This window comes from Muscardinus avellanarius (assembly GCF_963383645.1).
Source record: "Muscardinus avellanarius genome assembly, chromosome: X".
In the NCBI taxonomy this organism is placed as follows: domain Eukaryota; kingdom Metazoa; phylum Chordata; class Mammalia; order Rodentia; family Gliridae; genus Muscardinus; species Muscardinus avellanarius.
In genome coordinates, this window is record NC_137792.1 from 40982028 (window position 1) to 41053042 (window position 71015).

The 71015-nt window shown below is 48.0% G+C and overlaps 3 protein-coding genes across 3 annotated transcripts in view; 2 read left to right on the forward strand and 1 right to left on the reverse strand.

Moving 5' to 3' along the window:
- Positions 1-9180: 9180 nt before the first annotated feature.
- On the forward strand, positions 9181-21415 carry SSX4 (SSX family member 4; the record flags this gene model as incomplete). The annotated part of the gene is made up of 9 exons (XM_080718861.1): positions 9181-9185; positions 13682-13796; positions 14487-14601; positions 14670-14672; positions 15578-15676; positions 16568-16666; positions 17693-17745; positions 19735-19861; positions 21309-21415. The coding sequence occupies 9 exons, from the start codon at positions 9181-9183 to the stop codon at positions 21413-21415; spliced, it is 723 nt and encodes a 240-aa protein (XP_080574987.1).
- Positions 21416-35278: 13863 nt separating this feature from the next.
- Positions 35279-49447, reverse strand: SLC38A5 (solute carrier family 38 member 5; the record flags this gene model as incomplete). The annotated part of the gene is made up of 15 exons (XM_080718864.1): positions 35279-35380; positions 36449-36552; positions 36643-36787; positions 38303-38418; positions 38624-38724; positions 39808-39887; positions 40091-40228; positions 40328-40386; positions 42237-42319; positions 46146-46224; positions 46362-46454; positions 48301-48374; positions 48451-48566; positions 49237-49312; positions 49395-49447. 15 exons carry the CDS (start codon positions 49445-49447, stop codon positions 35279-35281), a joined length of 1419 nt encoding a protein of 472 aa, XP_080574990.1.
- A 19275-nt stretch (positions 49448-68722) lies between these two features.
- The window catches only part of FTSJ1 (FtsJ RNA 2'-O-methyltransferase 1), a gene marked incomplete at both ends in the record, with an annotated part of 15512 nt that continues 13219 nt past the window's right edge, over positions 68723-71015 (forward strand). The window contains 4 exons of the mRNA XM_080718865.1: positions 68723-68843; positions 69131-69200; positions 69288-69378; positions 69820-69898. Of these exons, the coding sequence (XP_080574991.1) occupies positions 68723-68843; positions 69131-69200; positions 69288-69378; positions 69820-69898 (361 nt within the window). The remainder of the gene's footprint in view (positions 68844-69130; positions 69201-69287; positions 69379-69819; positions 69899-71015) is intronic.

A 71015-nucleotide genomic window follows, 5' to 3' on the forward strand; every position in this document is an offset into this window, starting at 1 on the left:
CTGGCCTCAAACCTGTGATCCTCCTGTCTCGGCCTCACAAGTACTGGGATTACAGACATGTGTTAATAAGTGCCTTACAAGCAAAAGTTACAGAAACCCTGTGAGCAAAGTACAGTTATTACCTCATTTCACGGAAGAACACATAGAAGGTCCGGATTCTGAGTGACGTGTCCAAGTTCACTGAGTGCTTGTGTGTTGAGCCTAGGAAGTGCAGTACTGCCTACACTGACATTTCAACAGAGTGAAGCTGATTTCAGACTCCTAGTCTCCAATTGTGGTCATTTGTTACAGCCATAAGGAAGTTTGGGGAGATGGTACAGCATTGGGAGATAATTCTTTGTCATCCTGAGAGGGTCAACATAGAGGATGAGAGCAGCGGCTGGAAAATAAGGGGACACTGAGAAACTGAGGACGTAATTTGGATGCGCCTCAGGGACCCAGTAAACCGTAATTGCATGAGTACTCTTTCTGTCATTGTTGTTTTGTACTTGGAATTGAACCTAGAGCCAGTCTACATTTGAGATATACACAGCCCTTTTCATTTTTAATTTAGAAACAGAGTGGCACTAAATTGCTGAGACTGACCTCAAACCTGCCATCCTCCTGCCTCAGTATCCCATGTGCGTGGCTTACGGGCATGTTGCAGCCCAGCTCTGGATTTATTTTTAATAATACTGCTGCGAATATTATTACTACTAAGGAGTAAAACATGTTTCTGGTTCTTAGGTCGTCTAGAAAAAACATATATTGAAGGATTTTAAAACAAATTTTTAAGCCGGGCATGGTGGCGCATGCTTGTAATCCCAGTATTTGGGAGGCCGAGACCAGTGAATCGGAATTCATGGACAGCCTCGGCTACTTAGCTAAGCCCTTTGAAACTCAGTAAGACCCTGTTTCAAGAAATAAAAAGAATAAAAATAGGGCTGGGGGTGTAGCTCAGAGGTATGATGCTCCTGGGTTCGGTCCCCAGTACCACACACACAAAAAATGTGGTGAGCTAGGCGTGGTGACGCACCCTTGAAACCCCAGCATTCAGGAGCCTGAGACAAGAGGATCACGGTTCATGGACAGCCTCAGCCACTTAGTGAGGCCCTTTGCAACTCAGTGAGACCTTGTTTTAAAAATAAAGGATAAAAAATAGGGCTGTGGGTGTATCTCAAAGGTAGAATGACCCTGGGTTCCATCCCCAGTACCACAGAAAATAAATACATAAAATGATGTGGTACTAGGGATTGAACCCAGTGGTATTCTATAGCCTTAGCCCTATTTTATTTCTTATTTTGAAACAGGGTCTCACTGAGTTGCGGAGGACCTCAGTAAATTGCTCAAGCTGGCCGCGAGGTTGCGATCCTCCTGTCTCAGCCTCCCAAGTACTGGGATTACAAACGTGCACCACAACAGCTGGCTATTTTTTTTTTCTTTTGTGGTACTGGGGATGGAAACCAAGGGCATTCTACCTCTGAGGTACACCCCAGATCTTATTTTTAGTCTTTTTTATTTTTGAAACCATGTCTCACTGAGTTGCGAAGGGGCTCACTAAGTAGCTGAGGCTGTCCGCGAACCACGATTCTACGGTCTCAGCTTCCCGAAAGCTGGGATTACAGGCGTGCACCACCACACCCGGTTTACCATGTCTGGCTTTTAAAAATCTTTTATAATTTCTCTTTATAAACTTTTAGACAGTTTAAAACTTTTATGTGGCTCCTAGGTAGCAACTTATATGAGAAAGTTAGAAACCTATGGGGAGGATTTGAGACGGTGACATGCTACCTATACCTACCGTTTATTTATTTTTGCGGTAGTGCGGATGGAACACGGGGGCATTCTACCTCCAAGCTACACCCTAGCCCTATTTTATATTCTTTATTTTGAAATAGGATCTCACTAAATTGTGGAGGGCCTCACTAAGTAGCTGAGGCTGTCCGCGAACCGCGATCCTCCGGTCTCAGCTTCCCGAATGCTGGGATGACAAGCGCGCGCCACCACGCCCGGCGCTCGTGCGGTTTATAAAAATTAATAAGCGCACAGTGGGGGAGGTGAAGATACGAGCCGAATGTAAAGCAAAATTGTGAGCATGCGTACTAAACAGGAATTTTAAATCAACAAGTCGAGGCGTAGCCAATCCTAGTGGAGCGCAAACATTTCATTAGGCGGGAAAACTCAGAAGCGCTCCCCCTCCCCTCGTGTCAGGCTTTAGAGACACAATTTCTGCAACCCGTGAGCCTTCCCCTTCCGGAACTCTGATTGGCTACTTCTACTTTACTAAGCTTGCCTTGATTGGTTGGTTGGTCGCCTTTGGGCAGCTGAAACAGCGCCCCCCTGGAAAAAGCCTTTTTGCGAGTAGCTGCCTCAGAGGTAAGTTCTCTCCGCGGGGTGCTCCGTTCAAGTTAAAGATAGGAACCTGGGAGCCTCTGTAGATCATTCAAATACTAGTAGCTCTGCTATGCCTTCCAAGATCCTTAAAAATTTAGTCAACTAAAGCCTTGCAGGGCGACCCGGGAAAACAGGGGGAAAAAAAAGTTTATATTCAGTCTGCAAAACTCCTTAATTGCTATTGGTGGGGAAAGTGAAACTCCTCTCAGCCCAAGAAACCCCTAAATCAGCTATATGTCCCCCAGATTCCCTCTATCAGGGATAATGCCAATGCCGGGCGTGGTGGCTCAAGTTTGTAATCCCCGAGCTTGGGAGGCGGAGACGGGAGGGTGGCGCAGGTTCGAAGCCGGCCGCGCTGGTTTAAGAGACCCTGTTCCCAAACTAAAAAAATAAAATAAAATAAAAATAGGTCTGGGAGTGTAGCCTGGAAGTAGAAGGGCTTCCGGGAACCCCAGTACCACCAAAATAAATAAATAAATAAATAAAAGCCGGGCGTGGTGGCGCAAACTTGTAATCCCAGCACTTGGGAGGCTGAGACAGGAGGATTATACAGGTTCGAAGCCAGCCTCAGCTACTTAGGCTCTCAGAAATTTAGTGAGACCCTGTTCCCAAATAAAATTATTAAAAAAATAGGTCTGGGACTATAGCCCAGAGGTAGAAAAGCCCCTGGGTTTCACCCCCAGTACTACAAAAAAGAATAAAGCTGCACGTGGTAGCAAATGCTTGCAATCCTTGTACTTGGTAAACTGAGACAGGAGAATCCCAGGTTCGCGGCTAGCCTTGGCAATTTAGTGAGGTCTTCCGCAATTTAGTGAGACCCTGTTTCAAAATTAGAAAAAAGCCGGGCGCGGTGCGGCTCAGGCTCGCAATCCCCCCCCCCCCCCCCCCCCCGCTTGGGAGGCGGAGACAGGAGGATCGCGCAGGTTTGAAGCCAGCCTCGCTGGCTTAAGAGACCCTGTTTCCAAATTTTAAAAAAAAGTATAAAAATAGGTCTGGGAGTGTAGCCCGGGAGTAGAAGGGTTTCCAGAAACCCCAGTACCAGAAAAAAAAAAATTTTTTTTAAACATAGCCCCGCTTGGCGGCGTGGTGGCACGCGCTTGTAATTCCTGTGCGTGGGAAGCTGAGACAGGAAGTTTGTACAGGTTTGAAGCCAGCCTCAAGTACTTAGGCACTCAGCAAGTTAGTGAGACCCTATTTCCAAATAAAAGTATAAAAAAATAGGTCTGGGGCTATAGGCCAGAGGTAGAAAAGCCCCTGAGTTCCACCCCCAGTACCACAAAATATAAAAGAATAAAGCTGGACGTGGTGGCACGTGCTTGCAATCCTTATACTTGGTAGGCTGAGACAGGAGAATCCCAGGTTCGCGGCTAGCCTTGGCAATTTAGTGAGGTCCTCCGCAATTTAGTGAGACCCTGTTTCAAAATTAGAAAAAAGCCGGGCGCGGTGGCGGCGCAGGCTCGTAATTTCCGCGCTTGGGAGGCGGAGACAGGAGGAAAGCAGGTTCGAAGCCAGCCTCACTGGCTTAAGAGACCCTGTTTCCTTTTTTTTTTTTTTTGGTGGGTCTGGGGATGGAACCCAGGGGCATTTGACCTCTGAGCTACACCCCTTGTCCTATTTTTTATTCTTTATTTTGAAAACGTGTTTCATTGAGTTGCAGAGGGCCTCACTAAGTAGCTGAGGCTGTCCGCTGATCTTCCGGGTCTCAGCTTCCCGGATGCTGGGATTACAAGCACGTGCCACCACGCCCGGCTTTCCAAATTTTAGAAAAGTATAAAAATGGGTCTGGGAGTGTAGCCTGGAGGTAGAAGGGTTTCCAGGAACCCCAGTACCACCAAATATATATATATATATATATATATATATATATATATATATATCCCGACGTGGGTGCTTGTAGTCCCCACACTTGGGAGGCTGAGACAGGAGGAACACACAGGTTCAAAGCCAGCCTTAGCTGCTTAGTGAGGCGCTCAGCAATTTAGCAAGACCCTGTTTCCAAATAAAAATATAAAATAGGTCTGGGAGTTTAGCCCGGAGGTAGAAAGCCTCTGGGTTCCCACCCCCCTTACCACCAAAATAAATAAATAATAGGGCTTGGGGTATAGTTTAGAGGTAGAATGACTCTGGATTCCACCCCCAGTTCTTAAATAAATAAATAAATAAAGACGCCAGGCATGGTGGCACACGTACGCTTGTAATCCCAGCACTTGGGAGGTGGAGACAGGAGGATGGCACAGGTTCGAAGCCAGGCTTAAGAGACCCTGTTTCCAAAAACAAAAAGTAGGTCTGGGAGTGTAGCCTGGAGGTAGAAGGGCTTCCAGGAACCCCAGTACTACCAAAATAAATAAGTAAATAAATAAAAAAGAGCTAGGGAGCGTAGCTCGGAGGTAGAATGCCCTTAAGTTCTAGTCCCAGTTCCCCCAAAAAATAAAAAATAAAAGTAAGTAATAAAATACAGGGATGGTGGTGCAGCTCAGCGGTAGAACGCCCCTGGGTTTCATCCTGAGTACCACCAAGAGAGAGAGAAAAAAAACACCAAATAAACTGCATCGCAGTGTACTTCAGTACCACCCCTGGAATTAAGGCGGTGCTTTTGCCCCCACACCTGAATAATTAACCCAGTAACAACCCCTAAATTTAAAACTCAAATTAGCCTTGTCTAGGTTTTTTTGCTTGTTTGTTTTTATTTTGGCTGGGTTTTTTGTGGTACTGAAAGATAGAACCCAGGGGCATTCTACCTGCGAGCTACATCCCCAGCCCTATTTTATTTTTGCAGTACTGGGATTGGACCCAGGGGCATTCAGTCTCAGTATTAACATTCCCAGCACTATTTTTTATTCTTTCTTTGGAAACAGGGCTTCACTAAGAGCTGAGGCTGGCTCCAACCAGCAACCCTCCTGTCTCAGCCTCCCAGGTACTGATACTCGGAGCGTGCACAACAACACCTGGCCTTTATATTATATTCCGCAACGGTCTAAATTGCGGAAGACCTTGCTAACTTGCGGAAGCTGACCGGAGGTTGACCGCGGACCTACCATCTCCGGTCTCAGCCTCCCAGGTACTGGGATTTCAGGCATGCGCCACCACGCCCTGCTCATTTGGGGTACTAGATATTGAACCCCCAGGCGTGTTCTATCACTGACCTATATACACCCAGTCCTTTTCCTTTTCGTTTTTTTTTTCTTTTCTTTTTTTTTTTTTGGTGGTACTGGGGTTCCTGGAAGCCCTTCGGGGCTACACTCCCAGACCTATTTTTACATTTTTTTTTATTTGGAAACAGGGTCTCCTAAGCCAGCGCGCGGCTGGCTTCGAACCTGCGCGATCCTCCTGTCTCCGCCTCCCAAGCGCGGGGATTACAAGCGTGCGCCACCACGCCCGGCTATTCTTTTTCGCTTTGAAACAGGGTCTCGCTAGGTTGCTGAGGGTCTCGCTAAATTGCGGAGGCTGTCTCCAACCTGCAATCTTACTGTCTCAGCCTCCCAGGTACCAAGATTACAGACTACGCTAGCACACCTGTTTGTTTTTTTTTTTTTTTTTTTTTTTTTTTAGACAAAGTATAGCCACACATCCTTTTCCTGATAACCTAAACCTGTGAATAAGACCATATAATCTGACTCACCTACCCCCCATTACCTCAGAATACCCCACTCAACCAAACTATACACTTCCTGACACGTGCTAATTCATCTGACCGCTAGACAGTATATATTAATTAAAATATCACACTGAGCCGGGCATGGTGGCATGCTTGAAATCCCAGTACTTAGGAGACTGAGACAGGAGAATTGTGGGTTCACCGCCAGCCTCACCAACTTAAGCTGTCTGCTATTTAGTGAGACCCTGTTTCAAAATAAAGAACGAACTTGGGCATGGTGGCCACTCTTGTAATCCAGGTACTTGGGAGGCTGAGTGTAGTATTTCAGGTTCAAGGCCAGCCTCAGCTACTTAGTGAGCCCTCTGCAATTTAGTGAGACTGTTTCAAAATAAATGGGGCTGGGGGTATAGCTCCATGTTAGAATACCCCTATGTTCAAACCCTAATACCCGACAAAAAAAATGAAAATATACGGCTGGGAACTGGGCATGGTAGCACAATACTTGGGTGGCTGAGACAAGAGGATCACAGATTCAAAGCTAGCTTCAGTAACTTGTGAGGCCCTCTGCAACTTGGTGAGACCCTGTTTCAAAATAATAAAATAGGGCTGGGGTGTAACTAGGAGGTAGAATGCCCCTGGGTTCCATGCCCAGTACCCCCCCAACACATACACACACAAAGAGGGCTGGGGATATAGCTAAGAGATAAAATACCCCTGGGTTCCATCCATGATACCACACACAAAAAAAAATAAAATATCATACTGTACCCTAGAAACATGTACAATTTCTATGTGTCAATTAAGAAAAATTTTGTGGTACTGAGGATTAAACCCAGGGTTTTTTTACCCCCAGTCATATTGTATTTTTATATTTTTGAAACAGTCTCACTAGGTTGATGAGAGTCTCACTACTTGCTGAGGCTGTCCTCAAAGCTGTGATTCTCCTGTCTCAGCCTCCCAAGTACTGGCATTGCAAGTATGCACCACTGTGCCTAGCTTAAAACTTCAAATATTTAAAAATAAAATAAATCTGGGCATAGTAGCACACACTTGTAATCCCAGTACTTGGGAGGCTAAGACATGAGAATTGCAGACTTGAAACCAGCCCCAACAACTTAGGCCCTCTACAACTTAGTGAGACTCTGTTTCAAAATAAATAATAAAATAGGGTTGGGGTGTAGCTCAAAGGTAGGATGTTTCTTGGGTTCCATCCCCAGTGCCACAAAAAATAAAAGGTGGCAAGCCCAGTGGCACACACCTGTAATCCGAGCAATTGGGGAGGCTGAGGCAGGAGGATTGTAAGGTCGAGACCAGCCTGGGCCCTGTTTCTTTTATTTATTTATTTATTTATTTATTGGTGGTACTGGGGGTGGAACCCAGAGGCTTTCTACCTCTGGGTTATGCTCCCAGACTTATTTTGTATTTTATTTGGAAACAGGGTCTCACTAAGTTGCCGAGAGCCTCACTTAGTAGCTGAGGCTGGCTCTGAACCTGCGCAATCCTCCTGTCTCAGCCTCCCAAGTGCGGGGATTACAAGTGTGGGCCACCACGCCCAGCTTGTTCTTTATTTTATTTATTTATTTATTTTGATGGTACTGGGGTTCCCGGAAACCCTTCTACCTCCGGGCTACACTCTCAGACCTAGTTTTATATTTTTATTTGGAAACAGGGTCTCTTAAGCCAGCACAGCTGGCTTCCAACCTGTGCGATCCTCCTGTCTCAGCCTCCCAAGTGCGGGGATTACAAGTGTGCGCCACCACGCCCAGCTTAGGCCCTGTTTCAAACTAAAAAAATATATAAAAGACTGGGAATGTACCTCAGTGGTAGATGACCCCTGAGGTCATTTCTTACTACCACTAAATAAATAAATAAATAAATACCCATTAAAAAAACTATGAACCAGGTATGGTGGCACAGACCTTTCATTTTAGTACTTGGGAGGCAGGCACAGGAGGATTATAGGTTTGAGGTCAATCTCAGCAATTTAGTGAAACCCACAATTTATTTATTTATTTATTTTGCAGTACTAGGGGTGGAACCCAGGGGCATTGTACCTCTGAGTTACACCTCCAGCACTATTTTCTAGTCTTATTAGTTTTGAAACAGGGTCTCACTGAGTCGCAAAGGGCATAAGTAGCTGAGGCTGTCCACGAACTGTGATTCTCTGGTTTCCACCTCCTGAATGCTGGGATTATAATCGTACACCACCACGCCTGGCTGAAACCCACAACAATTTAAAGATGCCTGTAGCAACTTTGTGAGACCCTGTTTCAAAATATGATAAAGTAGTTAAATAGGGCTGCAGCTTGGAGGTAGAATACCCCTGGGTTCAATCCCCAGAACAACAACAAAACAAAAAAAACTTTTAAAATTTTTGGTGGTACTGAGGTTCCTAGAAACCTTTCTACTTCTGGACTACACTCCCAGACCTAGTTTATATTGTTATTTGGAAACAGGGTCTCTTAAGCCAACGAAGCTGGCTTCGAACGTGCGTGAGTCTCCGCCTCCCAAGCGAGGGGATTAAAGTGTGCGCCACCATGCCCGGCAGCAAAACAAAATTTAAAAGGAAAAAAAAGAATTTCATGAAATGAGAACTAGCGGGGTGTGTTGGCATATGCTTGTAATCCCAGTAATTTAGAGGATGAGAAATGAGGATCGCAGGTTCAAAGATAGCTTTAGCAACATAGGGAGATTCTCAGTAACCTAGCAAGACCCTGCTTCAAAAACAAAAATAAAATGGGCGTGGTGGCACACATCTGTAATTTCAGTACTTGAAAGGCCCAGACAGGAGAATCACACGTTCAAGAACAGCCTCGGCAAGTAGTGAGACTCATCAATCTAGAGAGACTGTTTCAAAATAAAAATAAAGAATAGGTCTCAGAGTGTACCTTGGAGGTAGAATGCCCCTGAGTTCAATTCCCAGCACCACAAATAAAAAATAAAAGCTGGAGCCGGGCATGGTGACGCACGCATATAATCCCCGCACTTGGGAGGCTGAGACAGGAGGATCGCGCAGGTTTGAAGCCAGCCTCAGCTACTGAGTGAGGCTCTCAGCAACTCAGTGAGACCCTGTTTCCAAGTAAAATATAAAATAGGTCTGGGAGTATAGCCCGGAGGTAGAAAGCCTCTGGGTTCCACCCCCAGTACCACCAAAAAAAAAAAAAATTATTAAAAGATAGAAATACAGAAAATAGTTACAGCCGCATGCCAAAATGGCGTGAGGTGGGGAGGGTGGCCAGGCCGACTCACCACTCCCCTGGACTTCCTTTTCTGTCCCAATTTCTCCCTAGCTTCCACATAGGAGGGAAAATATCTGACCTTTGGGGTATTTTTTGTGTGTGACGAACTCAATTATCTTAGTATTCCCTAGTTCCATCCATTTTCCCGCAAACGACATAATTTTGTTCTTGGAATAAACAATTGTAACCTTCAAAAACCAGACAACACTGCACACTCACTTCACCGTTCCCCCAAAGGTTTTTCTGACTTTTTTCTTTTTTTCTTTTTGCAGTACTAGGGATGGAATCCAGGGGCATTCTACCTCTGAGCTACACCCCCAGTCCTATTTTTTATTCTTTATTTTGAAACAGGGTCTCACTAAGTTGCAAAGGGCCTCACTAAGTAGCTGAGGCTGCCCAGGAACTGTGATCCTCCTGTCTCAGCCTCTCAAATGCTGGGATTATAAGTGTGCGCCACCACACTTGGCTTGACTTTTCTTTTTTGAAAAAAGGTTTTTTTTTTTTCACTCCTGGGGGTGGAACCCAGGGACATTCTACTTTCAAGCTATACCCCCAACCCTATTTATTTATTTATTTATTTATCGCAGTATTCTGGATGGAACCCAGGGGCGTTCTACCTGTAAGCTATATCCTCAGTCCTATTTTTAGTCCATTTATTTATGTATTGCAGGTCCGGGGATGGAACCCGGGGGCATTTGACCTCCGAGCTCCACACCCTGCCCTATTTATATTCTTTTTTTTTTTTTTTTTTGGTGGTGGTACTGGGTTTCCTGGAAGCCCTTCTACCTCCGGGCTACACTCCCAGACCTATTTTTACATTTTTTATTTGGAAACAGGGTCTCCTAAAGCCAGCTCGCGCGGCTGGCTTCGAACCTGCGCAATCTTCCTGTCTCTGCCTCCCAAGCGCGGGGATTATAAGCGTGCGCCACCACGCCCGGCCTATATTCTTTATTTTGAAACAGGGTCTCACTAAGTAGCTGAGGCTGTCCATCAACCGTGATCCTCCTGTCTTTGCTTTCCAAATGCTGAGATTACAAGCTTGCGCCACCACGCCCGACCTAATCTTTTTTTTTTTTTTTTTTTTTTTTTTTTTGCGGTACTGGGGGTGGAACCCAGAGGCTTTCTACCTCCGGGCTATACTCCCAGACCTTTTTTATATTTTATTTGGAAACAGGGTCTTACCAAGTTGCTAAAAGCCTCACTAAGTAGTTGAGGCTGGATTCGAACCCATGCGATCCTCCTGTCTCAGCCTCCCAAGCGCGGGGATGACAAGCGTGCGCCACCACACCCGGCAGGGACCTAGTCTTTTTATTTTTTGAAACAGGGTCTCAATGAGTTGTGAAGGGCCTCCTAAAGTAGCTAAGGATGTCCTGGAACCGTGATCCTCCTGTCTCTACCTCCCAAATGCTGGGGATTACAAGTATGCGCCACCACACCCAGTGCCAGCCTCTATTTTTAATTCTTTATTTGGAAACTGGGTCTCACTGAGTTGTAAAGGGCCTCAATAAGTAGCTGAGGTAATCTGAACCATGATCCTCCTTTGTCAGCCTCCTGAATGCTGGGATTACAAGTGTGCGCCACCACACTCAGCTTTCTTTTTAAATATATTTTTCTGGTACTGGGGATGGAACCCAGGGGCATTGTACCTCCGAGCCATCCCAACTCTCTTTTTTAGTCTCTTTTTTTTTTTGTAGTACTGGGGATGGAACCCAGGGGCATGGGCATTGTACCCTCTGAGCTATGGCCCCAGCCCTTTTTTTTAGTCTTTTATTAATTTTTTGTTGTTGTTGTTTTGTTTTGTTTGTTTTTTGTTTGTTTGTTTTTTTTTTTGGTGGCACTGGGGTTCCTGGAAGCCCTTTTACCTTCGGGCTACACTCCCAGACCTATTTTATATTTTTGAAACAGGGTCTATTACGCCAGCGCGGCTGGCTTCGAACCTGCGCGATCCTCCTGTCTCCGCCTCCCAAGCGCGGGGATTACAAGCGTGCGCCACCACGCCCGGCTTTTATTAATTTTTTGAAACAGGGTCTCACTGAGTTGTGAAGGTGCCTTGCTGGCCAGGAACCTCGATCCTTCAGTCTCTGCCTCCCAAATGCTGAGATTACACGTGTGTGTCACCACACCCGGCCCATTCTTTTTATTATTTATGTATTTGTTTATTTATTTTCTTTGTGTGTGGTACTAGGGATGGAACCCAGGGGCTTTCTAGCTCTGGGCTATACTCCCAGACCTATTTTCTATTTTATTTGGAGATAGGGTCTCACAAAGTTGATGAGAGCCTCACTAAGTAGCTGAGGCTGGCTTCAAACCTGTGTGATCCTCCTGTCTCAGCCTCCCAAGTACTGGGATTACATGCGTACACCACCATACCCGGCTAGTCTTTTTCTTTTTTCTTTTCCTTTTCTTTTTTTTTTTTTGCAGGTCCGGGGATGGAACTCAGGAGCATTTGACCTCCGAGCTACACCCCCTGCCCTGTTTTTTATTCTTTATTTTGAAATGGTCTAAGTTATGGAGGGCCTCACTAAGTAGCTGAGTCTGTCTGCGAACTGTGATCCTCCTGTGTCAGCCTCCCAAATGCTGGGATTACAAGCGTGCGCCACCATGCCTGGCTTAGTCTTTTTATTTTTAAAACAAGGTCTCACTGAGTTGTAAGTAGTGATCCTCTGGTCTCAGCCTCCCAAATGCTGGTATTAAAAGTGTGTGCCACCATGCCTGGCTCTTTTTTGAATTTTTAATTGATATAATTATTTTGTGTGTGTCTGTTTATATGTGGTACTAAGGATGAAACCCAGGGGCATTCTGCCTCCCTAACCCTATTTTATTTTTTATTTGGAAACAGTCTCACTAAGTTGCTGAGGGCCTCACTAAGTAGCTGAGCCTGGCTCAAACCTGCAATCCTCCTCTCAGCCTCCCAAGTACTGGCATCACAAGATCGCACCACCACGTCTAGCTCTTAACATAATAATTGTATATGTTTATGGTGTACAGTGAAAATTCAATACATGTACATGATATATTCTGATCAAATCAGGGTAATTTGGATTTCCCTATCTTTTTTGGGGTGGGGTAGGTGGTTGATACTGAACCCAGGAGCATACTGTACCTTTGACATAATCTCTTATGTCCTGTCTTATTTTTCATTTTGAAACAGGATTTTACTTAGTTGCTGAGGGCCTCACTACATTGCTGAGCCTTCCTTCAAACTGGCGATCCTCTGGTCTCTGCCTCCCAAGTATTGGGATTACAGGTGTGCACACCACACCTGGCTTCCCTATTCTTAACATTCAGCCTGTCTGTGTTTGGAACCTTCATACTTTTCTCTTCTGGTTTTTATAAAATACATAATCAGCTGTTATAAACCATAGTTTCCCTACTGTGCTGTAAAACACTAGGTCTTCTTCTCTAAATATATTTGGTACCCATATTGACCTCCCTCTAACCCTCTGCCTGCCCTTCCCAGCTACTAGTGACTATTCTACTCATGTCTTCTAAATCACTGTTTCTTCTTTCCTTCCTCCCCTCCCCCTTTCTTTCTCCCTTTTTTTTTCTTTTGGGATTGAACTAAGGAGAATTCTACTGCAAAGCTATCCCCCATCTCTATTTTTTGTTTTTGAAATAGGGTCTTGCTAAATTGCTGAGGCTGTTCTTGAACCTGCAGTCCTCTGTCTTAGCTTCCCAGTTACTGGGATTACAAGTGTGTGCCAATCGTGAACAGCTGAGAAATCAACTTTCTTACCTTCCACATGATTGAGAACATGTGTTGTCTTTCTGTGCCTAATTTATCCAACAAGTATCTTTCTATTTCACCTTCGGTTTAAGACAGCCCTGAGGAAACTGGCACAGTAGTTAGCCTGATGTCAGAGTCGAGCTGCTTCACTTTTGTTCAGAAAACTTGTCATCCCGCCGGGCGTAGTGGCGCACACGCTGGTCTTCCCAGCATTCAGGAGCCTGACACTGGAGGATCGCAGTTCCTAGACAGCCTCAGCTACTTAGTGAGGCCCTCTGCAACTCAGTGAGACCCTGTTTCAAATTGAATAAAATCTGGGTGTGGTGGCGCACGCTGTTAATCCCCGCACTCGGGAGGCAGAGACAGACGGATCACGCAGGTTCGAAGCCAGCCTCTCTGGCTTAAGAGACCCTTTTTCCAAATAAAAAAAAATATAAAATAGGTTTGGGAGTGTAGCTCGGAGGTAGAAGGGTCTCCAGGAACCCCAGTACCACAAAAAAAGAATAAAAACTAGGGCAGGGGATGTAGCTCGGAGGTCGAATGCCCCTGGGTTCCATCCCCAGCCCTGCAAAAACAAAACAAAAAAACAAAAAACCTGTCATCCCCAACCACTCCTTTGTCCAGACCCTTCTTCCCACCTGACTTGCCCTGCATCCTTCCTCGAGGACAGACAAGTTCAGGATGGAGAAAAATCAAACCTATTTTCAGGTGACTGGTGCCTTTCCTCTGTGCTGTCTCCCTCCATAGGACTTTTGGTCTTCTGGCTGGAAAGAATCGGACTGTTCTCAGTGCCATGGACCAAGACAGCTCCTTGCCAAAGAGCCCCAAGGAAGATGCTCAGAAATCGGACAAGAAATCCAAGGTGAGGCAATCTGGAGGGGATTGAAGAGTAGCCAGAGCTGGGCGTGGTGGCACACCCTTATAATCCCAGTACTTAGGAGGCTGAGACAGGAGGATCGCAGGTTTAGCGGCCAGCCTCAGCTACTTAGTGAGACCCTGTTTCAACATAAGTAATACAAAATGGGGTGGGGTAGTAACTTGGAGGTAGAATGCCCCTGAGTTCAATCCCTAGTAACACACACACGTGCACGCACACACACACACACACACACACACACACACGTGCACACACACACTCACATGACAGAGGACAGTATCAGTGAGCAGAGTTTTCCAGAGATGACAACAGAGGCAGGGGATGGGTAGGGTCTCAGGTGCTGGTTGAAAGCCTTGGGAACTTCACAGCCTCACTGTCCTCCGTAGCATCCCCGGAGACTACAAGTCTGGGCTTTGCACTACATTCAGTGATCTTAGTCTACTCAGGAAGGTGGGAGGAGAGTAAGCCTGCAGCATTAAGCACCTACTGTATACCAGGGGAAAGCTGACGCAATGGTGCCCCGTCCTCTCATCCATAACATTACCCAGGAGATATAATCTCCAGTTCCCAGATCCACTACAGAGGTCCCACAGCAGAGAAAGAGACCTGGACCCAATGGCCTGGGCCACCAGCTGAGTGAGTGGCTGCCAGAATTGACTTTTCCTTCTTTTCTAGGCCTTCGATGATGTTTCCAAATACTTCTCTAAGACAGAGTGGTCAAAGCTGAGCTATTCGGAGAAAATCACCTACGTTTACATGAAAAGAAACTACAGCACCATGAATAGTCTAGGTAACAGGACAAGCCTGGAAATACGTGGGAATCCCTTGACCCCTTTCCGTGCTGTGGCTTCATTTTAGGCGGTAACAAGCGCCTTCCACTTTCTTTTTGTTTGGGGAGAGATGTCAAAGCAGTTTCTGAGCATCCTGCTTTTTTTTTTTTTTTTTTTTTTTTTGTGGTACTGGGGATGGAACCCTTCTACCTCCGGGCTACACTCCCAGACCTATTTTTATATTTTTATTTGGAAACAGCGAGGCTGGCTTCGAACCTGCGCGATCCTCTTGTTTGCCTCCCAAGCGCAGGGATTACAAGCGTGCGTCACCTCGCCCGGCATGCATCCTGCATTTTTTTATACCCCATGCAGGGCTGAGAGTGAAGGCTGGCCACCTCACAGCTCAGACCTGCATCCTGTACATTTCTCTCCCACCCAGCTTGGTTCGGATAGGCCTTACCATATGCATGGTTTCTCGGCAAATCCCATCCTCATCCCTCCTCTCAGGTTGTCTCCTTATTTTTTTTTTGTACCGAGGGTTAAACCCAAGTGTGTTGTTCTACCTCTGAGCTATACCCCCCAGCTCTCTTTTATTTTATTTTATATTTTGTGGTACTGGGAATGGACCCCAGGGGCATTCTACCTCTGAGCTACACTCCTAGCCCTATTTTATTTTATTTTATTTTATCTTATTTTCTCAGTTGCTGAAAGTTACTACTTGCTGAGGATATCCTAGAACCTATGATCCTCCTGTCTCATCATCCCACGTACTGGGATTACAAGCATGCACCACCATACTCGGCTATTATTTCATATTTTTATTTTTGAAACAGAGTCTCACTAAGTTGTAAAGAAGGCCTCACTAAGTTGCTGAGGCTGGCCTTGAACCTGTGATCTTCTGTCTCAGCCCCCCAAGTACTGGGATTACAGGTGTACGTGCTAACACACTCAGCTTCAGGTTGTCTTTTAAGGAACAGACATTCTGCTTCTTTGCAGGCCTCAGAGCCACCGTCCCAACCTTCATGAGTGATAATAGACAGAACTTTCAATACCAAAGCGATGATTCTGATGAAGATCCCAACCGCGCAAGTCAGAGTGAGTGGACCAGGGACCCCAACTCTTTTTTAGTCCCGCTGCCTGGGAAAGGCTCACAGGATGCTCTTGCCCTCTCACGAACATTGTACTGAGTGGAAAAGATTTGAGGCAGAAGGTTAAGCACAGGAATCACTCATAAAATTTGGAAACATAAACAAACATGAACACATATTTGATGTGTAACATGTAAAACCCAATTCAGGAGCGGGGCTGTAAGGGAGCGAGGAATGGATTGGTGGGGGCTGTACAGAGGGTTACAGCGGTGGCTTTTGAGGAGTGCTTTCTTTTCTTGTTTGTTTGTCTGTTTTTGATGCTAGGGATTGAACACAGAGGCATTCTACCTACAAGCTACATCCCCAGCTCTATTTTATATATGTGTGTGTGTGTGTGTGTGTATGTGTGTGTGTGTGGTACTGGGGGGGAAACCCAGGGACTTTTCTACCTCCGGGTTATACTCCCAGACCTATTTTATACTGTTTTCAGAAACAGGGTCTCACTAAGTTGCTGAGAGCCTCTAAGTAGCTGAGTCTGGCTTCGAACCTGTGCGATTCTCCTGTCTCCGCCTCCCAAGCGCGGGGATTATAAGCGTGCGCCACCACGCCCGGCTCTGTTTTATATTTTATTTTTGAAATAGGATTTCACTATATATAGCTGATACTGGCTGTAAACTTGCGATCCTTCTGTCACAACCTCTCAAGTACTAGGATTGCCAGGGAGCCACCACCACATCTGGCTTTATTTTTTTATTTTGAAACAGCGTCTCACTAAGTTGCTAAGGCAGATTTGGATCCTCCTGTCTCGGCCTCCGAAGTACTGGAATTACAGGTGTGCACGCCAACATGCCCAGCTTCAGGTTGTCTCTTAAGGAACAGACATTTTGCTTCTTTTCAGGCCGCAGGGCCACTCTTCCAACCTTCATGCGTCCTAACAAAGAGAACGTTCAGTTCCAAAGTGATGTTTCTGATGAGGATCTCAACCACAAGAGTCAGGGTGAGTGGACCAGGGATCCCAACTCTCTTCAGTCCCGCTGCCTGGGAAAGGCTCACAGATTGCCCTTGCTCCCTTAAAAACATTGTACTGAGTGGAAAAGAGTCCAGGCAAAAGTTACGCACAGGGATCACGCATAGAATTTTTTTTTTTTTTTTTTTTTTGCGTGGCACTGGGGTTCCTGGAAGCCCTTCTACCTCCAGGCTACACTCCCAGACCTATTTTATATTTTTATCTGGAAACAGGGTCTCTTAAGCCATCACGGCTGGCTTCAAACCTGCGTCATTCTCCTGTCTCCACCTCCCAAACGCAGGGATTACAAGCGTGCGCCACCACGCCAGGCTCACGCATAGAATTTTTTTTTTTTTTTTTTTGGTGGTACTGGGGGTGGAACCCAGAGGCTTTCTACCTCCGGGCTATACTCCCAGACCTATTTTATATTTTATATGGAAACAGGGTCTCATTAAGTTGCTGAGAGCCTCACTAAGTAGCTGAGGCTGGCTTCGAACCTGTGCGATCCTCCTGTCTCAGCCTCCCAAGCGCGGGGATTACAAGCGTGCACCACCATGCCCGGCCTTAGTCCTTTTTTATTTTTTGAAAACAAGGTCTCACTGAGTTGTGAAGGGCCTCGCTAAGTAGTAGCTGAGGCTGTTGGCAAACTGCAATCCTGTCCCTGCCTCCCGAATGCTGGGATTACAAGCAGGCGCCACCACGCCCAGCTGATTTTTAATTATCATACATCTCTAAGTGTGTACAGTTCAAGTTCTCAGCCAGTATATTTCCTTAGGGGGAAATAAGAGATATGTAATAGAATAGAATAAAGCATGGAGCTTAATCCATATTTTATACACTAGCAGAAGGAAATTTCTGAATTGATGCTGCAAATACCCAAACTATTACTAAAGGTAACTCACAAGTCACTCTCCAACAGTGGCTAGTCTCCTAACTCTCTGCTCCAGCATTCCCTAATACGATACGAATCTGGAATTTGAAAATATTAACTAAGATGAAAAACCCTGACTCTTCCAGATGAACAACCGCCTGCGGAGACTTCTGCCATGAAAAAGAAAACATACCTGAGGGTGAGTAGCTCCCAAATTTAAAGGACCAGAGCACCTTTGTTCCTCCACGCATGTCAGTATGGGTAAGAGTGGGACAGTGTCGAGAGATAGTCCTAGCCCTCGCTGCCTCCCTAGCTTCAACTCTATGGGTGGTTTTTTTGTTTGTGGGGTTGGAAATTGAATCTAGGGCCTCACAGGCTAAGCATGCACTCTGGCACTCAGCCCCAGCCCCAGCCCCACACATCTCTTCATCACAGTGCCCGATGGAGCATCCACAGCTAGATAATACCTAACAACACCGTGACTGCTAATTTTTTGTGTGTTTTCATAATAATGCCAGATATGAAACAAGTTGCATGTATTAATTAATTTAATCCTTAAGAAAGCATCTATGACATTGTTTCTATCATCTCAAAATAATGATTTGGAGGGCATTAGGAATGCTGGAGATGGGAGCCAGGGCCTTGAGTATTCCAGATGAGCGTTCTGCCACTGAGTCACACTCTCAGGCGCTCTGTCCATTTTCACGTTTGCTCTCCTAATGACCTAGCAAGACCCTGTTTAATAAAAAAAAACAATTTGTGGTGCTGGAGATTGAATCCAGGGATGATATAACTGTGAGCTACACCCCCAGCCCTCTTTTATTTTGAAACAAGGTCTCACTAATTTGCAGAGGCTGGTGGTGAACCTGCAATCCTCCTTTCTCAGCTTCCCAAGTACTGAGATTATAAACCTGTACCACCATGCCTGGCTTTTTTTTTTCTTTTTCTTTTTTTTTTTTTTTTGGTGGTGGTACTGGGGTTCCTGGAAGCCCTTCTACCTCCGGGCTACACTCCCAGACCTATTTTTACATTTTTATTTGGAAACAGGGTCTCCTAAGCCAGCGCGCCCGGCTGGCTTCGAATCTGCGCGATCCTCCTGTCTCTGCCTCCCAAGCGCGGGGATTACAAGCGTGTGCCACCACGCCTGGCTGGCTTTTTTTTTTTTTAATGTGTGTGGTAGAGAGAATGGAATTCAGGGGCATTCTACCTCCGAGCTACACCTTCAGCCCTATGTTTTATTCTTTATTTTGAATCAGGACCTCAAAATAAAGTAGCTAAGGCTGGCTGAGAACCTGGGATCCTCCTCAGCCTTCCAAGTACTGGGATTACAAGCATGTTTCACCACGCCTGGCCATTAAAAAATATTTTTTTTTGTAGTACTTGAGATGGAACCCAGGGCATTCATCTCTGAACTACATGCCCAGTCCTATTTTTATTTTCTGCGGGTCTGGGGGTGGAACCCAGGGACATTCGACCCCCAAACTACACCCCCAGCCCTATTTTTTATTCCTTATTTTGAAACAGGGTCTCACTGATTTGCAGAGGGCCTCGCTAAGTAGCTGAGGCTGTCTGCAAATCGCGATCCTCCACTCTCAGCCTCCTGAATGCTGGGATTACAAGCGTGTGCCACCACGCCCGGCTTCCACTCCTATTTTATATTATTTATTTTGAAACAAGGTCTCACTGAGGTGCAGAGTGCTTCACTAAGTAGCTGAGGCTGGCCGCAAACCTCGATCCTCCTGTCTCAACCTCCCGAATGCTGAGATTACAAGTGTGCACCACCACGCCCAGCTAAAAAAAATTTTTTTAAGGTCTGGGGGTGTAGTTCAGAGGTAGAATGTTCCTGGGTTCAACCCCAGTGCTCCTACTAATCATAGCAGTAATAATGACAACAACAACAACAATAATAATAATAATAATAATAATAATAATCTTGTTCTGTTGGTAAGAATGTCAGTCTGGACAGAGCATAAAGACAAGCATTCAACTCCTGGAAACACCCATCATTTAGGTCATCCCTTTCCTTTTTGACATCCCAGGTCCCTCATAATTTAGGTCTGAATAAAGTGGTCTCCCAGGGGTGAGGGGAACATAATTTAGGGTAATGCATGGAAAGCTACTTTGCAAGCTCTAAAGCACTAGAGAAATGCCATTAACACTGTTTGTATGTGACCTTCACATTTAAAAGATGCCCAGTAAGCTATGCAAGGAAGAAAGTAGTGTGAAGGAAATGCCAGGAGCGATTGGCTCAGAAGACAACCAGCAGCAGCCGGCAGGTGCGAGCGCCCCAAAGCCGCAGCATGAGAAGGAATCAGGTGAGAATAAACAATTTGAGAACAATCCCTTGGGCTTCCCTGGCTCTCTCCAAAGGTGTGATCTTGGTGTGGCACAGACCCCTGACAGATTTGGATCCAGAGAGCTGAGGAATTCACCCACTGCCAGGGGAGTCCGTAGAACATAACTTGAGAAATGCAGGTGACTAGTCCATCCATCTCAAAGCCATTTGACTTTTGATGAAGTCTTCTAAATCCTGTGAGCTCCAGATTCTTAGTTCATAAAATGGAATTAAAGCCGAGCATGGTAGCACACACCTGTAACCGCAGTACTTAGGAGGCTGAGGCAGGAGGATCACAGGTTGGAGGACAGCCGTTGTAATGAGACTCTTAGCAACCTAATGAGACCCTGTTTCAAAATACAAATAAAAGCTGGGCGTGGCAAAGCATGTTTGTTAATGCCAGTGCTTGAGAGGTTGAGACAGGAGGATCGTAGGTTCACAGCGACCAGCCTCATATACTTAGTGAGGCCTCTGCAACTCAGTGAGACCCTGTTTCAAAATAAAGAATAAAAAACAGGGCTAGGGGTGTTGCTTGGAGGTCGAATGTCCCTGGGTTCCATCCCTGGTACAAAAAAGAATTAATAATTATAGTTCAGCTGGGCATAGTGGTGCACACCTATAATCCTAGTACATGTGATGCCAAGACAGGAGGATTGCAAATTCAAGGCCAGCCTCAGCAACTTAGGCCATCAGCAACTTAGACCATGTTTTAAAAATAAAGTAAAATAGGGCTGGGGTGTAGCTCAGAGATAGAATCAATCCACAGCACCATAAATAAATAAATAAATAGATAGACTCACGGCTCAGAAATTGTTTGGAAGCATAATATCTAGAAAGCCTTTCCGCATGGAAGTTGCTCAGGTAATTGTACTCTATGTGACAGCCTGGGAGTGTATGTTACTCAGCTCAATGCCTGGCATGCAGCACACTCTTCACAAAGACTTGCTAAATGAAAAAAGTGAGTGTTCCAATAAGAAGAAGTCATGATTTTTTTTTTTTTTTTTTTTAGGTACTGGGGATTGAACCCAGGGGCATCCTACCTCTAAGTTACACCTCCAGCCCTTTTTAAGTTTTTGTTTTGAAACAGGGTCATCTTGCTAGGTTGCTGAGAATCTAGCTAAGTTGCTGATTCCGGCCTCGAACCTACAACCCTCCTGTTTCAGCCTCCCAAGTACTAGGATTACAGGCATGGGTCACCACGCCCAGCCCAGCGAGGTTAGGAGTTTAAACTTGAGCATGGGAGGGGCCAGAAGCTAACAGTTGAAGTAGGATTTGGTCTGTATTGGTTACCGGTCTGATGTCTCAGCCAGAAGATATAAAAGCCAGAGCCTGTGAGCACTTGGGAGGGACAAGGCATCCCCTTTTTGAAGATGGCCTAAAACTCCCCACACTACCTAACTCTTATTTACCTGCATTCCCCATCTTAGGATTCAGGAAGAGAGGGGTGAGTGTCTGGAGCCACCGATTGAGGGAGAGGAAGTATCTTGTGATATATGAGGAGATAAGCGACCCTGAAGAAGAGGAAGAAGACTAAGTTTGTAAGTAACCCTGGGATACATCTCCATACCCCTGCAGATGTGCCCTTCCATTAGAGTACTGGGCTTTCAGCTGGTCACTTGTTCCCCCAAAGCATTGACGTCTCATGATCCCTTGGGGTGCCCTAAGGGGGCCAAATGAGATTTCCCATGCTTTTTCTGCTCCCTACTCTGTATATCTGGGGATTTTCCCTGCCCAGGATAATGTGGGCTCCCAGAACCCAGGTCAGCTCCCAAAATGCAGGCCACACCTTCCTCTAGCCTAGGAATTCACAGCACCTTGTTGGCGAGTCTTTGTGACCTGAGTAGAGGCAGGACAAGAGCTTGCAGGCCATGAGGAGTTGACAACTGAGTTACCAGGCAATAGAAACTCACTGTCACTGTTTTATTTTTTTTATTTATTTTTATTCTTATTTATTTATTTATTTATTTGCGGGTCTGGGGATGGAACCCAGGGGCATTTGACATCTGAGCCACACCCCCTGCCCAATTTTTTTATTCTTTATTTTGAAACCGGGTCTCACTGAGTCGCAGAGGGCCTCACTAAGTAGCTGAGGCTGTCCGCGAACCGCGATCCTCCGGTCTCAGCCTCCCGAATGCTGGGATTACAAGCGTGCGCCACCACGCCCGGCTATTTTTTTTTTTTTTGCAAGCTTAAGCAAATGTTATTTGTGTGTGTGTGTGTGTGTGTGTGTGTGTGTGTGTGAGTGTTACTGGGTGTGGAACCCAGAGGCTTTCTACCCCCGGGCTACACTCCCAGACCTATTTTATATTTTATTAGGAAACAGGGTCTCACTAAGTTGCTGAGAGCCTCACTCAGTAGCTGAGGCTGGCTTCGAACCCGTGCGATCCTCCTGTCTCAGCCTCCCAAGTGCAGGGATTACAAGCGTGCGCCACCACGCCCAGGTTAAGCAAATGTTATTATTACAAAGGTAGAAAGAAGGGACAGAAGTAGGAAGCACTGCATCAGAGAGAGGGATGTAGTGGAGTGACTTGAAAATAAGACGCTCTCTTTTATTATTATTATTATTTTTTTGGTGGTCCTGGGTTTTCCTGGAAGCCCTTCTACCTCCGGGCTACACTCCCAGACCTATTTTCTATTGTATTTGGAAACAGGGTCTCACTGAGTTGCCGAGAGCCTCACTCAGTAGCTGAGGCTGGCTTCGAACCTGCGCGATCCTCCTGTCTCCGCCTCCCAAGCGCGGGGATTACAAGCGTGCGCCGCCACGCCCGGCTCTTTTATTATTTTTAAGCTTTTTTTGGTACTGGGGATTAAGCCCAGGGTCATTCTACCCCTGAGATATACCCCCAGCCCTTTTATTGTTTTGTTTTGAAACAGGATCTTGCTAGTTTGCTGAGAGTCTCACCAAATTGCCGAGGCTGGCCTCAAACCTGCAGTTTTCTATCTCAGCCTCCCAAGTACTGGGATTACAGGTATGTCCCACTACACCTGGCTCACTGTCACTTGTTTTCTCCTCAGCATCAGGGATGTGACATGTGCCCAGGCTGAGGAGCAGAATGTAGCAGCCTTTCACAATTATGGGCACAGCTGTGAATTCATGGCCATCAGGTGGATAGCAGGTGAAAGGAAGAATTCACAACAGTGAAAAGTTAAGATTATTGTTCTTACCATGTGCCAGGCACTGTTAGCGTCATTGTGTGATGAGCACTCTGTTTAACATCATTCTTACTGTATGATGAGCACTGTGTAACATCCTTAACCGTGTGCCAAGAACTGTTAGCGTTGTTCTGTGTGATGAGCACTGTGTTTAGCATCGTTCTAACTGTGCCGAGCATTCTGTTAGCATCATGCTTACCACATGATAAGCACTTAGTATTGTTCTTACTGTGTGACAGGCACTATGTCAGATATCAGTAGTTTGTTGAGCAGACATAACTAATGCATGGTTCTGTCTGTTAACCCCATTGGCCTATCTTCAAGTACAAGCACTGTGAGATATTTTCTGCAAAGAATAGCACTTGCCCTAGATGTAACAACCGAGGGCAGTTCTTGTTGAATTCCAGACTTTTTTCTCCTCATTTACATATGCACAGGGCATCACTACTAAGGTGACTGGACAAGTCCCTTGCGTTCCGTTTCCTTTTCAGCGCATGCCTCATGCTGGCAACTGCCATCATCCATTTACTTACCGACAGTTAATAAACATTTGCAAATGTTGCCCAGTTGTTGGCTCCTTTTGTTCTTGTATACACAGCTCCGCACCATGGGTGTTTTTAGGACAGATTCCTAGAAGCAGAATCACTGCATGGAAGGAGTCATTCACTCAACACCTAGCGGGAGGATATCACTGTCCGAGGTCCTGAAGAGACAATATGGGACAAGGCAGACAAATGTCCCTGCCCACGTAAAGGTGGTATTCTAGTGGCGGATGTTTCCAGTTTTTATGTTGATAGACACCGCACACCTCAGTTCTGGTGTGTGTGTGTGTGTGTGTGTGTGTGTGTGTGTGTGTGAATGATACTGGAGATTGAGCCCAGGGGCGTTCTACTTCCAAGCTACACCCCCAGCCCGATTTAATTTTGAAAGTTACTAAGAACCTTGCTAAGTTAAGGAGGCTGGCCGTGAACTAGTGATCCTCCTGTCCCAGCATCACAAGTACTGGGCTGGGGTGGTATATTGCAGGTGGTAAGACACCTTGGTCTGCCCTCTGAATGGTCTTCAGGTTCAGGGGTGGGGTAGTCCCTTGGGGAATGTGTGGGAGGAAGGCAATAAAACCATTGCTGGACTGGGGAATATTAAAGGATCAGGAAGGAGTATCCACAGTATGCCATAGGGCAAGGATAGAAGGATCTACTTTGTCTCAAGGCATGAGGCCAACAGATGGAAAAGCCCACCAGAGAAGGCATGAGACTCCCATCAAGGGTCTCCTAACCAAGGGCCTGGGGGCTGTGGTAGGTTCGAAGACTTGGGACCCCGGCAGTCCTCATCCAGATATATGATCGCAGGATACACATGTGCACTAGCTCTGGGGAAAGAAAGGAGGGTATCTTGGAACAAACCATTATGTGTTGAGGGACATCAAAACCACCAACAATGGGCTAGGACTATAGATCAGTGAAAGTGCACTTTAAGCATGCTCAAGGCCCTGGGCTCCATTCCCAACACCTAAAAAAGCCACCAATGGGCATGAAACACCAGCCCCAAATGAGAGAATTGGAGCTATTTTGTGTGTGTGTGTGTGTGTGTGTGTGTGTGTGTGTGTGTGTGTGTGATACTGGGGATTGAATTTAGGGGCATACTACCTCCACACTACACCTCCAGGCCTTTTAACTTTTGTTGTTTTGCAACTGGGTCTCTAGGTTGATGAGAGTTTCACTACTTGCCGAGGCTGTCCTTGAATCTGCAATCTTCCTGTCTCAGCCTTCCAAATATTGGGATTACAGGTGTGTACCACTATACCTAGAAGATTGGAGCTATTTTGAACTTGGCTTCCCAGCTTGCTCCCATCCTTGGGAAGCAGACACTATCATCACAGTGCCGACACTGTAGATGAGAGATGGAGATTCGGATGTCTTGCCAAAGCTTCTATAGCCGGGATGTGCAGGAGGGGCTGGGCTAGACCTCTCCATGACTTCAGAGACATTAAGCAGGACAAGTGTGCCTGGTGGGGATAGAGAGAATGGAACGACCCAATTTCTGTTCTAGATCTCATGGTGGAGGATTTGGAATCATTTTTCCACAATAAGGAGCGATCCCAGAGAGAAAATGCAGGAAGAGAGAGGCCAGAGTCCTGGTGGCCCTGTTCAGAGGCTCACCCCACGGGAAAACTTATCAGTGTTGGGAAGGAAGGGAGGGATGGAGGAAGGGAGGATGGATAGATTAGTCAGTGGTAAAAGAAGAAAGAAGCCAGGCGTGGTGGCGCACGCTTGTAATCCCAGCACTTGGGAGGCTGAGACAGGAGAATCACACAGGTCCGAAGCCAACCTCAGCTACTGAGTGAGGCTCTCAGCAACGTAGTGAGACCCTGTTTCCAAGTAAAAAGTATAAAATAGGTCTAGGAGTATAGCCCAGAGGTAGAAAAGCCACTGGGTTCCACCCCCAGTTCCACAAAAAATAGAATAAATAAAGAGAGAAGGGGGAACTTTTCTTGCATTTCAGCTTCTCAACTCCAGGTTGATGGGAGTTACAGACTGAGGATAGGGATGATGAGGGAGAGGGAGAGGCTAATAAAGGGGAGGACTGTTCACATATTTTCTGGGGATAGGTAGAGATCTTCCAGGAATCTGGGTGTGCACTGTTTTCACAGGTTTTTGTTTGTTTTTTGTGGTACTGGGGATGGAACCCAGGGGCATTTTACCTTCGAGCTACACCCCCTTATTTTGAAACAGGGTCTCACTGAGTTGCGAAGGGCCTCACAAAGTAGCTGAGGCTGTCCGCAACCCACGATCCTCTAGTCTCAGCCTCCCAAATGCTGGGATTACAAGCGTGCACCACCATACTCGGCTCAGTTTGGTGTGTTTGGTTATGGCAGGTGTCTTAAGCACTGAAGCAGGTGGAGGGAAAGAGACTAAGCAAGTATGAGTGAAGTTAATTCTGTTATAGTTTTGGACAAAACATTTCTCAGATGTTTAAAAGGTCAATGCGAGGACATGAGTAGAATCTGACTTAATAATTAAGGCAATAGACGTGATGCACGCCTGTAATCCCAGTATTTGGGAGACTGAGACAGGAGGATCATAGGTTCAAAGCTACTTCGTGAGGCCCTTTGCAACTCAGTGAGACCCTGTTTCAAAATAAAGAATAAAATGTAGGGCTGGAGGTGTAGCTTGGAGGTAGAATGACCCTGGGTTCAATCTACCACAAAAATAAATAAAAATTTAAAAATAGGGCTGAAGGTGTAACTTGAAGGTAGAATGCCTCTGGGTTCAATCCCTAGTACTACCCCCAAAAAAGTTAAAGTAAACTGGATGTGGTGGCACATACTTGTAATCCCAGTAACTGGGAGGCTGAGATAGGAGGATCACAGTTTCACAGCCAGCCTCAGCAAATTAGCAAGACCCTGTTTCAAAATAAAAAGTAAAAGCTGGGAATGGTGGCATCATACTTCTATAATCCCAGTACTTGGGAGGCAGAGACAGGTGGATGGCAAGTTCAAGGCCAGCCTTAGCAACTTAGGCCCTCAGCAACTTAGGGAGTCTGTTTCCAAAAAAAAAAAAAAAAAAACAGGACTGGGAGTATAGCTCAGAGATAGACTGTCCTTTGGTTCAATCCCCAGCACCACAAAAAATAAGATAAAAATAAAATCAGTCTGGGGGTATAGTGTGGAGGTAGACCATCCCTGAGTTCTTTTCCTAGTATCACACACAACACACATTCACAAAGTTAAGGCAACAAAGGAGACAGATAAAATGTGAAGATAGATACCAGTCATCCAACCAACATCTGCAGGCCATATGAAGAGGGTTTTTAACCAAAGTAGCCTTTAGGTCCCTGAAGAGTAACCTAGGCAACCGTATCATACCCACATGGCAGAAGTGACATCTCCACAAAACTAATGGGAGACTAAGAGTGTTTCACCTGGCTGTGCAAACTCCAAGAGCAGTGGTTCTTAAGTCAACTAAGTGAGTGAAGCTACAGGGGTTATCTCGGTTCCTCCCTGGTGATAGTGCCGCCAGAGACCCCAGGAAGGCCAGGCAAGCAGAAGAGTGGTGGGCAGGAAGCCAGGGCCAAGTGTGGGGCCCCCAGGGAGCCAGGGTGTCAGGAAAGAGGTTGTGAAATGTCAGCTGAGTCCAGAGCAGAGGCTCCCCAGTGCTATATATAAGCACTGAAGGGAAAATTGGGTGATGTTCAGCTCAGGATGGACAAGGCTCTGCCTGTGACTCAGAGGAAATAGAATTTTTACCCCAACATAGATTTTATATTGTAGTACTGGGGCTTAAACTCAGGGGTGTTCTACTTTTTAAAATTGTATTTATTTATTTATTTATTTATTTGCGGGTCTGAGGATGGAACCACCCAGGGGCATTCGACCTCTGAGCTACACCCCCTGCCCTATTTTTTATTCATTATTTATTTATCTTTTTGTATGTGTGTGGTACTGGGGTTCCTGGAAGCCCTTCTACCTCCGGGCTACACTCCCAGACCTATTTTTACATTTTTATTTGGAAACAGGGTCTCCTAAGCCAGCATACGCGGCTGGCTTCGAACCTGCGCAATCCTCCTCTCTGCCTCCCAAGCGCGGGGATTACAAGCGTGTGCCACCACGCCTGGCTTATTCTTTATTTTGAAACAGGGTCTCACTGAGTTGCAAAGGACCTCACTAAGTAGCTGAGGCTGGATGCAAACTGTGATCCTCCGGTCTTGTGTTCCCAAATGCTGGTATTACAAGTGTGCGCCACCACACCTGGCTTCCTGCTCTACTTTTTATTCTTTATTTTGAAACAGGGAGCCGGGTGTGGTGGTGCACGCTTGTAATCCCAACATTTGGGAGGCTAAGACAGGAGGATCTCAGGTTTGAAGCCAGCCTCAGCTACTTACTGGGGCCCTTTGCAACTCAGTGAGACCCTGTTTCCAAAGAAAGAATAAAAATAGAGCTGGGGGTGTCACTCTGAGTTAGAATGCCCCCTGGGTTCCATCCCCAGTATCGAAGAAAAAAAAAAAAAAACAGGTTCTGAGTTGTGGAGGGAGGGCCTCACTAAGAAGCTAAGGCTGTCCACAAACCGTGAAACTACAGTCTCAGCCTCTCAAATGCTGGGATTACAAGCATGCGCCACCACACCTGGCTTTTTTTTTTTTTTTTTTTTTTTTTTTGGTGGTACTGGGGGTGGAACCCAGGGGCTTTTCTACCTCCGGACTATACTCCCAGACCTATTTTTATATTTTTTTATTTGGAAACCGGACTATATTCCCAGACCTATTTTTTTTATATTTTTTTATTTGGAAACAGGGTCTCACTAAGTGGCTGAGTGCCTTACTAGGTAGCTGAGGCTGGCTTCGAACCTGTATGATCCTCCTGTTTCAGCCTCCCAAGTGCAGGGATTACAGGCGTGTGTCACCACATCCGGCTTTTTATTTATTTATTTTTAAACAGGGTTTCTCTAAGTTACTTCCCACTGGCCTTGAACCTAGGATCAAGTACCGGAATTGCAGATGTGCCTAACCCTCAATATAGTCTTTTTCCCCCTGTGGTGCTGAGAATTGAACCCAGGGGCATTCTACTACTGAGTTCCACTCCCAGCCCTATTTTATTTTTTTTATTTTGCAGCAGGGTCTCACTAAGTGGCCAAGGGTCTTGTTAAGTTGCTGAGGCTGGCCTGGAACCTACAATCCTCCTGTCTCAGCCACTCAAGTACTGTGATGAAAGGTGTGTGTCACCAAGCCCAGCTAGACATAATTGTGTGTGTGTGTGTGTGTGTGTGTGTGTGTGTGTGTGTGTTACTAGAGCTTGAACCCAGGGGCACTCCGTCTCTGAGCTATACCCCCAGCACCATTTTTTAGATTGAAACAGGTTCTCAGTAAATTAGTGCACACTGAGCCAGGTGTGGTGGCACATGCTTGTAATCCCAGCATTTGGGAGGCTGAGACAGGAGGATCACAGTTCAGAGCCAGCCTCAGCTACCTAGTGAGGCCTTTTGCAATTCAGTGAGACTCTGTTTCAAAATCAAGAATAAAAGCCGGGCATGGTGGTGCACACTTGCAATCCCAGCATTTGGGAGGCTGAGACCAGAGGATTAGGGTTCGCAGACAGCCTCAGCTACTTAGTGAGGCCCTCCACAACTCAGTGAGACTCTGTTTCAAAATAAAGAATACAAAATTTGACATGAAGTATAGCTTGGAGTCAAATGCCCCTGGGTTCCATCCCCAGACCCGCAAAAAAAAAAAATCAAGAATAAAAACATAGGTCTGGGAGTGTAACTTGGAGGTAGAATCCCCCTGAGTTCCATCCCCAGTACTGCAAAAAAAAAAAAAAATTAGTGCACACCGGCCTCAAACCTGCAATCATCCTGTCTCAGTGTCTCAAATACCAGGATTACAGTGTACACCACCATGCCCAGCTGAGCGTAGAGTTTTAATTAAGTAATCACTTCCATACTTGAAAATAGAAAGAGGGGAGAAACGGATGTCGTGGTATACACCTGTAGTCCTAGCTATTTGGGATGCTAGGAGGATTGCTTGAGCCCAGGGCTTCCAGACCAGCCTGTCCAACGTAGTAAGATCCTGTCTCAAAAAGAACAGGGAAAAGGGGGAAATTTCATATATTTCTAGTGGCCTGTATATACACAAAAAATACCTGGGAGAGCCGGGCGTGGTGGTGCATGCCTGGAATCTCAGTTCTTGGGAGGCTGGGACAGGAGGATTGCAGGTTTGAAGCCAGTCTCGGCTTACTTAGTGAGACTCTTAGCAACCTAGAAAGACCCTGTTTCCAAATAAAAAATAAAAAGGCTGGGGGTGTAGCTCAGAGGTGAACTGTCCTTGGGCTCAGTCCCCAGCACCACCATCACCACAACACGTTATCTGAGAGGCTGGAAATGTAGCTCAGTGGTAGGCTGCTTGCGTAGCATGTGTGAGGGCCGCATTTCCTCCCTCACAACCACAATAAAATAAAATATTGTCTGGAAGACAAATATCACTTAAACACCTGAATTGTTTTCATAAGAACATAGATAGCGATACCATTTTGACCTGTTAGGTTGGTGAACACCCAGGTGAAAGTAGCGGTCAAATACTCACACCAGCTCCTCTTCTCTCTAGCTTGAGCCTGCTCTGTTCACGTGTCCATTCCTCTACTGGGGCCTTGGTGCTTACTGCTCCCTCTGCCTGGAACACTCTGCCAAGATAACTTTTTTTTTTTTTTTTTTTTTTTTTTTGCGGGTTTGGGGATGGAACCCAGGGGCATTTGACCTCAGAGCTACACCCCTTGCCCTATTTTTTTTTTTTTGGTGGTACTGGGGTTCCTGGAAGCCCTTCTACCTCCGGGCTACACTCCCAGACCTATTTTATATTTTTTATTTGGAAACAGGGTCTCTTAAAGCCAGCGTGGCTGGCTTCGAACCTGCGCGATCCTCCTGTCTCTGCCTCCCAAGCACGGGGATTACAAGCATGCGCCACCACACCCGGCCCCCTGCCCTATTTTTTATTTTTTATTTTGAAACCAGGTCTCACTGAGTTGCAGAGGGCCTCACTAAGTAGCTGAGGCTGTCCGCGAACCGGAACCGCGATCCTCCAGGTCTCAGCCTCCCCAATGCTGGGATTACAAGCATGCGCCACCACGCCCGGCTTGCCAAGATAACTTTGAGGCTTGTTCCTTCTAGGCAGCCTAGGACCCTGCTCCTGGTCCCCTCCTCTGCAAGGCCTCCCTGCTGGCTCCTCACCCATATCATTTATTTACTTTATCAGGAATTATCAGTGGGGTGTGGTAGTACCCTCCTGTAATCTCAGTACTTGGGAGGCTGAGACAGGAGATTACAAGTTTGAGGCCAGTCTCAGCAATTTAGTGACACTGTCAGCAGCTTAGACTCTGTTTAAGATAAAAAAAAAATAAAAGTAAAAGCCGGGCGTGGTGGCACACACGCTTATAATCCCAGGGAAGATCGCGGTTCGTGAACAGCCTCAACTATATAGTGAGGCCTTCCGTAACTTAGTGAGACCCTGTTTCAAAATAAAGAATAAAATATAGGGCAGGGGGTGTAGCTCGGAGGTCAAATGCCCCTGGGTTCCATCCCCAGACCCGGAAAAAAAAAGCAAAAAAAATAAAAATAAGCTGGGCATGGTGGTACAGGCTTGTAATCTCCTCACTTGGGAGGCAGAGACAGGAGGATTGCACAGTTTTGAAGCCAGCCTCGCTGGCTTAAGAGACCCTGTTTCCAAATAAAAATATAAAATAGATCTGGAGTGTAGCCCGGAAGTAGAAGGGTTTCCAGGAACCCCAGTACCACCAAAATAAATAAATAAATATAAAAAATAAAATTGGCTGGGAGTATAGCTCAGAGGTAGAATGTCCCCTGGGTTCAATCCCTAATACCAAAAATAAAAAAGAAATTATCCTTTCTTTTGCAAGATCAGGGATCTGAAAAGAGGCAGAAGACTATAGAGCATAGGCTTTGTGGGCCATGGAGTCTGTATTGCATTCTTCAGCTCCACTACAAAACCAAAAACCATGTGCAAACTCTCTTTATGGTGCTGGGGATGGAACCCAGGGGCTTTCTACTTCCGGGCTATACTCCCAGACCTATTTATACTTTATTTGGAAACAGGGTCTTACTAAGTTGCTGAAAGCCTCACTAAGTAGCTGAGGCTGGCTTCGAACCTGTGCGATCCTCCTGTCTCGGCCTCCCAAGCGCGGGGGTTACAAGCGTGCGCCACCATAACCGGCCAAGCCAAACTTTTCAATAAAACTTTAGCAACACTGAAAGATGAGTTTCAGACAAATGCCAGTGTCTCGAAATAGTCTTCTTTTTTCCCAATCATATAGAAATATATACCATTCCTAGCTTAAGGGCCATACGGTAATAGGCTGCAGGCTGAATTTGGCCTGGAGGTCAGTTTTCCCAACTCTTGTGTTGGAACATCATTGCCTGCTTGATTCATCGCTCTTTCCCAACCTGGCACAAAGTAGGCTCTCAATAGATGTTAAGTAGCCAGGCAGGGTGGATTGTAATCCCAGTACTTGGGAGGCTGAGACAGGAGGATCGCCAAGTTCAAAACCAGCCTCAGCAAGGAGTGAGTGAGACTTTCATCAACCTAGTGAGAACCTGTTTCAAAATTTAAGAATAGAGCTGGGGATGTGGCTTCGAAGTAGAATGCCCCTGGGTTCAATCCCCAGTACCGCTAAAAAAAGAGAAAAAAAAAGAAATAGATGTTGAATGGGTAAGTGTTAGAGTTCGGATGTCATATCATGTGACCCCCTGGACCTCATTCTCTGGAGACGGGGCCAAATACAGCACATGTGTCTGCTGCTCTCTGACCCTTTATTTTGTTTTGTTTTGTTTTGGTACTGGGGATTGAACAAAGAGGCATTTTATAATACTCTGAGCTCCCCCCTCAGCCCCTTTTTATTTTTTATGTTGAAATAGAGTCTCACTAAGTTCCTGATACTGACCTCGAACCTGTGATCCTCCTGTTTCAGCCTCCCAAGTACTGATAGTACAAGTGTGTGCCACCATGCCCAGCGTGACTCTTTCTTTGTATGTATGGTACAGGATCGAAGGAAGGGGTACTCCACCCCTGAGTTATACACCCAACCTTATATTATTTATCTATTTAATTTTTGGTACCAGGATTGAAACCAGGGGTGGTCTACCTTTGAGCTACACCGCCATCCCTGTTTTATTATTATTACTTTATTTTATTTTATTGTAGTACTGGGGATGGAACCAGGGGCATTCTATCTCTGAGCTATACCCCCAGCCCTGTTTTTTATTCTTTATTCTTTATTTTTTGGTGGTACTGGGGGTAGAACCCAGGGGCTTTTCTACCTCCACGCTATACTTCCAAACCTATTTTATATTTTATTTGGAAACAGGGTCTCACTAAGTTGCTGAGAGCCTCACCTAAGTAGCTGAGGCTGGCTTTGAACCTGATGATCCTTCTGTCTCAGCCTCCCAAGCACTGGGATTACAAGCGTGTACCACCACACCTGGATTTTTATTCTTTATTTTGAAACAGGGCCTCACTAAGTTGTGGAGAATCTCACTAAGTAGCTGAGGCTGGTCTCAGCCTCCCAAAGTACTGGGATTATAAACGTGCACCACGTCGGGCGTGGTGGCGCACGCTTGTAATTCCCGCGCTTGGGAGGCGGAGACAGGAGGATCGCGCTGGTTCTGAGCCAGCCTCGCTGGCTTAAGAGACTCTGTTTCCACATAAAAATGTTAAAAAATAGGTCTGGGAGTGTAGCCCGTGGGAGTGTATACCGGAAGTAGAAGGGCTTCCAGGAACCCCAGTACCACCAAAATAATAATAATAATAATAATAATAATAATAATAATAATAATAAGCGTGCACCACTATGTCTGGCAAAGGTGGTTTTTTTTTTCCTTGCTCTTAAATTTTGTATTTTGGGGTCCTTTTTTGTCTTTTTGGAACTAGGGGTCAAATCCAAGGTGCTGCACTTGCACTGAGCTACATCCCAGCTCCTTATTTGTGTGTGTGTGGTACTGGGAACAGGAATCAGGGGCATTCTATGTCTGAACCATTTTGAAACAGGGTCTCACTAAGTTGCAGAGGGCCTCACTAAGTTACTGAGGCTGACCATGAACCTGCCATCCTCCTATCTCAGCCCCCTAAGTGCTAAGATTACAGGCATATGCCACTACACCCGGCTTTTATTTGGTATTATAAAATAGGGTCTCACTAAGTTCCCGAGGTTGGCTATAAACCTGTGATTCCCCCATCTTTTCCCTCTCTTCCCCTCTCCTCCCCTCCCATCTCCTCTTCTCCTTTCTCTGCTGCTCTCGAGAGCTAATAAGCTCTCTTCTTCTCCTCTCTGCTCTCTGCCATTATGCCCTGAGAACCAGTGGCCCCAGAGTCAATCTAACATGGGCTGAAACCTCTGGAACTGTGAGCAAATCACCCTTCCTTCCTCTAAGTTGTGGTCAGCAGGTATTCTGGGTCATGGCCATGAGGACACCGAGTGAGACCCTGGGTAAGTGAGCAAAATGACCGAATACCATGTCGTTGAAGGACTGGAGAAAGGAGTAGACATATTGAAGTGGGCAGTTCTGTTCAGTGCCTCAGTTTGCTCCTGCCTGCACTTACACTGGCAGAAGAAGTCTGCGCTGGGTAATGCTAGTAATTGGAAAGCGGAGACAGGAGGATTGCAGGTTGGAGGCTAGTCTCACCAACTTAGCAAGTCCCTCCACAACCTAGAGAGACCTGTTTCAAAATAAAAATCATTTTATTTATTTATTTATTTATTTATTTATTTATTTATTTATTTATTTATTTATTTTTGCAGTACTGGGGATGGAACCCAGGGACATTCTACCTCTGAGCTACACCCTAGCCCTATTTGGGGGTGGAGGGGTACCGGGAATAGAACTCAGGGGCATTCTAGCTCCGAGCTACACCCTGAGCCCGATTTTTTATTCTTTATTTTGAAACAGGGTCTCACTGAGTTGTAAAGGGCCTCACTAAGTAGCTGAGGTTGGCCATAAACCTCCATCCTCCTGTCTAAGCCTTCCAAATGCTGGGATTACAAGCGTGTGACACCACGCCTAGCTAATAAAAATCATTTAAGAAGGTCTGGGGTTATATAGCTCAGAGGTAGAATGTCCCTGTGTTCAGTCCCCATTTAATAAAAAGAACAATAACCTGGGCGTGGTGGCTTGTAATCCCCGCGCTTGGGAGGCTGAGACAGGAGGATCGCACAGGTTCGAAGCCAACCTCAGCTACTGAGTGAGGCTCTCGGCAACTTAGTGAGACCCTGTTTCCAAATAAAATAGAAAATAGGTCTGGGAGTACAGCCTGGAGGTAGAAAGCCTCTGGGTTCCACCCCCAGTACCCCTTCCAAAAAAATCAATAAATAAAAATTTAAAAAAAAGAAGAGAATGATCAGAAGTCTGAGGCCAATGTTGCAATTCAGCATCTTTTATTCTCCCCCTTTAGCCCGAGGGTAATCTTAACAAACAGTTTCAAGGATGGGGAGGGAGGCAGAGAGGAATGGGCTGGACAAGGACCCCCCAAGGACCTGGTCTCTTCCGTCCTTGTAGGGGCAGGATCCAGGCTCAGCATCCCGGGGGAAGGAGCCACTCCACAGACTCTGCTGTCCCTCACCTTGGACAGCCACATTAATGAGACCATCTGCCTCCACACCCCAGGCAGGAGGGTCCCAGGAGAGTGGCCCCAATTTCCTCCATGCACATATACGTGTGCGTGGGGACTGAGCTGGGCGGGGTAGGGCACGTCAGTGTCCAGGTACACGGCTCTGGCCTGTGGCCCAGTTGGCGAACATGAAGCCCAGGCTAACGACCATGAAGAGGACCCCCAGGGTACCAAAACACATGGCCTGCAGGTGAGAGGGAGAGAGGTGAGCCCCCAGAGAATGCATCCCAAGCTCATAGCTCCTTCCAGAGTGTCCCAGCTATTTCTTGCCCTCCTCTGGGCTCCCTTCCCTTTCCTTAGAGCCAGCACTTTCCTGTGAACCCCACTTCTATTGCCCCAGATGTCTTTGAGAGCAATCTCTCTTGCCCTCCTCCAAAGTGCTCCCACCTCTTCCCAGTAGTGCTCCTTCCATCTATCTGGAGAAAGCTCCCTCTATGCCAGCCTCCTCCTTTTATTTATTTATTATTTATTTATTTTTGCAAGGTGAGAGATAAAACCTGCAGCCTCATACCTGCACATGTGCTCGGCAAGGGCTTCAAGCACTGATCCACACCCCCAGCCCACCGGCCCCTCCTTTCTTCCTTCTCTTCTCCCTCCCTCCCTCCCTCCCTCCCTCCCTCCTTCCTCCTCCTCCTCCAATCCTAGGGCATTCTACCTCTGGGTTGCACCCCCATACCTCCAGTTGTTTCTTTTTTGTTGTTGTTTTCTTTTGTTTTTTATTTATTGTGTGTGTGTGTGTGGTACTAGGGATGGAACCCAGGGGCTTTCTACCTCCAGGCTATCCTCCCAGACCTATTTTTATACTTTATTTGGAAACAGGGTCTCACTAAGTTGCTGAGAGCCTCACTAAGTAGCTGAGGCTGGCTTCGAACCTGTGCGATCCTCCTGGCTCAGCCTCCCAAGTACTAGGATCACAAGCGTGCGCCACCACGCCCGGCTCGTTGTTTTGTTTTGAAACAGAGTCTGGCTAGGTTCCTGAGAGTCTGGCTACATTGCTGAGGCTGTCCTCAAACCTGTCTCAGCCTCTCAAGTACTGATATTATAGGCATGTGCCACCAAGCCTGGCTACCGGCCCCTTGTAGAATGCTCCCTATACCTTCCCAGACCCTGCTAGTGTGGGGTATTACTCTAGCCTTTCTCCAGATGATCGCCTTTATTCTTCCACACCACCCAGCCCTCCTGAGACTGTGACTCCGATTTCCAGCCACCCTGGAATGCTGCCTCTTCCCCCAGCCCTCGGTTGGATGCTTACCTGGATTTTGGGCCAGGAGAAGAGGGGCTCCACCTCAGAGGGTACAATGCGGAGGTAGAAGATGCTGGGAAGGATGAAGATGAGGCTGGGGGCTGAGGTGGATCCTGGAGAACAAGAAGGGACGGGAGTGAACCTGAGTGTGGACGTGCCGTCCATAACAGGCAGGGCAAAGGAATGGAGCTGAAGATACCGACCGATAACCCCAAAGATATCCCTGATGGTCGGCACACAGATGACGAGGACATTGACCAAAACCAGCAGGATCAGGGCTATGGCCACATGCCGTGGCCAGCTGAAGGCCTTGGTCGGGAAGAACAACTGCTGCAGGGCCCGGCGGATCTGTGGCAGAGAAAGGGCAGGACAGGAGTCAGGATGGGGATCCTGTCTTTACCCTCTCTCTCAGATTTCCCCCTCCTGCTTCCTGTCTATGGCTCCATTTTGCCCATCCATGTGTCCCTCAACCTTCTGAATGAGCGTCCTGCCTCCGCCTCTTCCTTCAGTCTGATCATGGATCTGCACTTCCCCCACCACCCGGAGTCCTCGCTCCCTCTCTCCGCCCATCTCTGCCATCCCATTTGACCATCACCTGCCCTTCTGTTCTGTCTGAAATCCCATTTACCCCACCTCCCACCTCTATTGGGGTGTGTGTGTGTGTGTGTGTGTGTGTGTGTGTGTGTGTGTGTGCTGTTGGGGATTGAACCCAGGGGCATTTGACCTCTGAGTTACACCCCCAGTCCTATCTTACTATTTTATTTTGAAACAGGATCTCACTAAGTTGCTTAAGGCCTCACTAAGTTACTAAGGCTAGCCTCAAATGTGCAATCCTCCTGTCTCATCTTTCCAAGTTCTGGGATTTCAGGTGTGTGCACCCTTACCTGGCCCCCCACCTCTATTATATCATTCTCACCTCCCCATCTGGGAGCTTTAGCCTCCTACATCTCACCACCTCAGCCTCCATCTTTTCCTACCCATCCTGTTTCTTCTTTTATTTATTTATTTATTTATTTATTTATTTATTTATTTATTTCGGCACTGGGGATAGAGTCCAGGGACATTCTATTTCCAAGCTACACCCCCAGCCCTATTTTTTTATGCTTTCTTTGTTTCTTTCCTTATTTGTTTGTTTGTTTTGTGGTATTGGGGATGGAACCCAGGGAACATTCTACCTCCGAGTGACACCCCAAGTCCCATTTATTAGTCTTTTTATTTTTGAAACAGGGTCTCGCTGAGTTGCAGAGGGCCTCACTAAGTAACAGGCTATCCGCAAACCTGGATCCTCTTGTTTTAGCTTCTCACTAAGTAGCTGAGGCTGTCTGCAAACCTGGATCCTCCCGTCTTAACCTCTCAAATGCTGGGATTACAAACATGCCACGCTCAGCTTACCTATTAATTTATGATTGGTACCAGGGATTGAATACTAGGGGCATTCTACCTCTGAAATGCCCCCAGCCCTTTTTTAAATTTATTTTGAAACAGGGTCTCACTAAGCTGCTGAGGCTGGCCTCATACCTCCTTTCTTAGCCTCCCAAGTACTAAAATTACAGGCATGTGTCACTGCACCTGACTCTGGCCATCTATTCAGGCTTCTGCCCTCTGACTGACCATTCTTGGCTCCCTCTTCTACATCGCCACCTATCTGTGCCTCCTCCTTCCAACTGACTTCTCCTGTCCCCTTGACACACTCTGTCTTGCCATCCACTTTCCCCCTTCTGTTTGACGATCTAGTTTTACCTTCTCTTGTCCATCTCACAACTCTCCCTTCCCTGTCTATCTGTCCCCACCTCTTCCACCTCTCCATCTCCACCCTCCATCCAGAAACCCATGCCCTCCAGCCCTGTCCCCGGGACCACGCACAGGAAACAGCACCACGGGCACGGTGAGGGTCACGGCGAGCAGCACTGCCAGGCGCACGCAGAGGATGAGCCGGTCATTCAGGTCGTACCTGTGTAACATCTCCTCTTCCACGCTGTCTGGACCACAGAACAGGGGACACAAGATGGAGGATGTGATCGGAATACCAGGACCAGGGACCAAGAAACCCGTGCCCGTAAACATGGTGATGAAAACCGACATGGGACCCATGCCCTCCCTTTGAAGACTGATAGGTCCAAGGTCACGGCAGGCAAGAGCTCAGAGCTCCTGCCCCAGTCTCAGCCCAGTCCCCGCTGTACTCACTGTAGAAGGTGAGGTATCCAAAGGTCGCCGTGAGCCCATACATACAGAACATAGCCCCAATGGACACGTTAGCCACTGCCTGCATCCTGCGCTGGGAAGGCCTAAGGGACACAGGTCATGGAGCTGTCATGCCTAGGCTTCTCATCCTGGCCTAGACAGGGCCAAGCCCCCACCCTCAAATCCCCTCCTCCCAGACTGCCACTCAGCTGGTACACACGAGGATGCACCCTGCCTCCCCTGTGAGATTAGCCAAACCTCCCCTTACCCCATATATCTTACCCTCTATATCTTACCCCATATGACCATCTCTACCTCTCCTCCCTATTTGACCTTCACGGACTCTCCCTTCCATCTGACCACCCAAGCTGTCCTTCTGTCTTTTTTATGGTACTGGGGTTTGAACCTAGGGTTGCTGTATCGCTGAGCTACACCTCAAGCCCTATTTATATTTTTTTTTTACTTTTTTTGACAATGGGGATTGAACCCAGGGACATTCTACCTCCGAGCTCCTCTCCCAGCCCTTTTAATTTTTTATTTCAAAACAAGATCTCCCTAGGTTGCTGAGAATCTTGCTAAGTTTCTGAGGTTGGTCTCAAACCTATGATCCTCCTGTCTCAGCCTCCCTCCCAAGTACTGGGATTACAAACATGCACCGCCATATCCAGGCGTCTTTCTGTCTTATCACCCACCCAACCCCCCCCATCCATCTGACCATCTCTGTCTCCATGCAGGCCACCGCCCCTCCATCTGATCTCTGTTCCCAACTCATTCACACTTGGACTGGACGTTAAAATAGTAGACTACTAAGCCGGGCATGGTGGCGCACGCTTGTAACCCCAGCATTTGGGAGGCTGAGACCGGAGGATCGCAAACCTCAGCTACTTAGTGAGGCCCTCTGCAACTCAGTGAGACCCTGTTTCAAAATAATGAATAAAAAGTAGGGCTGGGGGTGGAGCTCGGAGGTAGAATGCCCCTGAGTTCCATCCCCAGTACCGCAAAAGAAAAAATAGTAGACTACTTAGCCTCAATCAGTAAGGTCACCACCCCAAGACCTCCGAGGCCTCCTGGCCACTCCAAACTCCTCGATCGGCACCACACAACCACCATCCTGCTGCCATCTCAGGGCCTCGGTGGGGACCCACCCCAGCTGCCCCTCACACACACACCCGACGCCTGCCACTCACTGGCAGAGCTCTGTGTAGATGGGCAGCACCTCAGGGTGGCAGACGAAGGCAAAAGCCATAATGGGTATTGTGTAGGACATCTGGAAGAATGGTTCAAGTACACCAGGTTAGAACCCACAGGGGATTAGAGGATCCTCTCCTCCCTGGCACCGCCACCACCCTCTGCACCAGACACATGGAAGCCCCCCAATACCTGAGACGGCCCTGAGCAGGATGCAGCGTGGACAGGACCAGAGGGTAGAGGGTCTTGGTGCGGTGCCAGCTGCCACACCTACATACCCACCTGTGAGTCCACTGTGAACATGCGGGCCTCGCAGCTGCTGTTGAGCCCCTGGCCAGGGAGACTCAGGGAGGCTTCGCTCTCCATTGCTGTCTCGTTGTAACTTGCTACACAGCTAAGCTGGAACTTCTTATAGATGACCTGGGGCGTGCGGGAGTAGGGAAGCAAGGTCATGAGGCAGGATATGTCCCAGTGTCCCAAACCCTTCCCACCTTTCTCATGTCCTTCTCTCAGACTCACCGAAACAAGGAAAAACAGCATGCAGGTCAGAGAGAGACCGCTGGTATACCCCAGGTAGCCTGCAGGGGACAACATACAGAGCTCAGAAATGAATACCCACCCCCCAGCAAAGCCCAACCTTCAAGGCTTCTTCACGGGACTCACCTTTGCATAAGCTTTGTGTGTGGGGGTGCTAGAGATTGAACACAGAGGTTCACTACCACTACCACTGAGCTATATCGCCAGACCTTTTCATTTTTTTAATTCTTTTTTTTTTTTGCAGTACTAGGGATGGAACCCAGGAGCATTCTACCTCCAAGCTACACCCTCAGCCCTACTTTTTATTCTTCATTTTGAAACATGGTTTCACTAAGTTGTGGAGGGCCTCACTAAATAGCTGAGGCTGACCACAAATCTGCGATCCTCCTGTCTTAGCCTCCCAAGTACTGGGATTACAAGCATGCACCACCACACCCAGTCTTGTTTTGTTTTGTTTTTAATTTTGAGACAGGGTCTGGTTTAGTTGCTCAAGCTGGCCTTGAACCTGTGATCCTTCTGTCTCAGCCTCCTAAGCATTGGGGTTACAGGTGTGTGTCGCCACGCAGGACTCAGGGAGAGCTTGTTTAATGTGGGTTTTAACAGGCTAGTAGGAGCTTGCTATGGAAGGGAGTCTGGTCATAGTGGAAGTAAAAGCCTATATAGCCAGGCTTGGTGGCACATGCCTGTAATCCCAGGACTTGGGAGGCTGAGACAAGAAGATTACAGGTTTGAGGCCAGTGTGCGGTAACTTAGTGAGACTCTGTTTCTAAGTATAAAATAAAATGGGACTGGGGGTGTAGAACACCCTTGGGCTCAATCCCAAGTACCACAAAAAATTTAAACGTTTATGCAAAGGAGCCAGGTGTGTGGTATATGCTTGTAATCTCAGCTACTAGGGAGGCTGAAGCAGAAGGATCACACATATTGGGGGCCAATTGGCAACTTAGTGAGACCCTCAGCAAGTTTTGAAACCCTATCTCTAAAAAATAAGCCAGGCGGCTGGGCATGGTGGCGCACGCTTGTAATCCCCGCGCTTGGGAGGCTGAGACAGGAGGATCGCACGGGTTCGAAGCCAGCCTCAGCTACTTAGTGAGGCTCTCAGCAACTTAGTGAGACCCTGTTTCCAAATAAAATAGAAAATAGGTCTGGGAGTACAGCCCGGAGGTAGAAAGTCACTGGGTTCCACCCCCAGTACCACAAAAATAAAAAATAAATAAAAATAAATTAAAAAATAAAAAATAAGCCAGGCGATGGTAGAGTATACTTGTAATCCTAGTACTTGGGAGGCTAAGACAGAAGGGTTGCAGGTTTGCAATCAGCCTCAGCAACTTGTGAGGCCCTCTGCAACTTGGTGAGACCCTGTTTCAAAATAAAGAATAAAAAATCATCTGGGGGTGGTGGTGCACACTTGTAATCCCAGCATTCAGGAGGCTGAGACTGGAGGATCGCACAGGTTTGAAGCCAGCCTCAGCTACTTAGTGAGGCCCTCTGCAACTTAGTGAGGCCCTGTTTCAAAATAAAGAATAAAAAAAAATAGAGCAGGGGGTGTAGCTTGGAGGTCAAATGCCTCTGGGTTCCATCCCCAGAACCACACACACAAAAAAATCAGGCTGGGGGTGAAGCTAAGAAGTAGAATACCTCTGGGTTCAATCCCCAGTAAAACACACACAAACACACACACACACACACACACACACACACACACATACACACACACACACAGGGCTGGGGCTGGGGGTGTAGTTCAGAGGTCTACTGCCCCTGAATTCAATCCCCAGTTCACAAACAAGCTTCCTCTGGCGTTCTCCAGCCCTTGAAAAAGGGAATTTTCTCAGTCTAGTTCCCACTTTCTAGCCCTGCTACCCAATGACCTATGCAGGAAGCGTCTTACCCAAGTGTTTCATGAGCGCCAGGGGCAAGATGATCAGTACGCTGACGATGATGATGAGGTTGTTTCCCTTCAAAAACCAGCCCCTAGTGAGATGGGAAGACACAGAGCTTAGCTGCCCCTGACGAAAACTCTCAGGCTAACGCTCATGGAAGACGCCAGACGGGCAGATTTCTGCCTTCAGACAGGAGCCGAGTGAACACCTCAGCTCAGAAGCCGTTCAAGTGATTACAGCAATAAATGGCACAAGGAGATTGACTGAAAAAATCAGAATGACTAGGACATCATCAGTTGGACACCTTCGGTTGGGATACAGCCAAAAACATAAGTACAGCTAGTCATGTGACATCAGATTCCCAAGTGGACATACAATCAGATGGCCAAATACCTCAAATCACTTGGACTGTGTGTGTGTGTGTGTGTGTGTGTGTGTGTGTGTGTTTACTGAAGAACCCAGAGGCATTCTACCTTTGAGCTACACTCCCAGCCCCATTTTATTTATTATTTGGAAACAGGGTCTCACTGGGGTGATTAGAGTCTCATTACTCACTGAGGCTGTCCTTGAACCTGAGATCCTCCTGTCTCAGCCTCCCAGGTACTGAGATTAAAAGTGTGTGCCACTACGCCCGGAAAATCACTTGGACTTGATGTGAAAACCAGTCCAACAGAAGGTGTCAGACACAAAGACAGAAGTAGTTATGATTCTGGGATGTCTAACAGGTAGAGTAGTCTCAAGGGAGCCGGGCAGGAACAGAGTCAATTGAAACTTCTGAAACACATGTGCTTGTTTAACAGTTCAGTGTTTGTTGGATGCCTGATTTGGCCACACAGCCAAAGAGAGAGTGCAATAGAGTCAGAATCAGCAAATGACGCCAGGCGTGGTGGCGCACGCTTGTAATCCCCGCGCTTGGGAGGCAGAGACAGGAGGATCGCAGGTTCGAAGCCAGCCGCGCTGGCGTAAGAGACCCTGTTTCAAAAATATAAAATAGGTCTGGTAGTGCAGCCCGGAGGTAGAAGGGCTTCCAGGAACCCCAGTACCACCAAAAAAAAAAAAAAAGAATCAGCAAATTACCACATTATTGGGACCAAGGTCAAAGAAAGAGAGGAATCAAGCCAGGCATGGTGGCTCATGCTTGTAACTTAGTGAAACCTTGTTTCAAAATAAAAATAAAACAGGACTGGAGGTATAGTTTGGAAGTAGAATGCCCCTCTGTTCAATCACCAGTACCAAAACAAAAAACAAAAAACAAAACAAGAGCCAGGCATGGTGGCACATGCTTGTGATCCCAGCATTCGGGAGGCTGAGACAGGAGGATAAAGGTTCTCGGGCAGCCTCAGCTACTTAGTGAGGCCCTTTGCAACTCAGTGAGACCCTATTTCAAAATAAAGAAAGCTGGGAGTGGTGGCACAGGCTTGTAATCCCAGAGTTTGGGAGGCTGAGACAGAGGATCACAGTTCGTGGCCAGCCTCAGCTACTTAGTGAGGCCCTCCTCAACTTAGTGAGACCCTGTTTCAAAATAAAGAATAAGCCGGGTGTGGTGGCGCACGCTTGTAATCCCCATGCTTGGGAAGCTGAGACAGGAGGATCGCACAGGCTTGAAGCCAGCCTCAGCTACTGAATGAGGCTCTCAGCAACTTAGTTAAGAGACCCTATTTCCAAATAAAATATAAAATAGGTCTGGGAGTATAGCCCAGAGGTAGAAAACCCCTGGGTTCCACCCCCAATACCACCCAAAAAAAGAATAAAAAATAGAGCAGGGGGTGTAGCTCAGAGGTTGAATGCCCCTAGGTTCTATCCCCAGACTCACCAAACAAAGAATAAAAAAATAGGGCTGGGGTATAGCTCGGAGGTAGAATGTCCCTGGATTCCTTCTCCAGTACCACACACACACAAAAAAAAAAACAAGGAAATCATACAGATATTAGAGGGCAAGATAGCCTACTAATATAGAACTGGCTGGACAAATGTTTATTTGTTCAAAAGAACTTTTCTTTCTCCCTCTTTCTCTTTTGTGGTACTGGGAATGGAGTCCAGGGGCATTCTACCTCTGAGCTACACCCCCATCCCTATTTTATTTTTATTTTGAAACAGAGTCTCACTAGGTTGATGAGAGTCTCACGACTTGCTGAGGTTGTACTGGAACTGGTGATCCTCCTATCTCAGCCTCTCGAGTACTGGGATTACAAGTGTGTGCCTCCACACCCAGTAAAAACTTGTATTTCTTCTGTGCCATCCTGGAGATTATCTAGAGCATTTGCACACTTTAGGTAAGCACTCTACTGCTTAGCTACACACCCAGCACGTTTTATTTTATATTTTGTGATATTGGAGATTGAATCCCAGGAACATTCTACCCCTGACCTACATCCTCAGCCCTATTTCTTTGTGTGTGGTACTGGGAATTAAGCCCAGAGGCTTTCTACTTCCACACTAAACCCCAGCCCTGTTCTGTTTTATTTTATTTTTTGAAACAAGGTCTCACTAAACTGCTGACAGCCTCAGTAAGCTGCTAAGGCTAACTTCGAGTGTGTGAGATTCCAGAGTCAGGGTTAGGCCCAGAACACACAGAGCTGTGTGTCAAAACAGGCAGAGAGGAGCCAGACACAGAAGCACACACCTGTATTCCCAGTGCCTGGGAAGCTGTGACAGGAGGATCGCAGGTTCGAGGCCAGTGCACGGTAACTTAGCAAGACCCTGTTTCAAAATAAAAAAGTAGAAAGGGCTGAGGGTATAGCTCAGAGGTAGAGTGTAGAGCACTCCTGAGTTCAATGTTTAACACCACAGAAAAACATATTGTGGGGGTAGAGGGTATAACTCAGTGCTAGAACGCTTCATTCAAGAGGCCCTGGGTTCCACCCCCCAGCACCATATAGAGGCAGTGAGGTGTGTGCAGTGCAGAACCCACCGCATGCTGTGGGCACACATGATCATGCCAGTAGTCCCACTGTACACGCAGCAACCACACAGACTACACCAGTAGGATGGATCCAGAATCCAACACACAGGCAGGACAACATGCAACCACCACAGAGGATGGACACGGTCATAATCAAAGATCACACACAAAGCTGGGTTGGTAGCGCACACCTGGGAGGAGGCTGAGACAGGAGGATCACAGGTTCAAAGCCAGCTTCAGCAACTTAGAAAGACTTTGTTTCCAAGTTAAAAATAAAAAGGCTGGTAGGGGGTTGTAGCTTGGTAGTGGAATACCAAAAATAAAATAACACACACACACACACACACACACACACACACACACCACAACCAGAGAGGATTTGCCACAAGAGTCACCAGATTATTGACACCGTCAGAGAAAATCAGACATAGGTGTCACCGCAGCACACCATGTACACACACACACACACACACATCAGAGTTAGAGAGTCCAGCAGCCTAGTGGACCCAGAATTAGCTGGACAGGGAAAGTCAGAGAAGCCAAGTGTCAGACACATTGTTGGAATCACAGCACACGGGACACAGCTGTCATCCATCGCGTGGCTGGCCAGAGAATCAGCCAGTATTACAGTTACCAAAGCAAATCAAGAAAGTCCTTGTCTACTGGATGTGTATAGTCACACACATGCATGGTCCTTCCTCGTCAGTGCACCCTGGACGTGGACTCAGAATCAGCACCTGGTCTGTTGGACTCCTATAATTAGCAACATACTGCCTCCCATCCAAGTACTAGCCAGGCCCGACCCTTCTTAGCTTCTGAAATCAGGCAAGATGGGGTGTGGTCAGGGTGCTAGACCCACACACTGTCTATATCACAAGGCACAGGAGTCCCAGTCTGACCCCATTGGCCTGCCCAACGGTCTCAAAGTAGAACACCCACCAGTCAGGAGGACACAGCTGGACCACATGGGCAAAGTCAAGGCTTTGCAGGCCAGCCAGGGCCATTGTCCACTCACCCCTTGGGGTCCTCATCCAGAAAGGTGCCGAGGACCAGGGGGAGTTCAGATTTGATGATGAACAGGTAACTGGACATGGCTGGAAGAGATGGGGGAGAGTGTAAGCCAGAGGATCCCCCTCATCCTCCCAGCCTGTCTTCACCAGCCTCACTTGGGAAAGCCCACCTCAACCCACCCTCTTCCCCCCAGATAACTCCCACCTCCCAGGATCCTCACCTCCAACATTGTGCAGACAGATGACAGCGGCCACCACCACCTTTCCCGCAGACCCGAATGCCCTTTGTCCCAGCTGCTCATAGGCTCGGATGCCTGGGGGGTGCGAACAGGAAGGAGCAGGTTGTGGGTTCTGCAGGCCAGGTCAGGGGTGAGGAGTAGGAGGGGCCAGAGGGTCTGGGAGCTGGGGTGGAGGAGGGCTTGCCTCTAGCTAATGGATGCTGGAGGTGAGGGCTAAGTAGCTAGGGTTGACCTAAGTGGTCTGGGTGGTGGCATATGAGGCCAGGGGAGGTTAGAGGCTGGAGATGTGTGTGTACGTGTGTGTGTGTGTGTGTGTGTGTGTGAGACCAAGGGGCATTCTACCTCTAAGCTCTAAGCTGCACCCCCAGCCTTCTTATTATCATTATTATTAGTAGTAGTGATAGTGGTACTGGGGATTGAACCCAGGGGCACTCTACCTCTGAGCTACACCCCCAGTCCTAACATTATTATTATTATTATTATTATTATTATTATTATTATTATTACATTTAGTACTGGGAATGGAACTCAGAGGCATTGTACCTCTGAGTTATACCCTGATCCTTAATTTTTATTCTTTCTTTTTTTATTTGGTGGTACAGGGGGTGGAACCCAGGGGCTTTTCTACCTCCGGGCTATCCTCCCACACCTATTTTATACTTTATTTGGAAACAGGGTCTCACTGAGTTGCTGAGAGCCTCACTAAGTAGCTGAGGCTGGCTTCAAACCTGTGTGATCCTCCTGTCTCAGCCTTCCAAGCGCTGCGATTACAAGCGTGCGCCACCACGCCCGGATTAACTATTTTGAAGCAAGGTCTCACTAAGTTGTAGAGGGCCTTGTTAAATTGCTGAGGCTGTCTTTGAACCTGTGATCCTCCTGTCTCAGTCTCCCAAGTACTGGGATTACAAGCATGCCCCACCACGCCAGCTCTCTATTTTTTATTTATTTTTATTTTTTTTTTGTGTGTGTGGTACTGGGAGTGGAACCCAGGAGCTTTTTTTTTAACCTCCGGGCTATACTCCCAGACCTATTTTATACTTTATTTGGAAACAGGGTCTCACTAAGTTGCTGAGAGCCTCACTAAGTAGCTGAGGCTGGCTTTGAACCTGTGCGATCCTCCTATCTCAGCCTCCCAAGAGCTGGGATTACAAGCGTGCGCCACCATGCCTGGCTTCTATTTATTTATTTATTTATTTAGGTGGTACTGGAGATGGAACCCTTCTACCTCCAGGCTACACTCCCAGACCTATTTTTATACTTTTTTTAAATTTGGAAACAGGGTCTCTTAAGCCAGCGCAGCTGGCTTCAAACCTGCCTGTTCCTCCTGTCTCCGCCTCCCAAGCGCGGGGATTACAAGCGTGCGCCACCACGCCCGCCTCTTTTTAAACAGAGTCTCAGGAAGTTGCTGAGGCTGGCCTCAAACCTGTTTCAGCCTTCCAAGTAATGGGATTACAGGCACACACCATCATGCCTGGCTGGAACTGAGGATCCTGACGCCAGGATATGGACAGAGGCAGTGGCAGCTGGGAAAGGGGGCTGAGGAGTGGGGCTTGGGGCTGTGCGGATAAGGAGAGCTATGGACTAACGGCGGGGTTAGAGATGGAGTGCAGCAATCTGGGGATGGGGAAGGTCTGAGGCCATATCGATCCGTAGGGGTTGGGAATTGGAAGTGAAGGATCTAGGATCCCAGATAAAGTCTGGGAGCCAGGGTTGAAGGTGGAGTCCGGGGTGCTAGGTCTCGGATGTGGGGTCAGGGTGGCATGTCCAGTGTGTGAGGTTCTAGTTGATGTCTGGGGCATGAGGTCAGGGATTTGGGTGTGAGCCTGAGCTCCAAGGTCTGGGTTGAGTTCTAGAACTGGGTCTGGGGTCTGCGTTCCAAAGGAACAGGGATGGAGACAGGGATCCGGGCTCTGGATCTCACCTACAACACCAGCGCAGGTCAGCAGGAGGTGGATGGAATACGAAGACAAAAGCGCTATGCACAGCAGCAGGGCCCTGAGAAAGACAGCACAGCTCAGCCTCCCGCGTGCCCCGCCCCCCCTGCGCCCCTCCCCGCCCCCTCGGGACTCACAGGAAGAAGAGGACTCCCGTGTGGGCCATGGCATAGGCCAGCCCCAGGATGCCGCTTCCCATGATGGCGTTGCTGAGGTTGAACACCGACATCCCAAATGATGTCTTCCCTTCAAACTACGGGCAAAGGGCAAATTCCGAGCACACATGGAGAGAGGGGACCGGGGAGGGAGACTACTGCCAGGGCCAGGAAAAGACTGGGTGAGGGTTTGGGTAAATGGGGTGCGAAGAAGCCCAAGGAGGGCTATGGGAGGAGGCTGGAAGGGAAAAAGAGTTGAAGAAACTGGGGCAGGGGGCGCTGCAAGGAGGGAAAGCAGGAGAAACTTGGGAGGGGGAGAGCCACTAAAAGTGGAGAGGAGCAGGGCTGCCGAGGGGAGTTTGAGGGACAAGCGATCAACTGAGGAGGGAAGCTTTTTTTTTTTTTTTTTTTTTGGTGGCACTGGGGGTGGAACCCAGAGGCTTCTACCTCCGGGCTATACTCCCAGACCTATTTTATATTTTATTTGGAAACAGGGTCTCACTAAGTTGCTGAGAGCCTCACTAAGTAGCTGAGGCTGGCTGCAAACCTGCGCGATCCTCCTGTCTCAGCCTTCCCAAGCGCTGGGATTACAAGCGTGCGCCACCACAGCCAGCTCAGGAAGCATTTTCTACAGGGAGAGCCCAAGAGGGCGCAAGCAGGGATGGAAGGAAGCCGGAGGGGGGGGGGATGCTAAGCAAGGCAAAAGCCTGGGGGAGGGGAGTAGTGGGGAGAGGGAGGGAGCAAGACTGATCCTGCTGGCTTGCTTACATCCATGAACTGGACCGGCTTCCTCCCAGGAGCAGGACCATGGCCAGGCAGGAAGCCCTCCTGCTCTTGCCTGTAGCTGGATAGAGCAGGGAAATAGAGGCAGGTGAGAAGGTGATCTTGACCTTCTCGAGCCTATATCCTTGGGCCCCCTGACTCACCCCACAGCACCCGCAGGGAAGGTTCTGTTCATCTTTGGGTCCTGCATTTCCATCCTGTGGGCAAAGAAATGGGGCAGGAGGGTCAGAGATGGAGCAGAGGGCCAGGTAAAGTGGCACACGCCTGTAATCCCAGTACTTGGGAGGCTGAGGCAGGAGAATCACAGGTTGGGGACCAGCCTCAGCAAATAGCTAAGCCCTCAGCAACTTAGTGAGACCCGTTTCAAAATACAATAAAATAGGACTGGGCTGGGAGTATAGCTCAGAAGGAGAATGCTTATGGGTTCAATCCTCAGTACCACAAAGTGGGGGGGGGGTTGTGGAGTAGCTGAGAGGTAGAATGCCCCTGGGTTCAATCCCCAGTATCCCCTTACCTGCCCCAGCAAATAGTGCTGGGTATTGTGACATATGCCTGTAACCCCAGTTACTGGGGAGGCCGAGGCAGCAAAAGTTTGAGGCTAGTCCAGGCAACTTCGTGAAACCCTCAGCAACTTAGCCAGACAGCCTTTCATAATAAATACACACATACACACACACACACACACACACACACACACACACACACACACATAGGGCTGAGGGGTAGCTCAGAGATAAAATGCTCTGGGTTCAATCCCAAGTACAAAATGAAAGGAAAGAATAAAGGAAGGAAGGAGAGAAAAGGAAAGGAAGAGAGAGGGAGAGAATGGAGCAGAGTCACTAAAAGGTTAAGAGAGCTGTATGAGGAAGGGGGAGTCACACAAAGGCAAAGGCTTTCAGGCATTCGGAAGGTCCTAGGCAGAAATCAAAGGAGCCCGAATGGCCCTCCTCCAGAGATAAAAGCGACCCCGCCGCGGGGGGCTGGGGTGTAGCCCAGTGGTAGAGCGCTTGCTGGGTGTTCCATCCCCAGCGCCGCCACACACACACAAAGTGACCCAGATGAAGGGCAAAAGTTTTGACCATACCAGAGACTGCCTGGTAGCCAAGAGATTTGGGAGGGAGGGAGGGAGAGAGAGAGAGAGAGAGAGAGAGACCGCGTGCGCGCCTCAGCGTTACAAACCGTCTCGGGGTTACGTGTTGAGGACTAATAGGCTAGAAGAAATGCCTTTTGAACTAACTGGCTGGGGTCCCGGGGGGGTCGTGTGGCCAGGTGATTGGGGCCGGGGTCGGCGGGGAGAGGACAAGTCCTCCTGGTAACTGACCAGGTCGGGCTGGAGGGGGGATGGTGGCTTATCTGGTCAGACCAGAGCCTCTCAGGAAACCGACACTTAGCTCACGGGGGTTTCTGAAATCGAGACTTAATTAATCTAACCCCAGAGACTCCTATTTCTTCCCCTTCTAGGGCTAATGGTATTTTCTAGGAACCTATCAAGTCTTAAAACACTCATCTCCTGGCAGAAGTCATTTTAGAGACACTTCCAGACTTGAGATCCTTGCTGGGCTTGGGGTGCCTCTGGAACCCGCCGGAGGGTGAGCTTGGCCATTTCCCCTCCTTCGCATGAGCCCTCTCTGTATAAAAGTCCCCCCACCAGGGCCTCATGTGTCTCCTGGGTTAGGGATGTCTCTGCCTTCCCCGTCCCCGTCCGTATCCCAGGTCTCCGTCTAGTGGATGTAGCTGGATGGAACGTCTCTGAAGAAACCCCCGACCCTGGGCTCACTTCCTGGCACTGAGGTGTCTGAAAAACTGCCATTCAAGATCCGCATCAGAGCTAAACGTGGCTCCAGGAAAACCCCTTCCCAAACGCGGTGATTCCCCTTCCTGGGACCCCGAAAGTCGCAGCCACGAAGGGGTCCCCTCCCCAGCCATGAGCATCCTTGGTGGGCCCAACACTCCCGAATTTACCTCCTTTGACTGAGGAACCCAAAGGACCTCTTCTCATGCAATTCCCGCCTACCCCTACAAATATCTCCAGGGAACTTCTGAACCCCCTCTGGGACCCCGGCCCCGCCGCCCCGTTCACATCTCAGGGTGTCCAGGGCTACCATCTGGTGGCCTGCGCCCCTCCTCACCTCCATGCTCCCCTCAGCTCCCGAACCGGCAGTAACTGACTTGGGCTCTAGGACCCCAATGTCGCTGGGCTTCAGCTCTGGCCCGCCCTGCCCCCGCCCCACCCTACAGCCAATCTGCTCCGCCCAGCTAATCAGCACTGCCAGCGCCCCATTGGGGCCCACGGATATTTTTCTTTTCTGGGAAGAGGTGCTAATTTTAATTGAGTTTCCCTCCTTCTGGCCCTAGGCGGGTCCACATCTGAACCCATGTGGAGGAAGAGAGAGGTTTGTGTGTGTCTTGGTGGCCATGGGGGAGACGGCCTGAAAGATGGAGAGAATAGAAAGCGCCGCATCTAAAGTGGACGGGGAGAGAGGGGGAACAGACTCTGATCCGGCAGTGGGAGAGGAACAGAGGTGAGAAGACAGAAAGAAATGGTCACAGGCAGGCTGCATGCCGAGACAGAGGAGTGCAGCCTCAGCAACTTAACGAGACCCTGTTTCAAAATAAAAATATAATAGGGCTGGGGGTGTAGCTCAAAGGTAAAATGCCCTTGGGTTCATTTCTCAGTACCCCCCCAAAAAAATCACAAATAGATAAATAGGCGGGAGATAGAACACAGAGACAAAAAGATCACAGTGGGGACAGAAAGTGATGGGGGCGTGGAGGAGGAGGTGGTAGACAGGCAGAGGAGCAATCTTGGAAACAGCACCATAGAGCCAGACTCAAAGTAGACAGGTGGAGCCGGGTGTGGCGGCGCATGCTTGTAATCCCAGCATTCGGGAGGCTGAGATAGGAGGATCGGGGTTCCTGGACAGCCTCAGCTACCTAGTGAGGTCCTTCGCAACTCAGTGAGACCCTATTTCAAAATAAAGAATAAAATATAGGGCTGGGGGGGGTGTATCTCAGAGGTAGAATGCCCCTGAGTTCCATCCCCAGTGCCTCCAAAAAAAAAAAAAAAAAAAAAAAAAAAAGGACAGGTGGGTAGGGATAGGTTCAGGAAAGCACCTGTAGGAAGGCAACAGGTGATCCAGGCCAGTCGCAAACAGGACGCAGAGGCTGGTGGATGGACAGGTGCACAGGGCCAGACACACCCCACACGGAGGCTGGGACCAGACACGCTGGGGCAGCTGCTCCCGGAAGCCCCCAGTCACATCAGCACAGACCAATGACGCTGCGCCCCGTATGCCGATTCCATATATGGTAACTTGCCTGACTCGCAGCACACAGTAGTAAACCTATGTCTGAAAACGAGAGTCCCGCTAAATCGGGGCTCCGCCTCTGGATGTGAATCCACTGAGCTGCTGCTGGCACCTGTTAACGGCCTCTGGTGTCCCCCTTCTCTGTTCGAGAATCCCACCCCACTAAGACATCTGAACCAAGAAAGGATCCCAGATTGTGGAGAACCCAGAGGGAGGAAGGCAGGGTATTTGTACCTGGGTGGGGAGTATAGACACAGTGTCTGAGAACTGTGTGGGTCTTAGAGTCCTGCAGCCCGGTCCCAGGCAGGGGGTAGGGCCTGTCCACACCCTGAGGTATGTGTTTCAGTATCTGTCTCTCTTTGGTACTGGGGTTGAACCCAGGGGCTTTTACTTCTGAGATACACCACCAGCCCTTTTTATTTTTTATTTATTTATTTTGTGGTACTGGGGGTGGAACCCAGAGGCTTTCTACCTCTGGGCTATACTCCCAGACCTATTTGATATTTTATTTAGAAACAGGGTCTCACTAAGTTGCTGAGAGCCTCACTAAGTAGCTGAGGCTGGTTTCGAAACTGTATTATCCTCCTGTTTCAAGCCTCCCAAGCGCGGGGATTACAAGCGTGCGCCACCACGCTCAGCTTATTTTTTTTTTAATTTTGAAACAGTGTCTCTCTAAATTGTTGAGGGTCTAAGTTACTGAGGCTGGCCTCAAACTTGTGATCCTCCTGTCTCAGCCTCCCAAGTATTGGGATTACAGGTATGCACCACCATATCCAGTTCACTATGTATGTTATATGGTAGGGTCTGTTTGTTCCCATGCATGTAACAGGCGTGTTCATTTCAAGCAAATCTTATGTAACCTACTGGGAACCAGAGAGGGTGGATCTGAAATAGGGGCACAACTGGATTAAGCTGCTTGAAGCCCAGGTGGACAAGAGGCTGCTGTGTGGCCCCTGCTGTGCCTGCCCAACCCCCATAGGGAACACAGAATTCCCGGAAAGGCCAGGAGCCAGCTGCGCGTTCAAAGCTCGCCTGGATGCCCCCACCCCACCTGCAGTTGTAGGAGAACAACGGATGAGGCGTTTACTTCCCCCACAGTGGGAGACAGACCCCTGCACACCCAGGGACCATAGCTAGAAACAGGCCCCATAGCACCCTGACCCGGTGCTCAGAGATGGGGCCTGATGCACCATCCCCCACTGGTATGCAAACAAGTAAAACCAGATGTGCTATAGGACTCCCAGCAACATCAGGGCTGGCAGATGCAAACCATCACTGCGCATGGAAAGGCCAGGCTCATGCGAGGATGCCACACACACTCACAGCCACGCAGGAATGATAATTTTGCAGGTATCATCACTCACGGGCTTAAGAGCTGTACAGGGAGAGAGCACAGACTTGAAAGCTAGACACGGTGGCACACACATGTGATCCCATTACTTGGGAGGCTGAGGGAGGAGGATGGCAGGTATGGGGCCAGCCTCAGCAATGCAGTGAGAGACAGCAACTTAGCAAGGTCCTGTTTCAAAATTTTAAAAAAGGGGCTGGGAGCCCGGCGTGGTGGCGCACGCCTGTAATCCCCGCGCTTGGGAGGTGGAGATAGGAGGATCGCGCAGGTTTAAGAGACCCTGTTTCCAAACAAAAATATAAACTAGGTCTGGGAGTGTAGCCCGGAGGCAGAAGGGTTTCCAGGAACCCCAGCACCACCAAAAAAAAAGGGGGGGGGGCTGGGAGTGTAGCTCAGGCTTCCCACGTGCCCCTGGGTTTGCTTCCCAGTACCACAACAAAACAAAACAAAAAAGAGGAGCTGGGGAGATCGAATGCCCTGGAGTCCAATCCCCAATACCAAAAAAATAAAATGAATAAAGATAAAGAGAGAGAGAGAGCAAGCCGGGCGTGGTGGCGCACGCTCGTCATCCCGGCATTCGGGAGGCTGAGACTGGAGGATCGCGGTTCGCGGACAGCCTCGGCTACTGAGTGAGGCCCTCTGCAACTCAGTGAGACCCGGTTTCAAAAGAAAGAATAAAAAATAGGGCAGGGGGTGTAGCTCGGAGGTTGAATGCCCCTGGGTTCCATCCCCAGACCCACAAAATAAAATAAAATAAAATAAAATAAAATAAAATAAAATAAAATAAAATAAAAATAAAAAGAGAGAACACAGACTGACAAATGGAGGGGCACAGTCAACAAGGACCATGGACTGACAGCCACGCCGAACAGCACCAACTAGCGAATCACACGGCCCCATCCGCATGGAGAGTATAAAAAGGAACGCCGACACTGCACAGACCCCGAATCTTTCTTATGCACACGATTCCAGAGCCACATGGCCCTGGAGGCCAATTTCCAGACGCAGGCTCTCAAATGATACCTTCGTGCATGCGAATTCACATGTGTACTTGTGACCACACGTAACTCCGCAAAGCTCTGGTCCCCGAGAGAAGCAGCGACTGGCAGATATGATTGTACAAACAGAAGCCTAGTCACAGGCACACGGGCTCCATTTAAGCAGATGGCTGTATACAGCCGAGTACACATGCAGGGTGACTGATAAACCAGTGGAGTCCAAGAAGACACGACCAGGGAGCTGGGTACAGTGGCACAGGCCTGAAATCTGAGTACGTGGGGCGCTCAGACAAGGATCACGGGATTGAGGTGAGCCTCAGCAACCTAGCCAGATCCTGTTCAAAATAAATAGTGCTGGAGGTACAGCTCAAAGGTAGAATGCCCCTGGGTTCAAGCCTCCATACCAAATGAAAGAAGGAAGGAAGGAAGGAAGGGAGGAAGGAAGGAAGGAAGGAAGGAAGGAAGGAAGGAAGGGCTAGGGATGCCATTAATCCCAGTATGAGGGAGGCTGAGACAGGAGGACTGCAGATTCGAGGACCACCCCAACTCAGCAATTTAGTGAGACCCTGTTTTCAAATAAATAAAAAGGGCTGGGGTGAGGGGTGGATTAGAAGTAGAATGCCCTGAGTTCAATCCCCAGTACTACTTCTTTTTTTTGTCGAGTCTCAGTATTTGCTGAGACTGTCCTCGAACCTGCAATCCTCTGGTCTCAGCCACGATGCCTGGCTCCCTATACTACTTTTTTTTTTCTTGTGGTACTGGGGATGGAACCCAGGGACATTTTATTTCTGAGCTATACCCCCAGCCCTATTTATTTTGAAGATTTAAAGAAGTTTATTAGAAAGATAGAAATACAGAAGATATAAATACAGCCCCATGCCACAATGGCATGGGGGGTGACTTGAAATGAATACACCCCCCAGCCCTATTTTTTATTCTTTTGAAACAGGGTTTCACTAAGTTGTGAAGGGACTCACTAAGAAGCTGAGGCTGGCCATGAACCCTGATCCTCCTGTCTCAAGCACTGGGATTACAAGTGTACACCATCATCCCGGCCTCCAGTATCACTTAAAAAAAAAAAAAAGAGCCAGGCATGGTGGCGCATGCTTATAATCCCAGCATTTGGGAGGCTGAGACAAGAGGATCTCATGGTTCGAGGACAACCTCAGCTACTACTTAGTGAGGCCCTTCGCAACTCAGTGAGACCCTGTTTCAAAATAAAGAAAAAACTGAGCATGGTGGCGCACACTTGTAATCCCCGCGCTTGGGAGGCTGAGACAGGAGGATCGCACAGGTTCGAAGCCAGCCTCAGCTACTGAGTGAGGCTCTCAGCAACTCAGTGAGACCCTGTTTCCAAATAAAGAATAAGCCGGGTGTGGTGGCGCACACTTGTAATCCTCACGCTTGGGAGGCAGACAGGAGGATCGCTCAGGTTCAAAGCCAGCCTCACTGGCTTAAGAGACTCTGTTTCCAAATAAAAATATAAAATAGGTCTGGGAGTGTAGCCTGAAAGTAGAAGGGTTTCCAGGAACCCCAGTACCACAAAAAAAGAACAAAAAATAGGGCTGGGGGTGTAGCTTGGAGGTAGAATGCTCCTGAGTTCCATCCCCAGTACCGCAAGAAAGAAAGAAAGAAAGAAAGAAAGAGAGAGAGAGAGAGAGAGAGAGAGAGAGAGAGAAAGAGAAAGAAGAAGAAGAAGAAGAAGAAGAAGAAGAAGAAGAAGAAGAAGAAGAAGAAGAAGAAGAAGAAGAAGAAGAAGCACCCATGGAAAATGTACAAAAGCACAGCCAGGAAATGCAGGAATGCAGAGAGCAAATGTATATAGGATCAAAGAGGAAACCCAGAAAACACATCCAAGTCCGCCAGAGAAAGAAACAGGATCCGCTAGAACACGCACAACAGTTCCAAAAGAAACACTGGAGGACACACACCTGGGGGCCGTTCACCCAGGAGAGACACAAACACAGCTGTGGCCCACACTCAGGGAAGAAAGACACAAGCCGCAGATACACGGGAGACACAGAAACAACGCGAACACCACACTCACCCACAGACCATAAAGAGGAGACGCTTAAACACGGGGGCGAGGCCCACACGACCCAGATGCATTACACTGACATTACAACATGCACGTCACCAAAAAGGAAACACATAACCAAGCCGGGCTGGCGGCAAACACCTATCATCCCAGACCTTGAGAGGCTGAGACAGGAGGATCGCGCAGGTTCGAAGCCAGCCTCCGCTACTAAGTGAGGCTCTCAGCAATTTAGTGAGACCCTGTTTCCAAATAAAGTAGAAAATAGGTCTGGGAGTGTAGCCTAGAGGTAGAAAGCCCCTGGGTTCTACCCCCAGTACCACACACACACATACACACACAATTAAAAATAAAAAGCCAGGTATGGTGGTGCATGACTGTAATCCCAGGAGGTTCAAAGCCAGCCTCAGCAATTTAGCAAAGCCCGTTTCAAAACAAAAAATAAAAAGGCCTGGGGATATAGCTTAGCAGTAGGGCACCCCTGGGTTCAATCTCTAGTGCAGAAAAAAAAGAGAAAGAGAGAGAGAAGAAGAAGAAGAAGAAGAAGAAGAAGAAGAAGAAGAAGAAGAAGAAGAGGAGGAGGAAAAAGTGAAAAAGACTCAACCAGGCAGGTTGCACAGCTACCCGGCTTCTGTCTCCTCCCCATCCCTCCTGGCCTGGCTCTCTCCTCTGACGCCCTGCCCCCACCTAGAGCCATTAAGCATCTGTGCTTCAGACTGACCTGGGAAATCCACACCTGTCAGCAGAGGCCTTGGCCCAGGTAACTAAGAGGTGGGGGAGGAAGGCTAAGCAGGTATCTACATTTCAAGAAAAGTCTGAAATGCCCTGTCTAAAGAATGAAAATATCTTGGAAAAAAAAAAGACACCCTACCCACCCATCTACCGCTTCTTAGCCATAACTTCCTGCCTTCTCACTTCCCTCCTCTCTCAGGGCCCTAATATTGCCCAGCACAGGGCTACTGGGCTACAGAAGGGACTCAGTAAATGCTGGTTATCAAGTGTTAGAATATTGGGGTAGCATAGAAGAATGAAATGGGTAGAAAGGAGACATAAAGGAAATAAAAGAAGGAGAAGAAAATACTTTTTTTGCTTTGTTTTATGGTACTAGAGTTTGAACCCAAGGGTTTTCTACCTCTGAGCTACACCCCCCCAAGCTTCTTTTTTTAATTTTTTGGTTTTGAAGCAGAACCTGGCTAGGTTGCTGAGGCTGGTATTGAACCTCCAATTCTCCTGCCTCGGCACCCAAGTACTGGGATTAGAGGTGTGCACCAATTTTATTTTTTAAATAAAATTTTAATTTAGAAGTCCTATATAAACTGAGCGCGATGGCCCACACCTGTAATTCCAGGACTTGGGAGGCTGAGACAGGAGACTCATAGGTTCAAGGACAGCCTCAGCAAATTAGCAAGACCCTGCTTATAAAACAAAAACTAAAGCCGGGAGTGGTGACGCAGGCTTGTAATCCCAGCATTCGGGAGGCTGAGACAGGAGGATTGAGGTTCTAGGAGCCTCAGCTACTTAGTGAGGCCCTCTGCAACTCAGTGAGACCCTGTTTCAAAATAAAGAATAAAAAATAAGGCTGAGGGTGTAGCTCAGAGGTAAAATGCCCCTGGGTTTCATCCCCAGTACCGTAAAATAAAATAAAATAAAATAAAATAAAATGGCTGAGGAAGCACACACTTTGGAGGCTGAGACAGGAGGATGGCACCTTCAGTGCCAGCCTTGGCAAACAGTGAGCCTCTCAGCAACCTAGGAGATCCTGTTTCCAAATAAAGAAATGAATTCAGGCTGGGGGCATAGCTTGAAGTTAGAATGCCTCTGGGATCAATCCCCAGTTCCAAAAGAAGGAGGGGCTGAGGGTGTAACTCAGAGGTAGACAGCCCCCTCCTTCAATCTCCAGTAAAAAAAAATAAAAAAAAGAAGTTCCATATAAATTTTCAGGCCTGTCACTCCCCATTTCCTGGAACATCTGTGAATCTTAAAGTTAACCCCAAAGTCCCTCATCTGTTATTTAAGCACTCCCAACAAATAGTTTAAGCACGAGAGATATGTTATTTTGTTGTTGTTGTACTAGAGATTGAACCTAGAAGTGTTCTACCTCTGAACTACACCCCAACCCGATTTTCTATTTTTAATTTTATTTTTTATTTATTTTATTTTATTTATTTATTTTGTTGTTGTCGGTACTGGGGGTGGAGCCTAGGGGTTTTTCTACCTCCGGGCTATACTTTCAGACCTATTTTCTATTTTATTTGGAAACAGGGTCTCACTAAGTAGCTGAGGCTGGCTTCGAACCCATGTGATCCTCCTGTCTCAGCCTTCCAAGCGCGGGGATTACAAGTGTCTGTCACTACGCCGCCGGGCAAGATTCTCCTTTTAGTGTGAACTCCAGGCCTTATCCCAAAGGCTTTTCTCCCTGGAGGTGACCTGCATTCTCCGTGCATGTGTGTTCCCAGCTTTCCTAAATAAACCTCTGTCTCTGGCATGTGCTGAAATTCTTTTCCATCGCATAAGCCAAGGACCCTGCTGATCCTGAGTCAAGTTCCCCTCTCTCTCCCACTGGGAACTCCTCAGACCCTTCTCAGAATCAGTGCTTCTCCTCTGACAACTATCATTATTTTTTGCCAATGGAAGTCTTAGGTGGCAGGACTGGGGGCGGGTGAGACTTCAGATCTACCCCACTTAGCTTCTTGGAGTTTCAGGGCATTGCAAACAGAAGATACTCAGCACATGCTAGTTGAAAGAAAAACAGAGGACTGGCTGGGTCAGACAATCTGCTTTAGAAGGAACAGATGTTCTTCAAACATGACCCTAACCTTGAGCCTGTGCCAGAGGTAAGAACATTTGATAGTTCTTCAGAATGGGACCCCCCCTCTCAGAGTCATTTAAGGGTTTTGTTGGTTCAGTAAAGCAGATCCTTGTGTGACAATTAGTGATTCCTATTCTGTCTATGAAATGTCATTTGGGCCAGGTGTGGTGGTAGAGACCTATAGTTCCAGCTACTCTGGAGGTGGAGGCAGGAGGATCACCAGTTTGAGACCAGCCTAAAGAATTTAGTGAGACCCTGTGTCACAGGCCACGTATGTTGGTGCATGCTTGCAATCCCAGTACTTGGGAGGCTGAGATGGGAGAATTGCAGGTTCGAGGACAGCCTCAGCAAGTAGCAAGACTCACCAACCTAGAGAGAACCTGTTTCAAAAATAAAATAAGAGCTAGGAGTGGTGGCGCACGCTTGTAATCCCCGCGCTTGGGAGGCTGAGACAGGAGGATCGCATGGGTTCGAAGCCAGCCTTAGCTGGCTTAAGAGACCCTGTTTCCAAATAAAATATAAAATAGGTCTGGGAGTGTGGCCTGGAGGTAGAAGGCCCCTGGGTTCCATCCCCAGTACCGCCAAAAAAATAAATAAAATAAAATAAGAGCCGGGCGTGGTGGTGCACACTTGTAAGACACGCGCTTGGGAGACAGAGACAGGAGGATTGCGCAGGTTCGAAGCCAGCCGCACGCACTGGCTTAGGAGACCCTGTTTCCAAATAAAAAAATGTAAAAATAGGTCTGGGAGTGTATCCCGGAGGTAGAAGGGCTTCCAAGAACCCCAGTACCACCAAAAAAAATAATAAAATAAAATAAAATAAGAATAGCTGAAGCTGGGCATGGTGGCGCACACTTGTAATCCCAGCATTTGGGAGGCTGAGACAGGAGGACCGCGGTTCGTGGACAGCCTCAGCCACTTAGTGAGCCCCTCTGCAACTCAGTGAGACCCTGTTTCAAAATAAAGAATAAAAATCAGGGCTGGGGATGCAGCTTGGAGGTAGAATGCCCCTGCCCCTGGGTTCCATTCCCAGTACTACAAACACACACACATAACACACACATACATACACATACACACACACACACACACACACACACACACACACACACGCTGCTGCTCAAAGCAAAGGATGGAGTAGCATGATAATGCAGTTCCCAGCAAGTTTCCCAGCTCTGTTGCTTGGGACATAGCTGTGAGGAAGTTTGTGTTTTTATTTTGAGTGGAGGTGGTACTGGGGATTGAGTCCAGGGGCATTACCTCCGAGCTTTACCCCTAGCCCTATTCTTTTAATTTTTATTTTGAAATCGGGTCTCGGTAGGTTGATGAGCCTCACTACTTGCTGAGGCTGTCCCTGAACCTGCGATCCTCTCGTCTCAGCCTCCCAAGTACTAGGATTACAAGCGTGCACCACCAGGCCCGGTTTGTGAACAAGTTCCTAAACCTTAAAAGCGACCCAACTTTCTCATACCCAGCACATTTTTTATTTTTTGGTTTTGAGACAGGATCTCAGTCTCAGCCTCCTGAGAGTCCTGGCATTACTGGCATGCCACCACCACCTCAGAGCCTCAGAGGAGAGCGCAGGAACCACTACAGGTGAAGTGCTTAGAACAATGCCGGCCCACCTTATTTGCCGATTACCTATTTGTGCAAAGAATTCATGAATTCTTTCAGTCTGTAAAGCAAACCCCCACTCGCTGCATCTCAGATTCTAATCTGTGCTTTCAGGCCGGCTTCCCACAGGGTAACCCTTCCTAGTCCCTTCTGCTCCCCGCCATGAAGCCCCTGGACAGACAAGTCTCGGGGCCATGCTAAGTCCAGGCCCTTAGACCACCCTCCTCATTCCCTCCCGCCACTCAGATGCCCCCTCTGGGGAAGTGCTGGTCTGGCAGCTCCCCCTCCTTGACCTCTTAGGAGGCTGAGGGGAGGCCAGCTTTACACTCCGTGGGGTGCCGGGTGGGAGCCGAGGGCCAACACCCTCCCCAGGAAGAGCCTGGGGAGTTCAGAGCCTGGCTCCAGTCCCCCAGATCCCCAGACCTGCTGGAGGAAGCAAGTTTCTTTGTTAAAAATTAAACATCCTCTTTGTGAACCGCAAGAAAACAGGACGTGGGAAGCATCCCACAGGGTGAGCCCGGGCCCCAGGCCTGGTCGTCCCACCTCCTTTCTTGTGGAGCCATGGCCTGGTGGCTTGAAGGCTTCCTTTCTCACACTAGTTCATCTCTGCAGGGGACCTGGGTTCCCACCATCCCACGAGGCCTTTGAGTTCCTCTGATAAGGCTGTTGCTTCTTAAAAAATATCTTTTTGCAGCGATGGTGCTCAAACCCTGGGCCTCGTTCACGCTGGGCAAGTGGTGTATCACCGAGCTACACCCCAATCTGTCCCTTCTTCCCTGGCTCCTAGAGATCCCCTTCAGGAGTCTCTGTGTCTATCTATTCCTCTTCTCAAGGCTCAGCAAAAATACAGAACGCACCATTGAGTAAAGAATGAGGGTACAAAAACACAAAAGAGTGGTTTGAGTAAACATTTATTGTACATCTGCTGTGTGCTGGGGTCCTGTTCTAGGTGCTGGGAGGCAGCTGTGAACAGAACAACAGGGATCCCTGCCTGGCCAAGCTCACATAAGGACTGTACACGCACTCACTCAGTTCCCGGAATAGCCCGCACCCGTGCCCACTCTGATCTGCTTCCTGCTGTCCCTCTTCCCAGAATGCACTTCTGCAGGTATTCTCGGGACTCTTCTCCAGTTTGCAGGTGTTGAAAAGAGCAAGTCACAACCAGTTGTGGGGTCCACATACCTGGAATCCCAGTTCTTGGGAGGCTGAGACAGAAGGATCACAGGTTCACAGCCAGCTCGGCAACATAGTGAGACCATGTTTCAAAAAAAATAGGGCTGGGGGTGTAGATCAGAGGTGGAATGCCCAGTATTCCCCCACATAAATAAATAAAAATAGTGAAAAGGGCTAGGGGTATAAACTTGGGGATAAAGCCAGGCGTGGTGGCGCACGCTTGTAATTCTAGCATTGGGGAGGCCGAGACTGGAGGATGGTGGTTCGCGGACAGCCTCATCAACTTAGTGAGGCCCTCTGCAACTTAGTGAGACCCTGTTTCAAAATAAAGAATAAAAACTAGGGCAGGGGGTGTAGCTCGGAGGTCGAATGCCTCTGGGTTCCACCCCTAGACCCACAATAAATAAATAAACAAACAAACAAACAAACAAACTCGGGGATAAAACATACCTGGGTTCAATCCCCAGTGCCTAAATAAATAAATAGGAACTCAGGAGGATCCTTTGAACCCAGGAGTTGGAAGGTAGCCAAGGCAACAAAGGGAGATCTATTCCCCCCTCAAAAAAAAAAGCCTTCATGCCGGGCGTGGTGGCGCACGCTTGTAATCCCCACGCTTGGGAGGCAGAGACAGGAGGATCGCGCAGGTTCGAAGCCAGCTGCGCGCGCTGGCTTAGGAGACCCTGTTTCCAAATAAAAAAGTATAAAAAATAGGTCTGGGAGTGTAGCCCGGAGGTAGAAGGGCTTCCAGGAACCCCAGTACCACCAAAAAAAAAAAAAGCCCTCATGACTGTGAATGTCTGTAATCAGTACTTGGGAGGTGGAGACAAGAGGATCACAGGTTGAAGGACAGCCTCAGCAACTTAGCGAGACCCTTTTTGCCGAATACAAAATAAAAAGGGCTGGGGGTTTAGCTCAGAGGTAGAATATCCCTGGGTTCAAACTCTAGAATCACACACGGGCATGGTGGTGCACGCTTGTAATCCTAGTACTTGGGAGGCTGAGACGGGAGGATCACAGGTTCAGGGACAGCCTCAGCAAGTAGTGAGACTCATCAACCTACCGAGACCCGATTTCAAAATAAAAATTAAAAGAATAGCGACTCAACCCGTTACTCTTCTTCTCTTCCTTTTCACCAGGTTTTATTACTCTTCATACCGTGTGTGTGTGTGTGTGTGTTGTGTTACTGGGGATCCAACCCAGAGGTGAGCTATCATTAAACTACACCCTAAAGCTGGGCATTGGTGGCGCACGCTTGTAATTCCCGCGCTTGGGAGGCTGAGACAGGAGGATCGCACAGGTTCGAAGCCAGCCTCAGGTACTTAGTGAGGCTTTCAGCAACTCAGTGAGACCCTGTTTCCAAATAAAGTAGAAAATAGGTCTGGGGGTATAGCCCGGAGGTAGAAAGTCCCTGGTTCTACCCCCAGTACTACAATAAAAACTACACCCTATTTTTTAAATTTCATTAAAAATTTTTTAAATTGCACAGGCTGGCCTTGGATTTACAATCTTCCTGCCTCAGCATCCTGAATCACTGAGATTATACACCCCCAACCCTATTTTATTTTTTATTTAAAAAGTCAAGTGTAAGTGGGCGTGGTGGCGCACGCTTGTAATCTGAGCATTCGGGAGGCTGAGACCTGAGGATCGTGATTCGCAGACAGCCTCAGCTACTTAGTGAGGCCCTCTGCAACTCAGTGACACCTGGTTTCAAAAGAAAGAATAAAAAAAATAGGGCAGCAAACTAGGACACAAAGGATACCAGTGGGACTCCAGGTAATGGAGGGGAAATACCAGCAAAGTTTGAATGGAAAGATAGGAGAGGAGGAAGGCTGATCTTGATTAATGAGGGTCTACACCTGAACATGTGTAAAATTATGAATAAGACATGGTTAACCTGGACAACCATTGGTGGGAGGGGGGAGGGAAAACGGGGGCGGCGGGAGAGGGCACCAAATATAGTTTAAATGTATACTATTTATGTTCAATAAAAAAATTGTTAAAAGAAAAAAAATTTAAAAAAAATAGGGCAGGAGGTGTAGCTTGGAGGTCGAATGCCCCTGGGTTCCATCCCCAGACCTGCAAAATAAATAAATAGATAATTAAATAATTAAATAAATAAAATAAATAAAAACCCAAGTGTGGTGGCGCACGCTTATAATCCCAGCATTTGGGAACTGTGATCTTCCAGTCTCAGCCTCCTGAATGTTGGGATTACAAGTGTGCACCACCAAGTCTGGCTGAATTAGATTTATAAAGATAATCAAATCCATCACTTCTTAATTATTTACTGAGTTTTATTTATTTCTCTATTCTCTTGAGCTCATTTACTCTAATTTTATCTGTCTGGTAGAAATCATATATAGTTGCATCACTGCACCCTAGTTTTAGAAACTACATGATGGTAACCTGAAATCTGACAAGATGGTAGTATGTAAACCATGGAAACTAGAGTGTTAGAAACCAGCCCTCCCGTTGCCAAAAGCCGGTTAACCATTTACCAGCACACAAGTGGGAGCAGGAAGAAGTGCCTGGCACATGGGAAACATTGTAACAGACATTTCCATTATTATATTTATGCTTCATGCACTGGGTGGTGATGTGCTTGTGTATCTTATGTATCTATATATTTTGTATATCTATGTATCTATGGGAATTAAAACAATTTTTTTTGGTACTGGGAAGTGAACCCAGGGATATTCTACTTCTGAATCACAACCCCAGCCCCATTTTTTTTTTTTTTTTGTGATACGGGGGATGGAACCCAGGGGCTTTCTACCTTCGGACTACACTCCCAGACCTATTTTATATTTTATTTGGAAACAGAGTGTCACTAAGTTGCTGAGAGCCTTACTAAGTAGCTGAGGCTGGCTTCAAATCTGTGTGATCCTGCCGGGCGTGGTGGCGCTTGTAATTCTCGCGCTTGGGAGGCAGAGACAGGAGGATCGCGCTGGTTCGGAGCCAGCCGCGCGCGCTGGCTTAGGAGACCCTGTTTCCAAATAAAAATGTAAAAATAGGTCTGGGAGTGTAGCCCGGAGGTAGAAGGGCTTCCGGGAACCCCAGTACCACCAAAAAATAAAAATAAAAAAAAAATCTGTGTGATCCTCAGGTCTCAGCCTCCCAAGAGCAGGGGGGATTGCAAGTGTGCGCCACCACGCCCGGCTCCCCAGCCCCATTTTATTTCTTATTTTGAAACAGGGTCTCACTAAGCTGCAGAGGGTCTCACTAAATTGCTGATGCTGGCCATGAATCTGTGATCCTCTTGTCTCGGCATCCCCCCCAAAATGGTTTAAGAAATGTTTGAGAAAACACAATTTTGAAAGGACAGTGTCCTAAACTACACCTCTTTTTGTGTGTCCGCGCGCGCTGGGGATTGAACTCAGGGACACAAAGCTACAATCCAATGATTTTATTATTTAAATCTTTATTTTTGGTACCGGGACTTGAATCCAGAGTCATTCTACCCTCAGCCCTTTTTATGTTTGGAAATAGGATCTCGCTAGGTTGCTGAAAGTCTCACTACTTGCCAATGCTGTCCTCGAACCTGCGATCCTCCTCTCTCAGCCTCCCAAGTACTGGGATTACAGGCATGTGCCACCACGCAAGGCTCAGCCTTATTATTATTATTTTTCTTTTGGTACTGGGGTTCCTGGAAGCCCTTCTAACCTCCAGGCTACGCTCCCAGACCTAATATATATATATATATACACATTTTATTTGGAAACAGGGTCTCCTAAACCAGCGCGGCTGGCTTCGAACCCGCGCGATCCTCCTGTCTCTGCTTCCCAAGACCGGAGATTACAAGCGTGCGCCACCACGCCCGACACAGCCTTTTTGATGAGTTAAATAATTCGGTACTGCAGACTGAATCTAGGATGCCTACCACCGACTCACACCCCAGCCAAACAGGGTCTCACTAAATTGCCAAGGGGCTCGCTAAATTACTGAGTACCGTCTCGAATCTGCGATCCTGCTATTTCAGCCTTCCAAGTACTGAGATTATTGGTGCACTTAACTCTAGACCACACTTCTTTAACCCTCCCGTAACTGCTGTGAACTCTACCTCATCGGTTATCCCCATTTTCCAGAAGAGGAAAGTGAATTTCTGAAACGACAAAAATAAAGGCAGTGCTACCCACCGGCGGAAGTGGTATTAGAAATTGCAGAAGAGCAGCTTCCGCGCGCCGGCGCACTCATCAATGCCCTGTCCTCATTTTCAGGTTCACGCCCCTAGCGGTAATTTTGTGCCACTCGTAATACAAACTGGCGCGGTTGGTCGTGCCCGTTGCATCTTGGGAAATGTAGTCCATGGGCTAAACGACCATGGAGGTGCAAAAAGAGAAAGGTGGGGGAGTAAATCGATGTTGGCCTTGGAACAAAGGAACAAAGAACAGTTCTCGCGACGTTTCGGCCATGCGGTGCGTGAGTTCAGCCGCTGTGGTCGTGCCCATTGCATGCTGGGAACAGAAGTTCGGGTGACGCGAATACGTAGACAGGGACGACCGGACTCACGTTGTACGCTGGGGTCGGGTCTGGACTTTGCCGGAGCGAAAGCATCCCACGTTGCTAACTTTGCCACGCGGCTGTAACTCTTAGGCATGTGTGACAGGTGCTGATCCAGATCAGCTTTGAACACCCACTGAAGCTCTACCATTTCTCACTGGTTTGTGCTCTGGCCGAGGATCGGGTTGCTAGCGGACCAGCCTCCTTCCTCTCGCTCTTCCCAGCACCCGGAGCTAAGGTAGGCCCTGGGACACAGAAGGCGTGGACTCGGGCGGGGACTGTGGGGGCTTCCCTCCGCTCTCTCACCCGCAGGGATGGAGGGAGGCTCGTTTTCAGTCCTGCAGGTGCATAGGTGGGGCGTCTAGCACCAGGAAGGCTCCAGACGCAGTGTTTATCTACAGAAGGGAACTAGAATGCGGGACGAGCATGTGGCGAGATGTCGTGGTCCTAGTGAGCCATGGCCTTTGAGAGGAGGAAGACTGAATGGGGGCGTGGCACAGAGGGCCTTTAGCGAAGTTCCATGGAACTCGAGAGTAGAAGTCTTATGGGGTGCCACCGGGGAATCAGTGGGGCTAATAGCGTTTTAGTTGCTATGTTGCTGGGAGGCGATGGGGCGTGTTCATTGATTATTTAGTAATGAGATTGTGGATCTGGCAACTAGAAGATAGTGAGATGGGGATGGGGGTGTCTCCCAAGGGATTGATGAAGGCATGATATTCAGCGGGTTATCGAAGCGATCATGGTAAGGCTGTGGGGGAATAATAGAGCCAGGTGTGGGTCATGGTCAAGGCATTAACAGGAATAGCGGTGAACGAAGAAATAATGAAAGACCGATGGGGTTGTAGTGGATCCCCGCGCCGTGACTGTGGAAGAGTCAGTGGGGACAGAGCAAGCGAAGAGTGGGTAACAGGAAGCTGTTGGGATATGGCCATCAAATGACCAGTGAAGGGCAGGACAGATAGCGAGGGGAGGATCGGGAGAAGTGGGATTCGTGTTACTGAAGGGCTTACTCGAGGCCACTGGTGTGATCTGTGAGGGATGCATTGGAGCGCGGAGTTAATGGGGTCTGATGAAGCGCTAATTGAGTTTAGTGGGGGCATGATCCATCAGGCATTAAGAGGGAGGGGTGAAGGATGTGGTGATAAAGGAATTACTGGGAGCCTGATCACTTAAGGGGTTAATGGCGTATAGGGTGAACAGAGGGAGATTAAGGGGGTTGGGAGTACAAAGTGGTAATCTTAGGTAATGAGGGTGAGAGCAAGGGATTATTGGGGGGCTGAGAGGGTTCTGTGAATCTAGAGAGTATGGAAACGCCTGGAGAAATGGTCCATGAGATCATGGTGGGGTAAGTAGTGGAGGGTTGAGAGAATCATTGAGATTACTGTGCAGAGTGCCAGTGATGGTGCTCGGTGGCGGACAGGGTCTTCTATCAGGTAAGTGTTGGGTTTATGGGATCTGAGGGGTAAGTGATTGGGGGACTGTGCAGTGGCACCCGAGGTCAGTGGGTTCAGTGTCTGGGCTTTGGTCTGCCTAAGTGCTGAGTGACCTGTCTTGTGGGGCTCACGTGTTCAGTTGAGTGTGTGTGATTCTCTCTGCCCTGCACAGGTAGGTGGTGGTCCACTCACCTGGTTACTGATACAGGGTGGCATCAGCTGACAGCCAGCAGGTCCCTGGGCAAACTGTGAGATGGGACGGACATCAAAGGACAAGCGGGATGTTTACTACCGCCTGGCCAAGGAGAATGGTTGGCGGGCCCGCAGTGCCTTCAAGCTGCTGCAACTCGATGAAGAATTCCAGCTCTTCCAAGGTCCCTTATAACTGACGGGCAAGTCACGCAGGGGTGGGGCATGAACACAGGAGATACAAAGATGGCTCAGTCCGCTGAGCTTCCTGCTGTGGGTAGGCTGACTCGGAGGATCTCTGGGGCGGGCAGGGAGACAAGCAGGTAGATGGGCCAATTACCCGAGAGGAGTTGTGTCTCTGGACAGTAAAGAGACACAGGTGCTTCCCAGGGGAGAGAGGTGAACTTTGCAGGGTTCTCAGGTTGGAGAGGTGGGTGCAACTGACCAGTATGCTTTTGCGGTGTGTGCCCAGGTGTTACACGGGCAGTTGACCTGTGTGCAGCCCCAGGCAGCTGGAGCCAGGTGCTGAGCCAGAAGATTGGGTGAGTATGGGGTGCCCAGGAGGGTGAGCTGGGTAGAAGAGGGGCCCTGAGTGAAAACTGGGCTGACACGGGCCACATTGTTCACAGGAGAAAAGGGTCTGGCCAAGTGGTGGCTGTGGACTTGCAGGCCATGGCTCCACTAGCAGGTGTGATACAGATCCAGGGAGACATCACCCAGGTGAGAGCATGGCTATGGGTGTTGAGGTGTATCCTGGGTAAAGGCCCCCCACCAGGGGACTGGAGAAAGTGGAAGGGAGAAAGAGCAATAGCAACAGAGAGAAGGCTGGGGTGTGGTTGAGTGGTTGAGCACCTGCCTACCTATGCACAAAGCCCTGGGTTCCATCTCCAGTACTGTGATGATGATGATGATGATGATACAGAAGAGAAACTCAGACTAAGAAAAACAGATTAACAGCAGAGAAACGGTGCCAGCAGGTTGTCATCACAGAGAGACCACAAAAAGTGATGAGGCTGGGTCCCCAGAGATGGACCCGTGTCTTAGATGGCAAGGGCTGAGAGTGTGGCTCACCCAAGGCTTTCCCCACCAGGGCCATAGGAGCTGGGGCTAAAGGGTAGCAGCGGGGAGCTCTGCGGCCACTCATTGTCCCTCTCTCCGTAGCTTTCCACTGCCAAGGAGATCATCCAGCACTTTGAGGGCTGCCCTGCGGACCTAGTGGTGTGCGATGGGGCTCCCGATGGTAAACAGGGGGTGTCCTTTTCTGTGTCTTTCACCTCGGTTGATTTTTTTCTGCCTTTGCGCTCAGCTTTCCCCATATATGGCAACGTTTACCCTCCTCTTCTGCCTGCTTTATGCCTCTGTCTTCACTCTGTACCCCCTTTCAGTTTTTGTTTTCTTTTGTTTTAATGGTGCTGGGTATGAAACCCAGAGCCTCGTGCATGTTAGCCATATGCAAGGCCTAGAGTTTAATCCCCAATAACACACACACACACACACACACAAAGAAGAAACAAAGAAAATCACATTTGCTGAGCACCTGTTATGTTTGGGAAAATATTCATGAATAAAATTTCACTGATCTGTAATCCCAGTGACGTGGGAGACTAAGGCAGGAAAATTGCAAGTTTAAAGTCAGTGTGGGCAATTTAGCAAGATATAGTCTCAAAATTAAAAAAAAAAATTAAAGGATGGGGGCTTAGCTGAGGGGTAGAGCACTTGCCTAGCATGTGCAAAGCCCTGGGTTCAATCTTGAATACTTAAAAAAAATTCTCACTGATCTCTGACCTTGTAGAGCTGGTATTATTTTTTTTTTGGTGGTACTGGGGGTGGAACTGAGGGGCTTTCTACCTCCATGATATACTCCCAGACCTATTTTATACTTTATGTTTTTATTTTTATTTATTTTTTGGTGGTACTGGGGGTGGAATCCAGAGGCTTTCTACCTCCAGGCTATACTCCCAGACCTTTTTTCTATTTTATTTGGAAACAGGGTCTCACTAAGTTGCTGAAAGCCTCACTAAGCAGCTGAGGCTGGCTTCGAACCTGTGCGATCCTCCTGTCTCAGTCTCCCAAGCGCGGGGATTACAAGCGTGCACCACCACGCCCGGCGACCTATTTTATACTTTATTTGGAAACAGGGTCTCACTAAGTTGCTGATAGCCTCCCTAAGTAGCTGAGGCTGGCTTTGAACTTGCGCAATCCTCCTGTCTCAGCCTCCCAAGTGCGGGGATTACAAGCATGCGCTACCACACCTGGCTAGAGGTGGTATTCTAATGGGAGCCATGGAAAAGAATATACATGGATGAGTTAGGCAGGGCATGGTGGCGCATGCTTGTAATCCCCGCACTTGGGAGGCT